Here is a 70,848-nt window from a genome sequence, read left to right as displayed (position 1 = left end):
AAGAGTGGCTTAGATGCTTCTGCTGGCTTCACACCCAGGTAGTGCTGGGAGAGAGAGGTTGTGACAAAGCATGTGGCTGCGCTACGCAGACGTCGTTCCTTTTCTCTTTTTTTAATAATTTTTTCTACTCACGGTTATTTACCTTACTTACCTTTTAAGTTTCTGGCAAAAACAGAAAAAGGATTCTGCCAGCAACAAGTATCCTTTATTAAATAAACCTGCAGAAGTAACACAAATTTGACCACCTTCTAAGTAGGTGGATGGGTAAGTTGATGATTTTTTTAAAGTGTGCTTTTAACGTATTGTGGTTTTATAGGTGATGGTTTTGAGGTGAAAAAAGCAAATGGAAAACAGAAGTCCCGTCACGTAGCGCACGCACCCATCTTGCCAAAGCATGATGCAGCATGATGACCATGCATACCCACTGCACAAAACTTTTCCCTTGAGTGAACAGACTAAGTGGCACAAATAATAGATTACAAATCTCCATGTGTCTAGCGCTTGGAAGGGCCAGGACATTTTGCCAGGGCCTTGTAGAACGATTTTTCTACGGAGGAGCAGTGAGATTCAGCAAACCAAAGTGCCATGCTAAACTACAGAGAAGCATCCAGTGACTCTCATTCCTACTTGACCCAGTTGTCCCCAGTTCGTTGCCCTCCTTGAGTGAGTTTATATAGTTCCCGCTGCCCTGGTTTCTCAGCTCACTTTCGCTGCTTGTCAAGCGTATCAGTTTTACCTCCAGCTTTTCAGTCCAGCTCGGTCTGTTTTCTCCACCCATTCTGACTCCTCATCAGATCTGCCTGTGTTTCCAAGTATCGGGATGAATGATGATGCATCATCCGCCGCGTACAGCCTGCTGTAGCCTCGGGCAGGCAGGAACCGAGGCTGCTGGAAGAGTCCTGCTGAGTTGGCAAATAGGCCCTTTGGAGGTGACGTTGTCAGGAAATCCAACTCTTCAGGTCCCTGGGGTCTGAATTAGTACAGCCTGGGGGGTTTACTAGTTTATGACTTGGTCAAGCTAGGTAAGATTTTCAAAGGAACAGCAACAAACTCGCACCTAGGACAAACTCTTCCACTCATGGGTAATTTTGTTTAAGAAAAGGTTACTAGAACTGCTTCATGCAATGAACTGTAATGCTTCAAATATATTTACTACAAGCCAGTAGTATTAAAATATGTTTGGAAGTCTCTAGGTCTGTGTATCACTGGTAAGAATATAGGTCTTCAAGGGAAAAAATCAGTCTATGAACACTTTGCACGTTTTTGTTCCTTGCACTCACGCTATCAGTGTTGTCGGAGTAATGGAAATCAAAGCTCATGGCAATGCGTGCGTCCAAGACCTGAATTTCAGTTTAAATGAACTTTTTACAGATGTTAAAAAACATCTTCTTTTTGGAGATGTTTCAAATAACGTGCAGTATAGCACCGGAATGGCGTATGCTTTGTAGGCTCTGGAGTGTGGTTCATTGCTCAGGTCACATCCATAGCATCCTCCGCACCGTTCATTTCGACAGGAGGGAGGAACTCTGTATCCCACGGGATCAGGTTATTATCTGGATGGTTTTCATATCCCTGTAATGCCTAATGCCACCTGGCAGAGATTTTTTTACTTTGATATGATAGAAAAAGCCGTTTCTGTTAACGGTCAGCTGTTGGGTGTTTTAACTCTGCTGTTCAGGAACGGTGTTTGCTCTTTACCACTCTCATCCCTTGATTCTAAGAAAAGAATTTTTTGCTTAAGCAAAACACGGCCTTTTCCTGTCAGCAGCTGGGAGAACGAGGATTAAGTTCTCTAAACAAAGCTCAGCGCCCTTGTCAGGTCTCTCTTTTCAGAAGGTCTCCAAAGCCATAATAATCAAAAGGCAGGTTTCAGGCAAAGCATTCCTTCCAAACACCTGCGTGTGCTTCCAAAAGAACAAAGCTGAACGTGGCATCCTTGCAGTGTATCGTGCTCCAGCGGTGCATCCAGGGCTGCCTCTTCGAAAAATTCCCCTGAAACTCAGTGGACGCAGACCATAAAGAAATTCAAGACATTTCTGCAATGTTGAGAGCGCTTGGTATCTGTTTCTTCAAACCCCTTGAGAAGAGCCATGAAGGAACTCTTTGAAATAGCATTTTTCATCCCTTTTTTGAAACATTATTTTGCCTGTTAGGGATCTAGGATATACATAGAGCATTATTGTTGCTAGTAAAGTAATCGTATTGCCTGGCAGCTTTAATCCAGCAGAGTTGACTGGTTTTACCACACTCTCCATGTCCTTTCTCATCCACGGCCCTTGTTGGTTTGACCATTCTTCTTTCACTCTACACTGAAAATACTGCTTTTCACCTTCCCCTATAAATTAACAATTCAGTTGCATGTGCATACATGGCAATTCTGTGCTAAATGCAAAATCCTCCAGCAGTGTGTAAAGAATGATCTTTGGAAAGCAAAATTATACTGCTCTGCCAAGCCAAATCCCAACTGGCAGAAGCTACCATTCTCAAGAGACCGCATACGATGAATGGGGGAAAACAGGGTAAATTGTAGTGTTTGTTACAACTTCAGTTTGAGTCTTTTGAAAAGTCAAGGCAATTTATAAACTAAGTAACTTTATATTTCAAAATATTGATTAGTGTTTTGGAAAAAAAAAAAAAGATTGTATGGATGAAACTGAACGTCTTCTGAGGGAAATTGCATTAAACAATTAAAGGCCTGGAGACAAATGTGATATGGATTATTTTACTTGAAAAAGATGTTTTCTTGCCTTCATTAAAAATAATCTCAGAGGAGATTGGGAAACATGGATAGAGTCACAGAGCAGTTTTAATATTGCTTTGTTCCTCTGAAATTCAGCTATCGTGACCAAAGAAACATACTGCATAGTCAGGTTCAGCGTGTAATAAAAATATGTTTTAATTAAGCCTAGGGTTTGCTGCAAATTCCCTGTCTCCAGAGTTAAGAGCGAAATACTGTAGTCTCATTATTTCCAAGGCTTCAATGTCTCTTCAAAACAATTCTCCCCTGAGTTCCTTGGCATTTCTTCAGCTGCTGCTTTCCTTTTTTTCTTCTCTCTGATGGTAACAGTCTGGATTTCAGACTGTCACCAAGACTCATACTATTACTGATCCAAACTCCATTCATATTCTGATGTGAACGCAATAATGAAAACAATATGGAACAATATGGTTGGAATCTTGGAATTCCAGTAATGGAGTTATCTTGATAAGAGCTCTGTGGAGGATGGATCTGTTGGCTTGGTGGACAACTAACGGTAATACAGAGAGTCACCATAATACATGTTTTATGAGCATTGGGTTGAAAAATTTTGGATTCAGATTATTTTCTCTTTTTGTTCATTGGGCCAAGTTAGAATTTCAATGTCACGAAATAAAAAAGTGAAAGTACATTAAAACAGTTCTGATGCTTTAAGAATTAGGAGGTTTGGAATAAATTTTTGAATTAGTCAAATTTGCATTTTGAGGTAAATTTGTAAAGAGTGACAGAAAGTAAGTCTGGAAGGAAGTTTGAGTTGTCTAGGCTGTCCGTCCCTCCACCTGAAGGCACCTATAACTGTACTTAAGCCATTTCTGACAACTATTTGTCTAATTGTTTTTAAACCTTTGGGAAGAGAGGTTTATTCTTGTACCTCTGTAGACAATCTGCTCCCATTCTCAGTCAGGCTTTCAAAGAATTTGAATGTTTTGATTGAGACTTCAGTGTTGAAAGTTCAGCCTTTTATTTCCCACCCTGTGCAAGAGCACGTACATTTCATCTCTCTTTGCACAGACCTTTTAAGTGTTTCAGAGCTGTTACCATGTGGCCCTTATCTCTAGACTAAACAAACCTGGTCGTTTTAATCTTTCCTCACAATTAATTGTTTTCAAATTTGTGAGGGTGCTGGTTGCGCCTTTCTGGGCTTTTTTTCCACAAGTTCTCCAGGAGCGATGCTGCCCAAAGCACAGCATTGCTCTTGAAGAGGCTTCTCAGCCCTGAGCCAGGAGGCTTGTTTCTCCTTTCTTACACAGAGCAGTTTGTGGATATCTCCTGGTATGGTAACTGCTTTCTCATAAGTTACTACACTGATGACTGGCATTACGTCAGTGAGCCGCTGTCTGATTCTGCGGGTTATTGACTAGCCAATTGTCCTCCGTGTTGTATTTGTGTGGCAAATTATTACTGTTCATTATTTGGACTTGTCCTTACTGAGTTTATGGTGTGTCAGAAACTTCTCATATGGATTTGTCATCAGTGCACATTGTTCCTGTTAAAAATTGTTACTGTTTTTACAGACGAAGTAGCTTGGGGTCAGGTTGAAATTACAGAAGAGAATCATTTCTGGGGCAACACTTGACATCAAACCTGTGAAAGTAAAAATTACCATTACTGACATCGCTTAGTGGTAACCAAGTGGATAGCAATAGTTGCTTTATATGTTGTATATATTTGTGTATGTATTATAAATCATGCACTCCTACAGTTTAAGAACAAGGAGCCTGGAGATACAAAAGGCTGTGGTGCCCACGCACAGCTCCTCTCAAACGCATGTGAAGGAGGATGACCAAAGCAGGCAAGAACAACATAGGCAGAAGCAACAGGCATTCAGGAAAAAAAAAATAGAAACTTTCAGGGAGAGGAGCGATTATGATTATGTTGTAGCTGAGCATCCTAAGCTATTAAAACGTTTCTGTTCGGCATGGTCCTACTCAAGGACAAAGCCATTGAAAATTACTCATATTCTTCTTATTTTCCACCCCCAAGGTGATGCAGCTCTCTGGAATTTCTCACTGAATGGAACAGCTTTTTCTGTTTTCCTTTCTTTGTTTGTTTTTGATTTTTGAAAGGGGATAAAATAATCTGCAGTTGCTTTAGCAGTCTTGTCACAGGTGATAGAGGACTGAAAACATGAGCCCTCAGTCCTGGGATGTACTACTAGGTATGGCCATTTGAGCACATCGTTGTTACGAAACAGTTATGCTGGGTGTTATATTTTGAATGGATGTATGTATACGCTCAAAGTAAAAAACCATTTGTGAAGAGGTGCAGAGCTGACCAAAGATGCTGTTAGCAATATAGGCACGATGGACTGGTGCATCCTCAGTGCTGGCAGGGGAGGGAGCTGGAGTTCGGGATGGGAGACTGGGTGGAAACCGCCCTGCTGCTTGTGCTGCCAGGGGATGGGAAGAGTTTGTACCGGGGGCTGAGACCACTGCTGCTCTCGCTCTGGTTGGGCTCTCTGCCCCCGTTACTGCGTGAGCAGCTCCAGCAAGCCTGGCTTTCTGTGGCTTGCGTGTAGGCCAGGTGGGCAACGGGGCTGATGCCACGCTTCTTCCCCCATCGACGTGCCGCGTCAGTCCCGAAGACGTTCCCTGCAGACCTTTATTGCTGAAACAGCAGTCTCCTTTGCGGGACACGTGAGTGAGTTTTTTCCAAAAGGCAGGATGTGCTCAGCTGGGAAGGGAAAAGAATTGGTTGGGAAGGAGACTTGGTGGTTCATCCAAACCTCAACTTTCATTTGAACTGTTCAAAGCGTTGAACGGGTATGAACTGCTGCAGTGATACCTCCCCGGCCTCGTGAATAGTGTGAAGTGATGCAGTATGTGCTGTCTTACTTGTAGTGAACTTTAATGCCGGCGGTGGCAGCTTGAACTGTAAAACCTGTGAAGGACGTCTATCTTTGCATGAAGACATGTCCTTCCTAAATATTTGGTAAGATTGGTTTTCATTTATCTGGAAAGTATTCAGCGCTCAGCTGTGGGGAGAGAACCCCGTATTAGCAACCGCCTCCGCAGTAGAGGAGCCCGTTCGCAGGGGCTGCCGCCGAACCCCCACGGCAAGGGTAGCTGCTCTCTGCTGTGCGTCCCTGGAGTCGGGTGCTGCTGCCATATCCCCGTTGTGCTCAGGGAGGTGCTCCCCCACCGGCGCGGAGGGAGGCTGCTATCTCACGGGACGCGGAGGGAAACCAGTGCTGTGGCTGCTTCCTGTCATCCGCAATTTCGCATGTCAGTCTTCCCGCTAACCTTTTCAAATAATACCAAGAATATGTGATTGACGTCTGAAACAACACATTTGTTCCTTGCAGCAAAGACTGGACCCAGAGTAACTTATTGTAAAGCTCTGTTTCCACCAGACAGCGATCCATATTGAGGCTTATTAAAGTCATGTGTTCAATTTTTTCATAATTGCCCCCATTCAAACCGTGGCAGGCAGCCAGTAAAGCACTAAGTGGAAGTTTCTGTCGGTCCACCTGTCTTTCTGTAGCCAACGAAGTGTGCCGTTTTTTGTCTTGTAGACGTTACACAATTCATTGTCAGAGGAACTTGTTATATATATAGACTTAAAATAAATTAGTTCAAGACAAGGCCAAAGCCATTTGACTATACTTCTTTGTATAGCAAGTCATGTATTTATTATACAGAGTGACACATTAATACTTTGTTTGGGTGGAGAGCTTATTCTTAAACAAGAACAGGCAATTCTGGTTCTCAGCCATATTCGTCTGTTAAATGTCCTAATTAAAAAGGACGGCATCCTGAGCAGCATGGGTTTCCGCAAGCGCACCCGCCAGGCGGGACTATGGGCTCTGCTACTTTGGTTCATCAATTAGTTGGAAGCTCTTCCCCTCCAAGTGTTGCTGTGTTTTCAGGCCCTTGTCCTCTGCCAAAGCCCAATTTACAGCTGAGGTTTCCTTTTGCTACGCTGCAAACCATAGGAGGACAGCAGCGACTGCCTCATGTTAGCCTACTTGGAGAAGTGGGAAGTTAATTTTAGAGACTTCTAGGAAATAAAAGGGTTTGTTAAGTTTACCACTCTTGATCTCTGTGAGCAACAGGTACGCAGCTTATCAAATCTGTAATTAATTCGCATTTGGAAGTGCCTCCAGGATCAGAAACTTGACTCCAGGAGACGCAACACTGGCAAAGCAAAGAAAATAAAAATCTCCTGCTTTCTATCAGAGCAATTCATCTTGAAAATTTTCTTTGCCTGTGAGGAGATTGGCAAAGACAGCTGTTGCTTCATCCTGGAAAATGGCCCAAAAAAGGTCTGCAAAAAAAGATCTTGCAATGATTTTATTATAAGCAGTCAGTTTAGTGGCAGTGTTCTGGATTTTCCTGCATTTCTGCTGTAGAATTCAGGTGTGCTGGGGCATATTCATAGAAGGAAGTGAGCAAAGCAGCAGCTTTGCTTGCTGGCCGTTAGCAGTGAAATGCTTCTGGATGAACTAAGATAATTCTTCAGCCGAGTGATCTCAGAGTAAGACTGGTACCTTGATTTTGGTGATACCCAAACTGTCAGCACGTGATTGCCTGGTCCAGCTGGTTTGTGAGCAGCAGAGTATCATGCCTGGTCAAGCCTGAAGGTGAATAAAACCTGGTCTCCCTTGGATCAAGTTCAGGCTTCCCTGATTGCCATTACAGAGAACCTCTCGCTTTTATAACCTGCTCTCCTGGAAGGCTTTTTCTGATTCATTTTCCCTGTTCACCTTCCACAGAAAGGCTGTTAACAGAAGCTTCTCCCTACAGAGTCTTGCCCCTTTTTTAGATCTTTGTATTAAGACTCTTCAGCAAAATCCGTTTTTTTAATAACTCAGATACACGGATGCATTTCACCTTCCTTTATGTACCAGTAGCTCTTTGTTGTCGTTGAGCGATTTAGGGAAGGGGAGGGAGGAAAGGAAAGATGTTGAAGAGGTTGCCAGTGGTTAAATTCTTGCTAAGACTGGGCATGTGGCTTGTGTCAGATGACTGGGCATATGACTTGTCCTTTGGCTAATAGGTTTTCTGGTTCTAGATGTTTTTACAGGCTGGATTAACTTCTGTGACCTCTTTTTCCAGGGTGAACATAAATGTGATTCAGATAATGTTAGACCTAATCAGGATTAGCTCCTCTGTTGATCTTGCTTGGAAGGATGACTGAGGTGCCTGTTTACCATTCAGTAGATGGGACAAAACACCGCAGGGTGAATTTACACGGAGTTCAATCTAGCCACTCTTCTGAGCAATGCAGAAACTTGTCTTTTATTCACATCTGCAGTATGCACATTCATGGAGCATACGGAAGAGAATGAGATGTAATCTCCCGTCTCTGCCCATGCAAAGACATTCATGCTACCTTGGAAGATCTGGGTCTCAATATATGCACATTAATTGCTTTGGAAAGTTGGAGAAAGCTTCCTAAAATCTTGATGATCTGTTAAATAATTTGGAGACTCTTCTAAACACTAACTAAACGCTAAGATCTCTTCAGTCTGTTCAGGAACTGGAGAATGGTGTTCTCACCAAAGCAGAGTAAAGGGGCCTTAGCAGCGTATCTAATTTTAACTGAACAAGGATTATTTGTCCAGAGTTTTTCACACAGCTGTACTATTGGGTTCTTTCACCAGAATAATGCTTGCTAAGATTGCCGTGTTGTTTTATCCCTTCTGAAGGAAATGCCAGAGCTTTGAGTTTAATTTTCAGCACCTCCCGTAATACATCTCGCTGTTTCTATACACTTAACGTGACTGTTCGCAAATGTCTCCATCAGCATCTATTCAGCGTGTGAGAACTGACGCTGGACTTTTGACTTGAAGGCTGCACTTCTGTCAGCACACAGGAGACTGAGACGAGAACTGGCGTCTCTTTTTAAAAGATATAATAGAGACATGCACAACAATTTAAAGCTCAACGGGTTAGACTCAGAAGTTTCTCACCCCAAATTATCATTTGTTTAAGCTTTTTTAAAATCATAAAATAAAAGAATGTCTTTATTGTACAAAATCCCAGTGAAGGGCAGCATTCTGTCCTCCTACACAAGTAATCCCAGGGTATTGTAAGAAACAAAAGGCAGGGGTTTGCGCGGATTTCAGCTCTCCATAGTCATCTCTTCCTTCTGTTAATGAATAAAGGTGAACTTCTGGGTGACAGAAAGGTGGTAATGGAGAAGGAATTCAAATAGCTGTTTTGCCTCTGATCTGTAGAGCGTGGAAGTAAATCCCACTGCCAAACGCTTGAAACTAACCCCCAACATAAAAAAATCTGAGCCATTCTTTTCTGCTCCTTCACTGCTGTTTTTCACGCAGTTGGCAACAAGAAGTTGAAGTACAGACAGAATTATTTTTCAAAAGCAGAAACACTTCCAGGGTGAGCAAGTTTCATTTATAATGCTATTCTAATGAGCATTATACTTAAAAGCCCCCATTTTCAGGTTATAACTTTCATTTAAAATTATATAAATGAGAGTTGATGTCCAAGCTGGTGAATGAAGAGCTGTTCTTTGTAGGTGGTTTTTGGCAACGTTTAGCTTTCGTTCTGCTAAGATTTGCTTCAGTCTTCTCATATTATTCTGTGGGGAACGGCATTCGTACAGTCTTATTCTAGCAGGACATAGTAATGCAAAGTATAGATCTCTTCAGAGAATAAAGACCCTTGCATAATTTGGTCCCATTTCAGGGGCATGTGTTTATGAAAAATAGTATATTAAACTGTGCAAAGTAAATCTATAAATTCCCTTAGGTTTCCTTGCAGCACTAGTCACTGCAATCAGTAGCAATTATTTAAGATTTGCTCCATAGACTTTACATGTACTCTACCTAAATATTTTTTCTGTATTAAAAGCAAAATATCCCATAGAAAGTAGTGCAGGACTGACATTTTGAACACACAATGTTGAAAAATAGAAACGAATGCTGGACATCTAATACATTTTAATCTTGAAAAGGTATTTAATACTCTGAAAATGTTAATGGGAAGTTTATTTTTATTGTCTTAACGACCCTGTCAGGTGGGCTGGAAGCAGAGGAGACGGAAAAGGAGTGACGAGTGGTTGTTAACAGTAGTGCGCTACGTGAAGCGTGCTGAGGTTACCCTTAAAAGTCCAATTCGGGGGCAAGGCACAGTGCCAGAACTGGAGAGCTTTTCTTTCGGCCGCCCTGTAGTCTAGTGGAGACTTCATGTATCAGGACTGCCATTTAATTAGTGCTAAATTTGTCACATATTTGAAGCTAAAGCTTGTAGTTGTTTTACTACCCCATGCAGACGTTACTAGCCTGTAGCCATGCTGCGTAGAGTGCCGCGCAGGGTTCGAAAGGCATCTTCGACCCTTCTCCTTCCGTGCTGAACTCCAGCAGCCCTGTGCTACTAGAAGTGAAGCTGCGGGGGAAACAAAAATGAGCTGCCCGAAGAAGCCCGCGTGCTGCGTGAGGTGGTGCACGCTGCAACACGTCGGTGGCGGAGGAGACGAGATCCTTCGCAAGCCTTATTTTTTCAGTCCACACAGCGTTTGATGCGAGTTATTTCTTTCTCTCCTCCTTGCTGTCTCGTAGTAAGTAAACGGAAAGAAGCAAAGTCAACCTTCACGCAGTAGGGTGTTTTGAAAAGACTTGAGTGATTGACTGTGGGGCTTGCCACCACAGGAGAAAGACACGAGAATATACTCCCTCCCTCTCAAAATGCCCTTTTTCCGTGATTCCATGGGAAATATTTGGTGTGTCCTTCGTGATGCTTTTTATCCAGCAGGACTGGCCCCAGCTGTGTCTGAAACCCTTGTTTCACCCCTGGGATTTAACCACTGATATGGAGCTGCGGCCTCCTTACATATTTAAAAAAAAAAAGTGTGTGATTTGCATTAAGCCTTATTAAACCCCAGGATTACTTCTAAATGAATCATTGGTATCTTTGTGAAACCAAACTTTTGAGGTGAATTTGTAAAATGGGGGTGTTTCCCAACTGGTATGCTGCTCACTGTGCCAGACTCTTCAATACAAGAGAGGACGGTGGAATGATGACTTGTTAATAAAGGGACCCATTACGTCCCTTTATTTTCACATCCAGATGGGGCTTTTACAGATCTTTGTCATAACTCTGTAGATATTTAAATGACTATCTTCTTATTATGGCAACAAGTGTCTACAGTGACTTCCTGTGAATTGTCTAAGTGCTCATTCCCCAGCATTTCTATTTTTTGGGGAAAAAAAAGAAGGTACTTTTATTTAGCTTTAGCTTGTATTTCCTTTCAGTCTAATATGTGACATTAATATCCTATTAATATTTATAAGTACAATAGGAAATTCCTAATTAACTTTTTCATCGGTGTCCTTAATTTGTCCCCTAGAAGATTGAAAAGTGATATGGTTGATAGAGCCGATTGAAAAAGTGAAGACAACTAAAAAGCATAAGAAAGTACAGATTGGCAGAAAATATTTCGGTTTAGGCCCAAAGTATTCACAAATTTGAGTTACACTTGACTTACAGTTTTAACTAAATAAAAGCAGGATTTTTGAAAATTAACACAACTTGTTCTCTGTAAAATGTAAATATTTGTCTTTCCAAATAACATTTCCGTGTAAACATTGACCTAGCTCTAAGCAACAAAACCAAAACTACAACAATTTCAAGAAGTAGTAAATAATCTAGAAAAGAAACTAAATCCTTTGGGCTGGCTCATGTGCATTCGAAGTGGCATTTGCAGGTTGGCTGGGACATTATTGGAGGAAGCTTCCATAGCTTATTTAAGCTTATTTCCAATTTTTATTTTTTTGTTTAGTCACCAAATTTGCAAATTCCTTATGTATTCATATTCATCTTCAAGCTTGGGCACCCCTGTTTTATTTTTTAAAAAAACAAGCAACAAACCACAAAATAAACCAATGACAGACAGAAAGACAGACCACACAGGGAGAAGTATTACAGAGGTGGGAGTAAAAGAGATAGAGAGAGAGAGATATATATTTATAAAGCACGCAGCATACATGTGAAACCAGACCACGGAAATTCTAACTGACTGCTTTTCAAGGTACCTTAATATTTCCATAAAAAGTCCTCCATTTGAGTGTCTTCTCTTACTTGTATGGCAGCATCATTGATGACACTGCGTTCTTCAGGGAACATGCACTTGCTGTGCTACTTTTCAAAGCTGTTTTCAAGTTAAATAAAGCGTCTCCCATGCCAGAAATGCAGATTGCTTCGTGTCTTTCCTCAAACAGAAACTCGCAGGCGTCTCCTTCAACGAGCACCCCGCGGGAGCGGGGAACACTCGCCTTATAAACAAACGTGGCCCAGGGAGACTGGCCTGCTGACTTGCAAAAATAACGTATGCAGAGGCAAGGTAAATAGTTTACATCTCCTTCAGCTTCTGGGTTGTGTCATGGAGCTGCTAGTTGAAACGAGTAAATCTGCTGTGGCCCGAAACATGCGCCTCTAGAACGGGAGGATGGAGAAGTTGTGCTTTAGACAGGTTTTCATGGCGAAAAAAGATTTCTATTGACATTCTGTGGACCACGGCTGGCCAAAGAGCATCACTATGTCTGGTTTTGGCAACAGGTGTCAAAACAGTACATGAGGTTTCAGCGTTTTCAGATGTTGTGTCCTATGTTTCTTTGCAAAGTGCAAGCAGGAAAGGAGTCATTTGCTTCTAATTCACATCTTCATGAACCACAAAGTGCAAGAAGTGAAGAGCGTACCCGAACCATGGGAGTACAATATGTCACCTCTCCTTTAGTGCCTGTTAGCTGTCTGCTCAATGTCCATAGAAAAAGGAAAATTAAAGATGCCTTAGAAATATTTAGATATTTTGGAAATATGGGTCCAGAAAAGGATTCTTTATATCTGAAATACGTGTCTGAGGAAATACATGGGAGGAAACGTCAGTGACTAGGTTTTGGTGGCTGAAATGAGGGGAGAGGAGACCTACCCTAAATCCACCAACCTCCAATTTTTCTGTTTACAGCTTAAATCAGATATAAATCTGATATCCAGGGATTATTTAGGTTTAGACTTCCATAATTTCTTTTTCTTTAAAAGTAATCTCTACAGTTTAGGGAAGTCCCAGCACATGTGGTTTGAGACTGGAAGATGAAGAGGTACCTCAACCAATGGCCTAGAAAATTAGGAGGGGGGAAACACCTGCACATCCCTGCTGGCCGAGGAATTTTGAAAGGGATGTTTCTTTTGGCAAGAAGAGCTCCCTAGTTGGGGTCACTGTGGAAGTGGAGTCCTTTGTCCATATCCTAATTGCTGGAGGGGGGGAGGTTTGAGAAGTTCGTAAGCAGGGCTAATTGCTCAAGCACGTTGTCCTCCATCTCTTCTCCTTGAACAAAGCCCTGGAAACATTTTATTGAGATGAAGCCAAGCGCTGGCCTCTTAAAATCTCATGGCTGGCTTTATTGAGGAAAGGTTGGCCCCCACCTGTCAGACAGCCTTGTGATATCGTTTGCTGTAGGGCATATTAAACAATGAATATAGCATCTTGACACACAGAAAAATTAGGAGGAGTGAATTCTTTGGGGGATGGAGAGACGATGTTTCTGAGGGAAATGTTCTGGTGTATCTGTTCTATAAATAATTCTCCCTAGTTCTCCTTATATCTCTAAGATGGATGACTGGTGGTTATTTTTCAGTGTGTTGCCTTTTTTTTTTCTCTTGTTTGCATATTTAGTTTGAAAGATCTCTAAAAGAAGCGTACAAAAAAGAAAGAATCTGTTTTACTGGACGTTTTTGGACTTGTGTAAGGAATACAACATACAGACAGAGTAATTCGATTATGCTGGTTTCTTGTAAGCATGTCTGAAAAGCATGGGTTTTTTTGCTTTTAATTTGGCAGTATTTTGGTTTGAGCCCTTCTAAATATAATGATCTATATAAAGTACATCTGGTCCTTGCTAGAAGTGTGCTGAGCCCCATTTTGCCACCATTGTTATGGGCAGAAACTGAATTTGCCTTTGGCAGAAACAGGAACCCCTGAGAGTGCTAAGAAGGAGCAATTTTGTGGGGAAAGGAAAAAGTGGTCTTAAAACACTTGATTAATATTATTGCTGAATCTGAAAAGATTTTATACTAGTGAAGGGAACCAGAAATACGATGCTAGAATACTGTTGTTCCTAATAATCTCTTTCTGAATGGGTGTGAGGTTTTAAAGTCAAGGGTTTTGACTTCTTCCCAGGGCTCCCTAGTATTTCATGGGCTGCAGAACAATGAATGTGAAATCCGAAAGGGACCCTGTAAATCTATTACGGTGCATGCTGGGCTTGGTTTCACCTTCATTTTTAACGTCACAACTCAGTTTATTTTCAGTGGGAACAAAGGTCTGGGAGGGAAACGGGGGAATTACTTCAGTACATAAATTTTTTAATTGACTTTCTCTAACTGACAGAGAGAAAGCAAGAGGAACTCTTACACGTATGAGATCTTGCCTTGACATCCTAAACCCATTGGAGATGATGGCAAAATTAACAACACTTGTAGTAAAGCCAGGGTTTTGTTCTCTAGCTTCAGGATTTTTAAAGAGGTAAACATTTGAGATCATGTCCTATATTAAAGATGTACGAACAGTTTGCAGAAATCACTGATTCTCTCCTGAAACATAGCCAGCTTTGGAACTGAATCCGCTCAATTTAATAACTCACGTCAACAGTACTGTTGAGGATAAAACTGAAGAAGTATGGTTGTTTTTATCCTGAGTGTATCACATCCTACTGAAACTGCAGCCGGCAGGATGTAGAATAAATTATAAAGTGCTAATTCAGTTATTTTTGTATTTAACTCTTCCTCTTTTGGATACTTTTTCATGGATATTTGATGCCCTTCTTTAAGTGTAGCTTCCCGTGTTTGTTGATTTGTGACAGTTATTTTCATATAAGAAATTCTGTTGCTGAGTAACAAAAATTACGTAGTTGATTGTACAAGAAAATATTTTTTTCTCTCGGTGTATATTGTGGACTTTTCTGAACATAAATTTATTAACCTCATTCTTTCAAGTAGTTATTAAAGGTTCGTTCTTGCTTGTTTTGAGGTTAGGTGGGTAACATGTAGTACAGAAGTAATGTGTATAGTCTACCAACACGTCCACAATCTCTAGGCTTGATGTTGAGCGTCGTCCTTTTCTCGTGTCAGAAGTCAGGGTTTTAAACTTCAGTTTTAAGCCAACTTCCATGATAAAGCTAACAGAGAGCACCCATGACGTTTCCCCCCGCAGTAATACTCCCTCTTATTTTTCTTGATACAACCCAGCAGCTGGAATACATGCCTTGCAGCTCAGCTCCTGAAGAGGATCCTACAACTGTAGCTCGCTATCAGTTTGGCAAACATTAGTCATAGTTGCAGCTGGATTTCCGATTGGCATTCCTGGGTTTGTGCCATCTGTGTTACGTGTCATTTTTGTCAGTAAACAACGTAGGCATTGCAGATATGCAGGCCTTGCAAGTGCAATATTCTAAAGGAATAATTTTTGAGTAAGATAAGTTAATTACTTATAACCTAACTGTGGTATATTTTACAGAAGAAGATTATTAAAACTGACGTGTTTTCTGATGTCACACATATTTAAGCATTAACATTGATTTTCTGCTGAATGTATTACTAAATCTTGTAGTTGCTTACCTTGGGTAGGATGGTAACTGAGGGTAAAAAATGTGAACTCTGTGTTGGGGCAAATCAACTGGCCTTTTTTGAAGGATTTTTCCATAGCCTGAGCATGGAGAACAGTCTGGTTCTTTGGCTCACAAAGGTGGTACTTCTGTCCACCACCTTCAGTCCAAGGGGAAGATACTTTGGAAAGTACTGTATATATATAAATATACATAAATACAGGATTGTGTGTGAATGTCTGTAGTTGTCACATCCATCCTTAAAAACTGTTTTTAACTTTTTGCTTCTCCCTCTGGCTGCAACTCAGTGATAGTGGTTGTTTTATCCAGTATAGTCACCACCCAGGAAACGGCTTGAGAAAATCATTCCTCTATTGCAGGATTGAGTAGGGAATTAAGTTAGCAGTGGTCCATGAAAAGAACAGCAATAAGAAGTACAAGTTGGGAGGGAGTAATTTCAGACGGCTTTGTAAGAAAATAATACTCCCTGTGCTTATTTACAGAATGTCAAATACTTTTTCTTATTCCTTTGTTAAGGTTGATCAGACCAATAGTCGGGCTGTGTAGCACAGAAACAACCTCTTATTTGTCAGAGACTTGACCACCAACACGTTCTTTAAGAATTCTGCCATTTTATAGAAGCAAGCTGACTTTCTATATTTTTTTACCCTATATTTGGCATCTATTCCTTTACATATTCTGATGGAAAATGTTGCACAATTCATGCATTTAGTTATGTTAACAGTATTTATAGTGAGTTACAGTACATTACAGTAATGAAGAAGTTTAATTTTACATCTTTACCTAGCTATAAAATAAACTATTTTATACAAATGAAAAGTTGAAAGCTTGGGAAAATATTTTTCTTTCTCTCTGAAATTACACAGCATCTCAGCTTGAAACACATATTTGCTGTAGGCCCCTTGTTCTTATGACTTGCAGTATTTTTAGAGATTTACTGGAGGTGAAAGAAATGAAACTTCAGCTGGATGACAATTTCCATCTCTTTAAAATATTTAAAAAGAAGAAAAGGGAAAGAAAAAAATCTAATTTTGATTTTTTTTTTTCTTTTTTTAAATTCATATCGGTGAGCATAGCCACTTCCTTGCAATTTCATGTAAGGTCTCTAGAAGACCACGCTATTGGATTTTGTTGGCCTTAGTTGTAACTTCTTATTGACTTTTGCTGAAGTCAACGTTTCTAGCTTGATTTTAATGGGCTAATGGAAGCTTGGTGAACTTCAAGTGGGATCTCAGTTGAAGTAAGTAGACGGCAGCCTCTGTTCTATTATTTGGGTCTTCTCTAAACAGCATATCAATGCCAGAAAAACAAACCCAAAAAACCTGATCAAGGAAGAGAAGGTAGCTTGTCACGTGAGGTAGGGACTTGGCAAGCAATGCCTCACGTCAGAGGGCTGTTGCCTGTCCCCAGTTTGTTTTTCTTTCCCCTCATGGGTAGCAGTGCTCCTCTTGCCCATGCTCCGGTCTGCAGCAGTCATCTCGGGGTGCTTCCCAGGAGGAGACTTGGGAAGGGAGAAGGGCTTCCCTTCCCGGGGGAGCATGAGGACCAGTGGGAAGGACGTGCAGAGGTTGCCCTCCTGTAGAGGAGTGAGTGTGTCGCACTGCGTGTGTGCTGAGTGTGCAGGTACATTCCAGCTGGGAGCAAGCAGTGCCTGGTTTGGGATTGGGAGTCCCTATCGCACGTGCTTTTGAAAGGATATGAAAGTGGGGCAGATGCACAAAGGCTGAGGAAGGAGTCGGGGTCAGATGCGTTTGACATAAATCATCCAGGAAGCGAGGAGAACATAAGTGAGAGAGAAAGGGGAAAAATACCAGTGAGCCTGTCAAAGCATCACTGGAAAATGGGAGGAGTGAGGGGCTGCAAGAGGGGTCGGGTTATAGAAGTGGATAGAAGAAAGGCAACCGGGGGAGGGGGGGGAGGCAGCACAGGGTAATATAAATGGGGGGAAATGAGTTTTTTGAAAGAAACTTACTTGGCTTGTTTAAAAGAAAACTCTATGAAGACAGATACAAATACTAAAAAAAAAAAAACAAAGGGACCGAGAAAAAGAAATTGAATGCTTAAAACATTACGGAGGAAAGTAGGTTGAGGGAGAATGGTAAAGAAGAGAGAGTGATTTGAAGAACAGAAAAATAAATTATGGGGAACATTGGGGGGGTTTTTTTGTTTATAAATGGTGTAAAATATGATCGTTAGATTTTTCATTTCAGCATGGTAGGGAGGGCATAAGCAGTCATTCTTGCTGTGCTTAGCACCGCGTGTTCGCCAGAGCACGTGCGCTGCGCAGTATCGCACCGTGTGTCTCGCTGCAGCGCGGTCCGTAACTGAGCTGGCCCGAGGCGGGGAGTGGCTGGTTTCTTGCGTGGGGCTATTGCTTTGGCCTGCTCATAAACAGCAATTTCCATTTAAGTCGTCTCTTATTTTATAGTTTGACGCATGTGATCAAAATGTTGTACCACAGACTTGTGTTTATTGTGCCCTTGCGAAGAGTGGCTATGAGGACCGTAGCTTTCACACCTATGTTGCTTAAGTTGACGTTATCATATTGAATAGTAGCTGTATTTTCAGTTTTCAAATAATTTCATTTTCACAGTGATTTGCTCAGTGTACCTAACTCTTTGCTCCCCTAATTTTGAGCCCTCGTGTTACCTATTTTTTTAAAAATGTATTGTTTTGATAGAATATGTAATATATAAAATAGTTACTTATTTATATTTCTTTCTTTCAAAAAAATCCCTACCAGCTGGAATTGAACTGGCCAAAGCCTGTGGATGTATGGCTTACCTTCTCCCAGTTCCTTTGTTTGCATTTCCTTTTCCCAGTGTCCTTATTCTTGGCAATCCCTTTTGCGTGCTTGTATGTTGAACAGCAGGCAAAAGACCGACTGGAAAATATAGCACTGTTTGGTCTGCTCTTTTCCTCAGAACAAGCAACTTACGGTACAACTGGTTTTATCACTTCAGGATTGTGATTAGAGTGTGTGGTTAGGATAGGCAGATATCCTCTGGTTGCCTGTCCTTTCTGTATTTTGTTATTCTCTGCTGCCTTCGGAGCTTCAGGCTGTTCAGGACAATCTGGGTGGAGCAGGGGAAGAAGGAATGCCTGCAGATAGTATTCTTGTGCTGGTCCTGTAATAGCGATTTCTATCTGCAAACCAGAAGCACTTTTAAAAGAACATCATTGTTTGCATCAGTGATTTGCGGATGGGCGAGGTACACCACGGAGCATCTGGGATAAGGTCACGTAGGTAGTCATCGCTTTGGGAAGAGGATCCCCTCTTGGTTTCTGCCTGTTACAACCTTGCTTTTATGTTACGCTGCGTTGCAGGGTGCTTGAATGCAGACTAACTCTTCTTTTTGGCTCCACGATAAAGCTAGGTGAAAGCGCATTCAACTTTCTTAACCATTTCCATTGCAACGGCTATTCGTGTTAAGAGAACAGAGTCTGTGTGATCCTCCTGAAGGCAACAGGATTTGTCCGGGGAAGGGTACAAGGCCGTTTCAGGAGCGTGAAGAATTGCAGGTCCAGGAAAACACCCCTTTAGGAATACCGTCCTGTTAATTCACTTGGGCTCACCTGCTTGCTGAGATAAGTCACCCATATAAATCTATCAAATCCTCTTTGGAGAGTGGTCTCTCTACTCCATACTTTTTTATGGGAACGGGACCTCTCTCTTTCTTATTCGCTGTGTCATAGTCCTTAAGTCATTACTACCATATGATGAAACTGAATATTTTTATTGAATCTATTGTGTAGTGCCAGTGGACCTGAATAGGAGAAATGATACTGGAGAGAACATAAAAGGAGTTTCTTTTCTTTTTAGATGGGCATAAGGGAGTTCAATATTACCAGAAAAACTGCTTTGAACAATGCTGATAAAGAAGAGGTTTAATGAGGCTGGGGCTGTTTGTGGAAAATTAGTCCGCATTAGGGTAATATTCCTTCAGGGAACGTTTATAATGCCCCCAGGAATGTGGGGGGCACGGATCGGATTCCGGCGCAAGCTTGCAAGCTTTCAGCTGCCGACGCATGGTGCACCTGCGTGTTCCCCTGTCTGACCTCAGAGCTGGCTTGAAAAGCTCTGGCATCTGGAAGTGCGAGGAAAGATCAGGGTTTTAATTTTTGTGATGAAAAAATAAAAAAATTATTCCATCTTTTTCATGATGCTTAGAATGCCTTGTATTTTACGTCTTTTCAAAGGATACTAGAAACTGTTTTGTGGGTATGCTTTTTTAGTGGTTGGGGTTTTTTTGCTTTTAGTTTTATTAAACTAGTATCTTAAAGATCTCATAGAGATATGTCCAAATAGATGAATAGTATTCAGTTAAAAAATTTGGTTAGTTGGCAAGCCCCGAGAAAATAATTTTATACTCTGTTGCTTTATCTCTGTAAGAAATGTTCTCCCTAGCAAGTGCGGATTCAGGCATGACAGCTTTGGCATTTTCCTCATTTGCAGAGGTCTGGGAGAGCATCTCATTTTCAAATTGTAGTGATGTGGAGATAAAATGTAAATACTGCTGTACAAGGGTTGCCGCTTACAACATTATACTTCATAACTCGTATCTGCGGTAGTAACTTGCACGTTGTGAGTACGTGTGATTTATATTGCTTGGAATTAGCTGTTTTGTAATTACACTTTGATTTGTATTTCTTTATCAGACATTGCAGAGCGGTTAAGCTATGCTGCTTATGGACTTCCATGTCAGTAATTTCGTGGTATAAAATTGTGCTTATTAAATGCACAGATTCTCCTTTTGGAATTTAAAAGTCGCTCGCTTTGGCATCTGTAGCTTTGCAATCTACTTAATTGAGTAGCTTCTCTGTTTATCTTAAGATGCAGATAAATGGCTTTCAGAGCAGTGTTTATAGCTTAATAGTTCCTGAAATAAGAGTCAACATTATCTCCTAGACTCTACCAGCCATAACTAATGATCCCTCTGCTTACACTGTTGAGCAAGTCCGGAGACACTGAACTCTGCAGAGAGCAAGGGCCCTGTGCGCGGGGAGGGCAGTTTGTATGGGATGGCGCCTGGCAGACAAGGCTTTCATGGCTCAGCAGTGTTAATTGGGAACCAAAATTTGTCCTTGGCCGCCTCTAACCTCCTATCACTGAGCTGTCCTTCTACGAACACGGATACAAACCCGAGAGCGAGTTGACAGCACACAGTAGCCTCGCTTCCCTCGTCATTTAAAGTAAATAACATCAGTTTACTCTTATATTTCCTTCAGTTTTGCCCATCTGGGCACATTTTGCAACACGAAGCCTCCGCAGAAATGGGGAGTATTTTTAATATTCCAAACATCACTGGCAGGCAGCCTAACGGAGGCATTATGTTGAGGGCTGAAAGAGGATGAGAAAATAATTAGGTACCAGGCAATTACTGTATTTTGTCCTAGGGCTTTTTTTTATGATATTTTAATGTATTAATGAAAGTAAGATGCCTTTTTTTATATTTTCCTGACAGGTCTTTTGGCTTGGTTCCTGAATGGAGAGTGGTAGGCTTTCCTTTGTAATAGGCTTAAGTGCATGCTTCAGGAAGAGAGAGGGGAAAGAAAGAAAAAAGGAGTAGTTTTACCACCCATGAGAAATGCTATATTATTATTACCTTGGGAACAAAAGTTGCTTGTTTGTCCATGAAATTTAAATAGCATGGAGAGCAGCAATGCCTCATGGTGTTAAGCATTAATATTCTTCTATCGGCTTGTCAATGTGATCTTTTACCTGAGATTTTTTAACTTGTGAGAAGAAGATTTATTGGAAATTGCAAATATAGGTGTTGTGAGATGGATATCGCCCTTGAAGCATTTCAGCGAGGACAACATTCTGGTTTCAAACAGGCAGTCCAGCAGCCAGCTTTTCCTGGCTTTAGGTGAATTTTAGCTAGTGATATACAAAGCAGTCTCCGTACCTAATTCCTATGTCTCCACAGCCATGTAGTCCACTGTTTTGAAAAGCTAATTAAATGTAAACATTTAGGTGGGTGACCAGTTGTAAAAGGAGCTGTGTATGAAAGCTGTTCCTACTTAAAGAAACTTATATCAGTCTTGTTTATGCTTCAGCTTCCATGTTTTTCATTGCTTTTCTGAGTTTTCACGTTATCTTAAAAGTAGGTTTTGAGCTCTGTATTGGCTGGAGAACAGCAGGCTAGTACAGAGCACAGTCTGGGTAACGCCACATACAGTGCAAAGGCCACATGATACAAAGGAAGCAAATTCAAAACCCTACTTACAGCTTGGTAGATGTTTTGGACATTCACATGAAAGGACTACAAGGGACAGAAGGTAGAATAAGCAGGATGCCCCGGGAGAGCTGGCGAGGAGGAACGTGGTGGCTGCCCGGAGCACCCCCATGCAGTTCGAGCAGTTTCTAGCCGGACCATGCTGCAATATCGCGTTGGCAGAAGATGGCACGTCGTGCGTCTTTTTCACGTGGTAGGCATGGTCTTGTCAGTGTGTACCAGTAGCTCTCCAAAGTAGGGATGCAGCAGGAACAGACCAAACAGTATGGAGGTGGAAAAACTCAACTTGTTGCCTCCGCTAGTATCGAATAGCTTTAAAAAAAGCTCGAAAAAAGGCAGTAAGTATTTGCAAAGACAAAATATGCAAATTTTTGAAACAGGAAATTGGAGGCTGCTTTTTTGTTATGTTGATGATGTATAAAGTCTTGTTTCCTACCTTTTCCTCTGTTGATCAAATGAAATATCTAGATACCTGTCTTTGGTTATTGCACTAGGAATCATCCTGGTTTCACTCAACATCCTGATGAGTCAGCTTTTCTGTATGGAATCAGTGGAAAGTTCATATAGTTGCAGATTGGTTTTTGGCATTTTCTCATAGGACTATAGCTCTTTCTTTGGAAATAAACCCAGTGGGAAACAGCAGCAGCAATAAACCTTCCGACAAGAAATGGGATACATAGTTCTGAAAGTGCAGGTATCTCTTACTTTCATTACCAGTTTCCAAATGTGGAATTAAATTCGGCAATGATGGTGCAGAAACTGAAGTATCATCTTGTAGAGAAAACCATTTAAGTACAAAACGCTGTGAGCATGTTCTGACTGATGTTTACAGCTTAATATCAGAAAGAAAAAAAGCTGATTGGTAACAGTAGCTATAGGTCATCTCTAACAGTTACATACTAGCGTGGAAATGATAGAGGTTATGTGTTACATGAAGGGGTGTGGCATATTAAATGACCCTATCATCTGGAATAAATGTCAGTTACCAGATTACTTTTCCTTGCATTAAAGTTACAAGCTAACTAAATTACTTCAAGGATGTGAAATAGTAATCTGTGGAGTTTTTTTAAAAAAAATAACGTTATTGTGTTATATATCCGTGCAGATCACAGTTACAGGGAATTTTCAGCAGTAGTTAGTCAACTTGCAAGACAAATATCAGGATAATGAATTACTCTCAACTTTTGTGTCTCTACCTTGGAGTGAAATTCTTGCTATCTTCCAATTATGGGACTAAATTTTGCTGCTCTTTGTATATAGTTTTTGTCAAGTTTCCCATCTTTTTTTGTGATGTGCTATGGTAAAAACCTATGTACCCTGGTAGCAACTTCACGACCTCTTTGGTGGCCCTTTCTCTGATAAAAAAAAAAAAAAAAATCATAAATTGCTGGTGGTATGCCGTCTCTTTTAATAGTCTGTTCTCTATCGGCATTTTTTGTTTTGCCTATAAACTAAACAAGAGGATGCCTAAAAAACATTGAAACCTCCTTGTGCTCGTTGGAAAACATGCAGTTGGATAAATGAGCCAGGCCGCTGTGGTGTATCCCGTTTTGCAGGTAGACCCACTGTAAAGGGAGGTGGGGAGCAGAAGGCTCCAGCTCCAGTGTGCATTTCACATGCTGACCTTGGAAGCCGCTGTCAACCATCTGGAAATAGTTACAAATTCTGCTCTGAATCTTTATTTTATTTGTAATTCCAGGATTTTCTTTTTTCTTCCACCTTTCTACTGTCATATCCTATGCAGCCTGAATATTGCTTTGTGCTTGGCTGAAATAATATTGTTTGCCAGCTTACAATCAAAGGGACTACAGAGAAAAACAGCTGAGCCGTATTAGTCAGAGGCAGTCTGGACTACATTTCTTTGCTGCTGGATAACACGCCACAGGTGCAGGATTAGCCCAGCGCACGGTGCTGTGTTTGCTTAGCGGAGCCCCCCGAGCCCCCCTCTGCCTCCTCACATGACTCTCATCTTCGGGGAATCTGGCAGCGAAGTAGCAAGCCTGCGGAAACCCAGTGTAAGTAGAAGGCTTAGCTTTTCAGCTCACAAAGCACTTGCCTTTCCCCCCGCCCCCTCTTTTTTCCCCTTTTTCTTCTTTTTTTTTTTTCTCTTTTCTTTTTTCTTTTTTAAAATTTTTTTTTTTTAAAGCCTGATTTGAGTAAAGAGATTTTTTGGGGGGGAAAAAAACCCCAACCAAGCAACAAACCCAAGCAAACAATGAGGTTCAGTGGATTTTGCAGAAAGGTCAAAGAGGGAAACGCGTGACTGAAAAAAAAAAAGTAGCGTCATTTGTGTGCTGGGGAGATGCGGGGCTGCCCTGCGGGGCGGCGGGCAGCCGGCTGCTCGTGCCGCCTCACCGCGTCCTCTGCGCTCTCTCCCGGAGAGAGGGACCTGGGGATGGCCGCCGCCGGTGGGTTAGGTGGCACTTTGTGTTTGAAGCTTCAATTCTGGGGGGGAACGATGTGCTAGACATTTCCTATTCATTCGCTTGGACTGTGGGTCAGAGTTGGTCGGTGTCAGGGGTCTGCTGCAAACCTTTAGGCGTGCTTTGGTTAGCATAGTTTTAAGGAGAGAGGTGGTAGATATTTATGGAGAAAATACCACAGGTAAACCAAAAGATTTCCTGTTCCCTTTTTTGGTGACGAATGAGGAAAGAAAAAAAGATTTTTAGAAGACCTGGTAACTGGTGTTCAGCCTGACAATGAATTTAAAAGGATGTTTCTCTTTTTCTCCTGAAACGTGCTTTTACATTAATCTTTGGGTTTTAAGTTAATTTAAAAGTAAATGTTTTGGCAATAATAGACCAACTTTGATGCCAGGTTTGCGTTTTGAGGATGAATTACAGAGATAAGACTGGTTTTAGCCTTACCAATAGATACCTTTCTGTCCAATTTTAAAGGTACTTTGGCAATACATAGCGCATGTGTATGTCGGTAATGCTTATTAAAATGCTGCATCGGTTCTATACATTTTTAAATGGAAAAATTGGAAAAATAGCCAGTTTTAATTTTTTTAAAATATTTTTTAATTGGTTAATTGGAAAAATAGCCAAACAATAAACCAGATGTACTTTCTCTCCTAAAACTTTTCATCATTGTTAATGTACGGCTGGGGGCTGAAAAAACCAAGAGTTTTGCATTTTACCAGAATCGTCGTTTCCTTCGTACTCCGCAGAGAAAGTCTAAGGAGAGAAGGGTGGTTTTGCAGCTCCTGACAACTTCTGGTGGAGGAGAAGGTCACGTGGGATACAAGTTTGAAGGGCATTTGCCATTCACTTTTCGTTCTTAGACTTTGAGGTGCTTCACGAAGCGCATTTATGAAGACATGGCCGTCTGACGTTGGAAAAAGGCAAGCAAGCCCCGTGGGGCTGACGGCTGGTTCCTTCTCTTCCAGAGGATGGAGAGAGTGGGTGGGCGAGTGTGGCAGCCTGCCAGCAGGGACCGGTGGATGGTTCGGCGGCAGTGTCACCGGGCGCGGGTGGCATGTGCCTCCTTCGAGCTCAGCAGATGCTCTGGAACGTCCAGATGGGGAAATGCTTTTAGGCTACTCGAACGCTTCAGGAAAACTGTAGCGCTTATGTCTGCGGTCGGAGCTAATTATTGTTGTTCCATGCGTGCAATTAATTTTGGTTTGCAGAAGAGATGCTTCCCTCCCCCTTTGAATGGATTTATTTGTTTTCTGTCAAAGAGAATAAGTCAGTGACGCTTTCTGTTGCATTTGGCCATGTTTGCAGAAGATGAGATTTGTGCCTCAGCCCTCCTTCACGAACACAAAGATTTTCTTCATCGCTTACGATTTCCACACACGCAGTTCGAATCCCTACTCAGCACGCGTGGCGAGACCAACAGTAGCAGCAGTCAGTTCAATGCCGTCCCTGCCTTGGCAGCTGAACAGGGTGGGAATTTATACTGTCACTTGTTCGGTTACTTAAAACACTGCTTGGCCTGGTGACCTGGCAGGGCGGCGTTTGCCTCCAGGAAGAATTCTTGCAAATCCTTGAGCGCTTCATTCAGCAACAGTTAGTTGCTGAATGTGTTGTAAACAAGCGGGATTTAGGGATGCTGGTGGCATCTGCCCATGAAAAATTCTCAAAATATACTAGTGATTTTTTTTTCAGACACTAAATAATGTGTCCTTCTGGGAGATAGAAAGGCACTTGAGGAAAAGGAGGGAGGGGAGTTGGTAGGAAGCATCATCATCCCCATCATTTGGGAAACGTTTGTGGTAAGCTAATCAATTAACCAAGTTTAAAGGAAGTTATTTATGTATGGCCATAAAATTTAAAAAATGCCATTAAAAATATCGCATGCTTATGCCATATAAGCTGTGTGACAGTTTTGGTTTTGTGATGTCTACACTGTTTATTTTATTCTTGTGAGAAGTGAGAGGGAACAACTCCTGTGTAGTAGGATTGAGAAAGGAGTTAGCAATTTATGAAGTAGGTTGCTCTTTAGTTGGAGCTGGGGATATGTCACATTTACTCATGAACAGACAAACCCAGGCAGTTAGAAGGGCATTGGCACCCCCGAGTAATGTTGGCACTGCCTTCTGCAGGCATGGCATGTGCACACATCCTAATTATATTTTAATATACAGGTGCAGTCTTTGATGTTGGGTTGGGAATGGCCAGCTGATATTTTTATCTTCCAGGCACTATTTTTGTCTTGACTACTGGCATGGTGCTCTTGGGTTTCTTTTCATTGGAAAAGGGAACAGGAGTGACAATGATTTATTAAACAAACCTAAGAGAGCCACAGGGTCAAAGATGTCTATTGCTGTTTCTTTTAAATGCCGTTGTCTGATTGCCTCATTCTAAATATCATTTGAAATGATAATAAGTAAAAATCTACAGCCTGCCCGCCGCAATCTTTGATGCTTTCCTAAAGATGGGATAGCAAAGCATAGCTCAGTAGTAATGATATCACGTTGCATTGCTTCCCCTCTGTGTTTCTTTTTTCCTGTTGCTATAGTCTTCAGGAGAGTTTTCAAGACTGTTTGCATCATCTCCTGACGGTGGCATTCGGAGTTTGCTGCTTGGAACTGCAAGTGTAACGTGGGGGTTTGCAGCTTAATGTCCAGCTTGCTTGTTTCACATCTTTGTACCGGAGCTTCCATTCCTTTTTGATTCCGTTTGATCAGGTGAGGCTCACAGATGGGGCTTTGCAGCTGGCGTAGTTTCATGAGTCTTAGCTAGACGTTTTCCCAAGACGCTGTTGAGGAAGGGATGAAAAAGCTCAGGTACATAAAAGTGCTGAGAGATAAAAATAACCTCTTTCAAAGAAACTGCTTCAGCAAATTCACTGAAATAGTTAATTTTGTTTTCTGTGGTAAGGAATATTGTAAGTCTGATGAAGACTTGAGGCTATCCTTTAATGTGCCTTTGTACACTGTATGTATTTGGCAGCTTATTTTCTATCTGAAGCTATCATGTAAAGTAAATGTAGGCACTCAATACGAACCAAATTGATAAACGAAGCAATGCATAAAGTAATGCCACCATGGAAAACTCAGATTTCTGCATGTTATCTCACAAAGCGAGGCTAGCATGCCTTAGAAATGAATATCCCTTTCTAATCATTTTGTAGTACCTTAAATACTAACGCTCTGGGGAGATCAGGAGAGGTCTGATCTAGCTGCACTTGCATCTCCCCTGTTTTTTTTAAAGTGATGTTCTGTTGTGACTCAAAATTCTTCTGGCAATGAAGTCAGAAAGTCACTCACTCTCAGATCAGACCTTGGATCTCACCTTAGTATTCCCGAAATATTTGCATCTCACTGTGCCAGTTTTATTACCAGTTATCCTCATACATGCCTCAAACAGTGGTGCTTTTACACAAATGTCTGAAAAATGTTTGTTCATTTTAAATTATACAAGAACACACAATTCAGAAAAGGATAGTGCGGTAGCTCCAACACATTTTATCTTTGCTCTGTAAAGCATGGCTCTTAGAAGGAGATTAGTAATAAAGAAAAGATGTTGATATCTTGATGAGAATTATGTGAAATATTTTTTTGTTAATCTTAAATATTAAAAACGTACATTTTAAAAGTTTTTCTTTGTCATGGTACATTTATAGATGGAACCAAAGTATTGTAGAAGGTAGAATTAAGTGACAGATTGGGGAGAGTCTTTATTAATGGGGAATTACAGTGGGTAGGGCTAGCCTTCACTGAGTCCAAGCTGGCAGGCTAAGACACTTTGCGTGTACGTTTTAAGTAAGTCTTTCTTTTGTGCTTTTTTTCCTGTTCTCTTGGTACGTTGTCTTATGCCATGAAAAATGTACCAAGCAATTTTCATTTTCGTCCAAATGAAAAATATGTCAAAGATTAACTGTGGATAGCAGAAATGAGAAGAAACCAGGAAAAAGTAACACTCCGTCAAACTGCGATGTAATGGTGGGCAGCAAGTTACACGTGCATTTTCCATGAGCTATGACACCAAAGCAGCCTTTGCGTTTCTAAGTTGCGAGGAGTATGGTATGAGTATTAATTTGAAGGGTCTTGTCTCAGTGGCTTTGTCACATTTCATGCTGAACTTAACTAATTTAGCTAATAATGTCATGTGTGATTAAGATGGTTTAAGCAGGCTGTTTGGAGAAGGGTGCTTATCCTTTTCAAACCAAACACACAAGGAATTTCTGAAAAATAAATACAGTCTTTAAAGTATTGCCGGATACATGTAGCTATATTGGCACTCAGTGGCAATTCTTTGAGTATGGACAGAAACAGTTTTTAAGAAAACTACCTTGACAGATTGTTTAAAATCACATCAGCTTGTAAACCTTATTTATTTGTGTCATGAATAGAAGCAAAACCACCCCAAATTTTTAAATATACAGACGAGAAGGAGTAATGTGTATAGGAAATCCAGCATAGATGGGAAATTAAACCCAACAATGCCACGTTTTTTTTAGTATGGCAATTTATTACAGTGGATGTGTATCAGGGGACAGCTATTCTCAAACACCGTTCGATAATGACCTCAGCTTAGGCTCACTGGTGCAATACAGTCGCATATGGAACAGCAAAGCACGTTGTTTTCATTTTTCTGGTGTTTTTATGCCAGATTTTGTTTACTGTGGTTTTGGATCAAAAATACGCAGGTTTTGGTATCTGACCTTTCTTTGAGTTTTATGGTAGCCTTGAATACCCAGCAAAGGGAAACTGTCATGATCTGTTTTTCCTTCTCTGTTATATGATTGTCACCAATAAAGTGTTTTACTATTACCTCTTGACTATTTTACACAGTAGGTCAGGCTGAGTTAAGAGGTGTAATTTATTTCAACTTCTCTAACTGTGTTGTGTGTTCATTGCTGACTATTTGGCAGAAAATATCCCATGGAAATCCTTTTATCTGTTGACTGTAAAGTACAGTGAGTTAGCAGTCAGTTATTTCCCTTTCTCTTAAAACAATCATGTCAGTGGTATAACCCTGGCCTGGTGGGAAGTCATCAGGCTGTAGTTTATGATATAGCATGGGAAACTCTAGCAGGGTGTTGCATGAGGTTTTCGTATTTTAATAAAAGTATGATTTGAGGAAAAGCGCACTAGTTGTATAGGCTAGTGCAGGGGGTATAGGTGAAGTAACCCTGTGGTTTAAAACTTCCATCCAGCAGTTTTATCAAGTCAACTGATTTTCTTTTGAGGTTTGGGTGGGTTTGTTTTTAATTACTGCTCAGACACTTCTGTATAAGTGCATTTAATTTCGAGTCCAAAGCAGCAGCTGACACATCCATTCCATGATGTGCAAAGCTTCCTAGGTGTAAGTAGCGCCTAAGCAGTAAGCATCGCTCCCCGTCCGTGGGTGCTGGCAAAACTTTTGCTAGCAAAACTTGTTGTTATTGGCCAGGGAAAATGTGAATGGATGGTACTGCATTAATCTGAGGCTTCAAATACCCTGTGTAGAAAGAGGAGTCAGCACAGCACTCTGGTAATTTTTTTTTTTTTTTTTTTTTCCTCTCTGAACAGGCTTGTTTGTGGCCCTTAGCATCTGTTTCAGGAAGGAGCAAGCCTGACTTACTCCTGACAAACCCATGCAAGGTCATGGAAGATCTGCTTTTTCACTGCATAGACAGCACATAAATCACACAGCTGTGGAACAGAAATCAATCTCCTAAGATAACTATTGCTAATTATTCATCCTCTGGGAACAGGATGGCTTAAGATTTGGACTACAGAATACAGAGTAACAGAATACAGAGCTTTTCACCTCCTACATTACCAGACTTGTTGAATCAGAGCAGTGCCCAAAAGTCATTACCATCTCATGGCTGGGGGCCAGTGTGAAATGAGTTATTGGGCCTTATCCAGATTCTAGTGGAGAGATTTCTGTCCAAATCGCATAACTATGGCTACAGTTGGCAGGGGCTGGAGTACTTACTGGCAGCCACAGCAGAGAGCTTGAGGACTGAATGTACGCTAAGAGATGGGCGCTCTGGGTTGATTTTTTTTTTTTTTTTTGCACCTACAAGTCAATGCAAAGCTTAAATAGGCAATTTTCCTTCTGTGTGTGAGGTACCACTGTCTACAGCCCTGTCAAACCAACGTTAAACAGCATTATTTAAAACCAAGATACAGTTCATCCTGATGGTTACTTCCCTGTGATTGTAGAGTGGGGATCTGTGATCACTTCTCTGTCATTTAAAAAAATGAAAGCAAAACAAACTTAAAAACCATGAGAGTTTGGTTTTGCACATGAGAAAGTTGATGTGAAGGCTTAGTGCTCATAGATTACCATGAAGTCTAAGAGCGATGGGAAGTAAAATGAAAGAATATGTCGAAGAAGGATTATTTGTTGGCATGGAGGTTAGTAGGGCTTTAGACTAGACGTTAGTCATTCTCGTGGTCATCCAGGGTAATGCTTTCATTTTACAGCACTTTAGTTTCCTCATTTTCCCTCTCCTAGCTTCAGGATCTTTGTAGGTGTCTCTTTCTGTAAAGGAGTTCGGGTGAAGCAAAGTGGGGAAAGAGAGAGAGGCACTAACACATTTGGGGAAAACACAGTAGCATGCTACTTCTGAGCACAGAGTCCCCATTGTCAGGTAGAGATTCCTAACAGAGGCCACCACAGCCAACCATTTTGAGTGGTCCCAGTCCTATAGAGGAAAATATTTCTCAGGAGCAGTACTCCAAAGAGACATAAAAGCCCTGGTGGCCACCTGCTTGCCTTTGTGGTGGAAGTTGCTTTGTACATACTGGTGAATTCTAGTGGAAAAAGGGATAAGCTGAGAAAATAAACTCAGTTTGATGAAGGTCTTCAGCCTCTCAACTCTTGATTTGATTCCTTGACAGAGTCAGTAAGTTTCTCAGCAGACTACAATAACCTTATGTCTGATAGCACTATTTTTCTGCACTTGCCCCAAGCTATGCTCAGTTCATCAGGCATGGGAAGCTGGCCATAAGCAGGCTGCAACAGAATAGGCTACAGCAGAGAAGCTGCCAAATTTAAATAGCCTGAAATCCCTTGCTTTCAGGGCATTTGGACATAGCTCCTTAGGAGAGCTTTCAAAACCCAAAGGGCTTCTCATGCCTAGATGGAACCAGGGCTGCATGACCAACATGTGCTTGTTACAGCACAGCAGCAAATGCAAGAGGAATAGGCTGTTCCCCATCCCAAACTGTGCATTTCACACCTGAAATCAGGAGGAACTTGTTGCCAAACTGGAAAGATCTCGTGGGTGTCTTCCTACATGTTACGTTTTGGGGAAGGGACTGCTGAAAGTCTTTCTGCTGTGAAGTCAAGCAGACGCAGAAGTCTAAAGACCTTGTTGAAACACAGCTGAGTGGGAGAAGAGGAGGTCTGACATGTTCCACGGTCACCTACGCAGAGAAATTTGAATTTCAGAGGCAAAAATCTACCCATCTTTTTAGCTATCAGCCAGGAATTTAAGGCATGAAAGGAACAAGAGAATGGAGTGAGAAGAGGGTTTTTTTTTCTTAGAAGATAGGAAAGGGCCTGATTGAAAGTATCTTGTTCCTGTCCCTTTTAATTTCATTCAATTTAATGTATTCAACACTAAACCACAGTGATTTTACAGTAGTTTTGACCCTGGGCGTTAACTGAAAGCAAAATCCTAGGCTACAACCCTAACTTCCACACTCATGGAAAGAGTAAATTTGAATGCCAGCCTATTTGTCCTAAGTTTTCTAAAAACCAAACTACATCCCTTAGTAGCTACCTGTGATGCTTTGATGGTACTTCAGAGTTCTGATTCTAAGTCAGCAGCTCCCATCTATTTAACTAAGACTACAACTAGATCTGGGGATGTAAGCTGTTATTGTTTGTGGCAAGCTCTGCAGAAGCTGGTCACGGTCTCATCCCTGATGAGTGACGGGCACAGATTGCATTAGCGTATTTGTGCCTTATACATTTGTTGAAGAAAGGAATGACCTACAGTTGTATGTATTATATGGTAGATATTTAGTTGTCTAAATTTAACATCTTCAGGCACTTTTAAATGTGTAATTAAACCTTTCCTTTTTTCCTGAGGTGTAAAATGCTTTTTGTTTTTGCGATCCCTGCTGAAACTGTAGCTAGCTTGTAGAGCGAGCCGTGGAACTATTTCACTCTGTTGCCTCATGAGCTTGAAGTCTGAAAATCTTTGACAGGAATATTAATAATTGAATATTCCCCATTTAATTGTGACAGTAATACAGACAAAAAATGCTGATGGAAAGAGAATTTACTTGATCTCTAATCCTGTGACCCAGCGAGCAAACATCTGTTGATACTAATTTGCTGTACACAGACTGCATTTTAAAGTATCATAATTATATTAGGAGAAACAAACAGTGCATTTTTTTTTAATTTAAGCACCTACAGCATCTTAAGGTACAACTATGAATACACAGATACACAATGCATTTGAGTGAACTAATCCACTTAGTGCAAATTTTGCCAAGTGTTAGTAAAAACAATATGGGACTTTGACATCCAGTTGTGTCATGAATCCAATTAAATCTCGATGTTGGGTGCAAGGGTAACAAGCCCATAGTTCGTATAGAATTTGTAACTAGTTTTCTGGTTTGACTCTAAGAAGAGGTAAGCTAGTAAAAAATCCAGTCGGTTTCAGTGGAATAATACATTGGTACTGAGCAAAGATCAAGCCATAGGAGTTTTGTACTTCATAGGTGTCAGTCTGATATGGTGAATGATTGTCTTTCATGCGTATCACCTTAATATTATTAATATACCTCTTATGCAGGGAGTGGAAGGGCTGTAACATTCAAAAAGCTAACACTTCTCTAAATGAGCTGTTCTTATGTGCAAAGCCCCACTTTTCCCAGAGCTAAGAAGTTTCAGCTTTTTCATAGTTTGCTGGGGACGAGCTTACATGCCTCTTGTTACACTGAAGAAAACTGAAGCCTGCCTGCCAGTTGTTGCCAGTGCGTGTCCATTTGCAGGGCTTTCCCCCAAGAGCTGGTCACACCAGAGCTGGCAGCGGAGAGGAGGGGTCTGTGGCTGGGAGGCACGATGTGCGCGCCTGTGCTCAGGGCACCGGCCGGTCCCGTGCACCCAGGAGCACAGAGTGGGCTTTGTGAGTCCTCCTAGGGGCATGGGCTGTTTGAACAGCCCTGCTCTTCCTCTAGCCTTTCACTGCTCCGGGACCTTTCAGCCTCTTCTTGCTTCGGTGGTTGCTTGCCATCCAAGCCCTGAAGTGTAGCTACTTGTTCCCATCACCTCTGCCTCTTTGCCTGCTCCATCTCGCTGTAGGCAGCTGAAAAGGGTACGGTTTTCTGTCAGCTCCACAATATATCAGTCCTGATGATGGAGGGTTGGGCAAGATTTTGATTAGACTCAAAGCAGCAGTTCAGAAGCCAATCAAAATTAATAATAATAATAATAATGATGCTAATTGTTTCTAAAAACTTAACAGTAAATCAAGAATTTCAAGCCTGCTCTTCAACTACTCTGTTGGAGACAGCTGTTTGTAAATGACCCTGTAGTAAGATTTCTTATAGGGAAGCAAAGGAAAGCGAGAAACTGCCAGTTGAAGCTTTTCATGCTGATCTCATTTTTGTCTTTGAGGTTTAAAATATTCACAAGCACTGAAAGCTGATATTTATGAGTAAAGCTGGGGGCAGGGGTGTCGCTTAAAGTTCCTAGCCCATCACCAACATCTCTAGCTGTACTCCACCAGCCCCATGGAGATTCAGTACTCTGGTATTTTTAGAAGTAATCATCTCCATATTATTTCAGCATTGTTCATTCTAAAACACATTCTTGCCTTTTACTTTGCTTATAGATTTTTTTTTTAATAGAAATGAACTACTTTTCCTTGTTTTCCAAGTAGCACTTACACAATTCAGTGACAGGAAGTGCTGTTGAACTTGAAAGAGCATCACTTTCTTTTAAATATTGGTTAAATTGTATGCCCATGTTCTGCTCTGTCTGGAGTACCATAGATCCTGCTCATTTTTATGGGGTTCAGTGGGTGTAGATATGTGCCAAGTATAGAGACAAAGAAAGCACAAAGGTGAAACCAAGCATTTGACCTACGTAATGCAATAGGAAAAAAGCTGTACTCTGCAATCTGAAAAGCACAACATCTCTTTGGCAGCAGCGGAACTTGAACGTCAGCACCTTTGATCTAATGCCACAGAGGCCCAATAAGCCTCAAACATGGTGACCATTTCAGAGGCTTCTACAGAAAACTGCTCAGTAGCAAACACCCAGCTCAAGTAACTTTCTCAATTTTTGATGAGTAGAAATACTTTAAGGCCTTTGTTCCAAGTCTTGCAATCCAGCCTAGAACTGGTTTTGTGTTTTTTTTTTTTTCCCCCTCTATATATATAGCAAATTTTCTAGACAACATGCCCTTGCGAAGTTCTGGCAAGTTGAGCATGGAGACCAGAAAAGAAGATGGTGAGAGCACAGCACCTGCCCCTCCGCAGAAGAAGCTGTCCTGTCAGTGCCACCACCACTGTCCTGAGGACTCAGTCAACAGCACCTGCAGGTTTGTGGGATATGTATTTCATGGTAAAACATGGGAAAACCTATTTGTGGTAGCTCAGCAGCTCCAATTTGAGTGTTTCAGGTTTTGTTGAAGCAGTAATATGCAAATTAGTTGTTTATACATTGTGGCTAAAAAACAGAGGTAATTTCTACCTAGATGTCAGCAACATATTTGTATTTTTATGTTAGGGTGTTTACATCTTTACCATTTTAGATAATACTTGTATTAATTCATTGCAGGGGAAATATTCTGAAGGTAGGAGTTTGTTTTTAAGGGTGCATGCAGTTAATAAGAGAGTTAATGGAGCTATATCAAAACATCAGTAAATGCTTATATGATGTTTATGATCACTCTGTGGGACACCATTTATAAGAACCCTGCTCTTGGTGTGTCTTTGCAATAGCTGAGCTATCTTTTGTAGGTCTCAAAGTTTTGGGTTTGTTTTCTTGCTTCCATGCTAAAAGGAAAGTGATCTTTTTCTTGAGGTCAAATGCTGAGTATTTTCTTATACTAGCTAGAGTCTTCTGTTTGGTTTTGTGTTTACAGTACTACAGCCTTTTCATTTGGGTTGGAATATGCTTCTTCAGATCCCTCTGCCTCCCTGGCGGAGAGGCACATCTAGCTGTGCACAGTAGCCGTGAAGGCTCAGCCTTGGTCAGTGTTGCACTGATACTGCCTGAAGCATCAGAGGTGACTGGGGGTACCTGTGGTGGGACCAAGCTGCTGTTTCCCCACCCAAAAGAAGCTCTGGGTGGATACATACTGTTTCTCTCACATGAGGGTAGTGGTCAAACACTTCTGTCTTGGCTTGAGGTACACACACAGTTTGCTTTAGCTGCAGCAAAGTACGGCTGAGCTCTCCAGAGGAGGAATTTAAACTTTTCTGCTTATTTAGAGCAGGTAGGACACTGGAGATATTCACTATCAGCTATAGCCTAATGAAATTGCGGGAATGTGAGAAGCATCAAAGCAGGGCACAAATGTGAGCCCAGCGGGACATACCAGTTGGGTATGCACTGCTGTTTGAGGTGAGACAGTCCAACATTGTGTCAGCTCTTCAAGGCAGCACGTGGTAAAGATAGATGGGGAAAGCCTAAGGTTGCTGAAGATATTGATTGCTTTGTTGGATTTCTGAGTGTTGTTTTGTAGCCTGACTCAATTCTGCCCAGCCTGCAGTTTTACACTGAAGTCTATCAAAGTTTTGATGACAGCTGTAAATACCATTTCCCCTTTCTATCATCTTCCTTCAAACCCAAGCTCTAGCCAGGAGTTAGGTCTAACTGCTCTCACAAGGCAGGCAGTTTAAAAAGCTGTAAAACCCCACTCTGATATCAATTTGCAGATCCCCTGCAGTGTGAATCAGCTGTTTCCTGCTCCTGCCCAGCAAGAGCTGCTGCTTTCACACATGCAGTCACACACACAGTAACAGGGAAGTTACAGATGACTTAAATACATGAATTAGGAAGCACAAAGGGATCCATGTTAAGGAACCCATTGAACAAGCTTTATACCCCTGGGTCAGCCTGCTGTTGCACATTGCTTCATAGGCATCACTGACATTAAGTATTTGTCATGTTACTGTGAGGAAATGTCCTATTAAAATGGATTTGTGCATTGTTCCCTCCAGTGTCAAATACCAAACTCATTTTTAGGTGTTAATGCCCAAGGATAGGCGGTTAGGTGGTAATAAAACACAAAATTATAACCCCTTTTGTCTTCATAATCTTTGCACATTTCAGTCTTCAATGGTCTATTGAGTGAAAAAATTTTTTCCAATTTAAACATCAAAATAATTGAAACTGGAATTTACCTATCAAATATTAATCACTGTTCTGTCCAGGAAAATGGAAGCAGTCAAAAGACTTGCATTAGAGCTACTCCTCTTTCCTATCATGTGCCATCACCTGAGCAGTATCTACCTTGCCACTCACCCAGTGAGCAACAGCATAAGTGAAAAATTGCTAGAGAGTTTGGAGTAATAAAACAAAAAAATTACATTAACTTCAATACCCTGCCTTCATGGCTTGTCAGCAATAATCCTTTTTGGGATGGTGATCATTGCTGTGGGTCCTCCTGCCTTGGTGTGAGAACTGCAGTGAGGTACAAAGGACACAACACCCCCCGTGTTCCCTACAGCTGCTTAACTGTTACTCTAATCACTGGCTTCTTAAATTCTCTACTACATAGCTGGATGAAAGAGTAGTTATTAGGTCTCCAGTTACCTGGGTGGGTTAGGACCAGGTTTAAAAAGATTTGACCAAGACCAACCACTTTAGCAGGGATTATTTGTTTCCTCTGTGTTTTGGGAGGATTCTACTAGTCAGGCAGTAACTTTCATATTTCATCCTAGCCCAAACAAGTGTTGGCACAGTTTTAAAGCGCTCAGGAATTCTCATTGAGCCTCACTGTAAAGAAGTTTCCCCCATATTGAAGTTCAAGCTATATTGATTGCACTGTGTTTGTCTGAAGAATAAATGAACTGCTCCAGATTAAATGTTACTGCGTTAATTATCTGCTTTCCTCAGATGTAGCCATTAAAACCCTTTTATATTTAAAAAAAAAAAAATCAAACCTCTCATCAGCTGTATCAGTCTGTTAAGCTTTGGGCTGTGCTTGGACCTGCAGAGCTTGGATCTGCCAGCCCCACAGGGATGAGCCAGCACATGCTGGGGCACCCAAGGGCCTGGCAAAGCCCTGACACCCGGGAAATTCACTGAGAACATCCATAGCCAGGGCTTGGGCTCTGGAGAGCATCAGGCACTGTCCCTACCAGGGCTTTCACCAAAACAGCCAAGCCTTTTGTGTGCCCAGGAGCCAGGGGGGCTCTGAAAGTTCAAAGGGAAGGCGTTTCCAGCTGTGTTTAAATTTAAACTCTCAGAATAAAATAGCTAGTCCTATTGCAATCACCATTAAAAATGTCTCATAAAAACTAGTCTGCCATCGCACCTGAAGATTTTGGTCTGCTACCATAGGTATTTATCTATTACAGTGTAGACCCTGCCTGTAGTACCAGTAGTCTGAACGTTTATATAAAAATGACGACATCTGGCGGCCATTTGAAATCTTTTCCATAATTGTATTTTTAGACATTTAAAAGTCAATATTCTTTAACCACATCTGTATCAAATCCTCTAACAGCCTGCTGTGTTCCAATACAGAATTTCCTTTCCTTTACACTTCCGCAGCTTCAGTCCAGTAAGACTTCAGGGAGCTAAGGGTAACACTGCAGCTTAAAATGCAGATTGCTTAAAAGCAGTAACTGTACTTAGAGTGTGCTTGAAAAAATTGGGCAATCCATGAGCACGACAATTTTGGAAGACCTATTACAGGGTATCTCATGGAGAGGGGGTTAGTGTCAGGGAGCAGTGGGAGGGGGACAAGCCCGGAGCGGAGAGTGATGCTGGGGCTGGCTGTATCCTCACCCACCAGGGCCCCGTTGCCCTCACGGGCACCTGAGCACAACGGACAGAGATGGCTCCCTTGATGGCCCTTCACACGGCTAGTAGTGGTCTGGATCCAGGCAGGAGACAGGGCTAGAGACATGTGTCACTTGGAGAAGGATTTGATGCTCGGACCTGAGCTTAAATAGAGCCCCTGGGCAGGGGAGGTGTGTGTGAGGGGGGTGTCCCAGGTGGGACCACTCCGGGCAAGTGAAGCTCATTAGTGTGCTCAGGGCCCTGGCAATTAAGATCTTTGCAGAAGGTTTGTGAGCCGCTGCTTGTAAAGGGTGTGTTAACCTGCCGCGTGTTGAAACTTTATTCTTACTCAGCCTCCGTGCGATTCACTAAAGGCTTTCAGTAAAGAAGCTCAAAGCTGCTTTGAACACAACCAGGGCCTTATTTTACTGTTCCATTTCAAGTTTTGTGTGTACAAAGTGAATGTACGGGCAGTTGTGTCTAATCATAATTAATTGCATATTTTAAAAAGTAGTGTTAGATTTAATTGGTTTTGACTGTAATGGGATTGCAGTAAAGGCAGAGGCTGATTAGGTGCCTTGTTGTACTCTATTTTCCATTCACAAATAAATGCTGACAGTTTTAAACTCTATCGGGCTGATAGAGTTTAATTTCTTATGTGTTGCCTACTGGTCATTGTGTTTCTGCCCAACTGTGTCTTGAGGTAGCTTTGGTTATCTAAAGCACTAAAATAATTAAGCTGTTTTTTCAGGATTGCCAGAGGTGATAATTCATTTGAGTGATGTTTTTTTCATTCCCCAGATGACAGGATTGAATTTTCCTTGTGATTTGGTATGTGGAAGAAGATTTCTAACAGTGGGCCAAAGCACTGAGTTCAGGCAACTTTTCTTTTAAGGAACTTTAATTTTTAGGGTAAAGTTGAACATTTTCTGATAAAGGAACTATAGTGAGATCTTACAAGTTAGCCTTTCTGTTTCTTTTATGTTTATTTTTACTTTTTAATGTAATCCTTCATACAGGACTGAACGGGAGGCAGTTAAGCCCCCTTTGATGATTGTAACAAAAAACCCAAAGGTCAACAGAGACAAATTTTTGCAAGCTCCAGTCTTTCCTTGCCCCCACGTATGTCTCATACGTGGCTCAGCAGGTGACTTTGTCCCAAGTGTTTAAACTGAAATGCAAAGTCCTCCTCCGATGCTTTTCAGCTGTGCCTGAGAAATTCCTTGTTCTTAGTTTTGTTCAGGGCCTGCCCATTAGGTAATTAATATAAACCTTAATCTAAATAGTAATGCAAGTCCAGTCTCCCTGCATTGACACCTGTTGCATTACTCTTAGAGAGTTTTTTAGTGTGTGGGAGTACTTTAGTGTTATTTTGCAGAAAGTGCTGGAATACCTAAGACTTCCCTTGTGTATTGAATTGATACCAAAAAAAATTCCAAGCCAGCAAATACCCGTGTTAAGTCTGTCCTAACATTAAAGAAGAAGCTACATCATACAAATTCAACTGCAGTGTAAACTTAAGGTCAAATAAAAGAAAACATTTGGTCTGTGTTTAAATTTTGGAGACAAACAAAAGAATAAAAGAAAAAGGGAAAAGGAAAAGAGGAAGATGAGTACCTTTATTTTTACTATTTGCTTCTTGATAGTTTTCACATCTACTGAGGCGGACTTTGCGCATAAGTGAAAGGTGCTAGAGAGCCCCGGTGAAAACGCAGAGGTGCCCATGCTTGATGCTGTTGCCATACCCCAAGTTGTGCTATCAATCAGATCCGCAGACCTGTCAAATCTCATATACTCAGCATGAAACCTGGACAGTTTCTAGGGCTCTCCCTCACAAATTGGCATAATGGCTTGTTTTCTGCATTGTGACCCCAAGTGTCAGGGAGAACAGTTTGATCTGATTTGTGGTTTAGTGGAATAATGCAAGACATGTTTGGTGGGCAAGGTCATGTCTCAGTCCTGGGAGAATAGTATGGGCAGGTAGCATAGAGAAAATACTGACTGGTAGACCTATATATGATATATGAAAAGATGGTCTGCTAGGTTGCGTTGGGTACCTTCCTTTCTCTCTTGTGTAGGGTCATCGCTAAGCACCCAGAGAGCCAAAAGGTACCGTACACGGCAGAGTATGCATGGTAGGACTAACATCACTATCTCGGAGAGTAGTGTGGCCAAAAACTGTGGCCCGCTGTGAGCCAGCTTCTTTGCTTAGTTACATCTGTATGTCTCTCCTTGCCTTCAGAGAAGCTGTGCAAACATCTGAAGGTGCATCTGGCTCAACAACTGTGTAATGCTCTTCTCACTTGGTTTCATGTTACTTCCCTGATGCACGGCCACTAACTATATTATTTTTTCAGAAAAATTAGCCTGTGTTGAACACATTTACAGGCTCTTTGTTTTATGGATGGCTTCCAAAGACAGTGTTTTGCTAAATTTGGCCTTCATCATCTTCGTTATGTGAAGGATGTGACAAAATACGTGAATTAGATGCAAATTGGGAGTCAGCCAATTTTCGAATTAGAGTATTTTAGCCAGTCTTTACAGAAGAATATGGACTTGCCAGTTTCTGTACGTAACACAGTCTAACATTTTTTTGATAATTTTTAAAAAACAGTGCAGAAACTTGTCATGTTGATTAGGATGGAAATGAAAAAGATGCTGTAGCTCTTTCTGATATCAAAACCCAGAACATAAAGAGGAGGAGCGGACAAAAATAATAATACTCATATGGACTCAGTTGCAAATAAAATTAATGATGAGGAATCTTTTCATCAAGTTATTTAATCCATCTGTTTGTGATAGGCACTGAACGAGGGAAAGACATTGCTTTTCCAAGTTACACATTGCCATCCCTGGCTGCGTCACACACACGCAGAGCGGGACAGGAAATCTTGAGCAGTCGAGTTTTGGTAGCTGAGGTATCGCATCTTCTGTGAGAAATGGCTGTTGGCCAGTTGAGGACATCTGTGTGAGCAGCTGCAAAGCTCTTGGCCTCTCTTCCTCTCTTCTGACATTTAGTAAAGGTCTCAGTTAAGATCACCTCTTTCTTTCTGGTAATCTGTAATTGTAGCAGCACCTTCTACATCAGTGTCTGTCAGTGTTTCCGCTGTTAACTCCCTCTCTTTTCCTGGCATTTGACTTGGCTGTAAAAATTCACTCTTGGCAAATATGTGACATACCAAATCTGTATTTATTAGGGATCACATCCAAAATACGTTTAATTGTTCTCCTGCACCATACTCTAATAAGATGATGCTTTAGTGGAGGAGGTTAGTGAACGTGTACCCAGATGTATTCAGTAACATCAGGTTGAGTTCCTTCTTTACACACCATTCACAGAATCAAATTACGCAGAATTCAGATTAGAGTATAAGAAAATAATAATTCTATATTAAAAATCTTTCCTAGAAAGTGAAGAATAGGTTTGTCGTATTGCTTTGCATGTGTCAGCGATGTACATGAAACAAACATATAATTGGAGATGATGCAGGCTTATCTGACTTGTTTCTGACTTGTTATAATAGTAAGAACAGTTTAATTTCTACCATAGGCAGGGTAATCAATAAAACAGCAGGCGTATGCCCTGCCCTTTACTTGCAGTATGTGGTCCATCTGACATCCTGTGAACCAGAAGAGGTTGGGGGTGGGAGGGGGGAAGCAGGTAAGAGATAGTTCTTTCTGTTCAGAAGAGTCCTTCTACCTCTCACCCAAACACCTGAGAAATTTTCAATCTGATAATGAATTTTTACACTGCATGAAAACTTTTTATTTTTTTCTTAGCGCTAGAAACAAGAGGTCCCAACGTTTATGCTGCTCAGCATTGCTATTTTTAATTGTGTTGCACTTTTCCTTCATTACTCTATGTTGTCTGTAAAGAACATGATGTATCCTTATTGTTGGAGCGTTATAACTTTTCCGTTTTGCTCTATCCCATTCTAGTTTTGTTTGTCTCTAAATTTCGAGTAAAATTTTCAGAGGGACTAAAGTGCTTGAGGAGCCTGAATTTAATTTTCAGAAATAAGCTAAGAATCAGGGTCCCATGGCAAGTCAGAAAAAAAAAAAAAAAAAGAAATGAAACCGATCACTTTCCTGATTCTTTTTTTCCTTTTGCAAATAATTTGACTTTTCCTTCACCCGCTTTCCTTGGTGAACTGAGCCTTTTGTTTTTTTGCTGGGGACTGTTAGCTGTGGAGTTCATTTTTGTGTTTCGCTTGATTGCGATTTATTGTTTCGTTGCTCTGTCCCCTGGGTTAAACTTACTCATTACTTTGAATAAAAGGCACCATGCAAACAAATAAAATCTAATCTAATATTCTACTCTAATGGATTCCTTACAGTCTCACTTCTTGGCAATCCTATTGTCCCTATCTTTTAAGCTTAAGCAATGAAATCAAGGTGGTTGCTGCCCAGAAGGGTTACTGTCTCCTTTGCCTTCTTACTCGTATGCACAATGTCAAAAAGGGGTAGAAGTCATCGCTCGCTTCCCCGAGAAAGTCATTTGTAATGTGCAACTGGTTACTTTTCGAATCCAGAAGTCAATAACCTGTGATAGATTATTATTTGAAGTAATAAGCTTACTGTAGCTAGACCCTGCACCACTAATATAAAAATACGCCACAGCAAATGTTTGACATGATCCTATCCAGCATCTCTCTCTCCTGTAGCTAATACTTACAAATTGTGTTTATCTCTTACATGTGTAACTGTGCCTCTCGTTTCCTACATCTTCATTGCCTTTGCTGTTGTTGCTCTGTTAGACTCTCCTTTCATTCAAGTAAGGAGCAAATCATCTGAAATTTTGCAGCTTTAAAATTTTTTAATCCTTTTTTCTTTTTTATTTCCTTGTTTTAACTGAGTTTGTTTCTTCTCTTCTGAAAAATACTCATTGCACGTAATAACCAATGCTATTTTCCTGGGGAAATAACAGAATATTTTATTTTTATGTGACTTAAATGTCTTATATTTAAGAGGTTTTTCTTTATTTTTGGACCTTCTTCCTGCAAATCAGTTTGAGTTTCTTACACACATTATATATCTCCCTCAGAGTGCTGAGAAGTTAATGTACAGCCGTCTGAGTAAAATGCAGGCACCCTTTTCGTGCCCTCTTCCCCCTCTTTCCATAGCATTCAGGCATTTGACCTTCATTGAGGAAGAACATTTATCACCAGCACCATCTAGCTATCTGTTAGTATACTTGTCCTCCCTGGTGCACATTCTTGTAAACGGAAGCATTATGGGTCACTTTAGGCTTATAACCCAAGTAAACAGTTATGAAGAGTGTTGATGATAACTCAAGGACTCATACACAAGAACGTTGCCGTTTGTAATATGGTTAAAACAGGAATCACAAATCACTCTTAATAACATTTTTCATTTAGTATCTCAAAAAGATTTCTTTCTTCAGGTCTCCACCATGGTGCGAATATCCATGCCTTGATCTCATGCACAAGGCAGACCTGCTGTAGCGTTGATGCTTGCATTTATATAGCTCTCCAAAGTCTTAATACACTAATGACCATAGGCAGGGAATTGAGATGTCTGTTAGTGGGGTTTACAGTTGTGAAATGTTGGAAAGGTAAGCACGTCATCTCCCAGGCAGAGCCTCCTTTGTGTCTGCGAGAGCTGGTGTGCAGCGCTGTTGGGCTGCATTGTGAGCGGTTGCCTGAGCCTTCTAGCCTGGCCTTAGCACATCGATTCGTTAATGGCAGATTTGCCTTGCAATGAGCAATATTTAAGAGGACTGTATTCAGCAGCACTTTTTTCACTTCAGAGCCTTCTCCTGATTCATTCTTTCCAATTCTCAGTACTGATGGCTACTGCTTCACCATAATAGAAGAAGATGAGTCCGGTGGACATTTAGTCACCAAGGGATGTCTTGGATTAGAGGGCTCGGACTTCCAGTGTCGGGTAAGAAAGCATTTGCTGCCAGAGCATCGCTTGGCTTTTTGATGGCTTTCAACTGAAGTGCAGTCAACAGACATGACTATGTCCATGTTTTTCACTTCTGTTCATTTGGCAGGTAGTTGCTCCGCATTGATTGCTGAGGGAAGTGTGTTTATATCCCCGAATGGTGATATTATAGCTGCTCCTAATAATAACTTAAGTTTTTGGGTTTGGCACTGCTGTTAGTAGTAACGCTTCCGCTCAGAGGAGGTTTGAATTTCGAGAAATGCAGTCCAATTCCTGAAGTCTCCATAGTAGCTAAAGTTAGTTAGGATGTTATTTGATGGATTGCAGCAAGCTTTATGTCTTACCTGCAGTTGCACTTCGGTTTTGGATTTCTGGTGCCAGAAATTCCTTCAAGTACAGTGATCACCTGATGGAGAGCAAATCTCACTGCAGGAATGGAAGGGGTATGGGCAATGAAGTAAGGTGGCTCTAAAGTGTTTGCCTTTCCTAATGGTAAACTTAAATGATTTTACATGAGTACAGACACAGTCTAACCATCAAGGTCCGTGGAAGGTATTTTACCCAGCTTCCCATGAGAGCAGAAGCAGCAGCTAAATTAGTCCACACAACAATTCCTGTATTATTCTGACTAAACTGTTTTGAATACCCACATTAACTTATTTTTGTAACGTAAGCTAACTGATGGACATATGTGACTTTCACAGTTCTGTCTTGCACGATTAGAGTCAATCAGTCCCCTCTGCAGCACTAGGGCACCAATAGAAATGCACTAGGGGGTGAATTAATCTCCTAATTATCTAGATGAAGTATTGCGGGATACTCTTGGTGGCAGAAGTCCTTACTCCACACATCCTAGGAATCTGTAACAGACTGCAGTCCAGCTAACAAGCACATCTTTCCCTCGAGTGCCAGAATGACGGTGTATATTTACAACACAGATAATTACTTTGCTTTCTACCAAATTGTTTGTTGCAGGACACTCCTATTCCACACCAAAGAAGATCTATTGAATGTTGCACAGGCCAAGATTACTGTAACAAACACCTTCACCCTACGCTGCCGCCACTGAAAAATCGAGGTAAGGGAAAGTAAATCCAGTCCCAAACTGATCTTTTCCTGCTGTTGCTCTTTGTACCTTAGGAAGAAACAAAGCCAAAACTAAAGCACCCCCCTCCAACTGCATGTGATTAGAGAGATAAACTGCATTAAACAGTATCACTGAATTCCTACAGGTCGTGTGGGGAGCGGTGCCCTGACCCGCGGTGGCCGATACTTGCCCTTAGTCCTGTTGCATATATGCAGTGAGCACCAGATGCGTGAGAGTCACACGGTATTGTCCTAGCGCAGACCTGCTGGCTACCGGTGGTCATCCCACAGACTTGGGTTAGTCGTGGCAGAGGATGCCTCTTGCTGTGTATGTTTTTAGCCTGATAATAAAATTGAATCCTCATTCTAGTCCCTGCGACGTGCTGTTCGTAACTCCATACGCATCTGAGACCAGGTCACCAGTGGTTAATCTGTCAGTTCGAGCTGACTGTAGTCCATTAAGCTTTTCTTATTTAAAAGACCTGATAATCCAGCACTAGGACAGTCGCTAAAGCAGATTTTCTGCTTGAAAAATGTAGCTGAAAATAGAACATAGAGTAAGAACTCCTGCACTGATTTATTTTTTTTTTATTTGTTATTTGAGAACGAATGGACATATATTAACTTAGTAGGTTCTGAGGCAAGGTTTTAGCTTTTTTATTTGTTTCTTTAAACATCACTTTCTGAAAGTTGGTAGAACTATTTTGGCTGGATGTTGCAGAATACATGTTCCTAAGTGTAAATTCATCCATGATATAAACTCTTAGCATCGGCAGCAATGGCCAAGATTTGTGGTGGTGAGCATGGGGTTTAGTCAGTGAGAGTCAGTTCAAGGTTGCAAGATAATTTGTAATTGTGGTGTTCTGAATTGAAAATCCAGATCAATGTGCAGAGGCACTCTTAATTATGCAAACAGCAGATACTTACACGAATGCATGCTCAGAAAAAGCCTTCACTCATGTAAGCTGTTCCCTTCATGCCTATGAAATCCTGCACAGATGGGCTGCAGAATCGGGCCTATGGAGAGTAGTCTGTAAATATTTCACTGTTTACTAGCAAGCCATTAAGTCAGTGAAACCTCATAAAATTCTGACTTCCAACATACTCTGTTGGTTTTTTCATTTTAAAAAGTTTTTTGGACTGAGAGAGAAGCTCCAAAAGGAAGTCAATATTTGTTCACACTTACTTAGTATATCAATAAATATAATTTCAGTTTGGAAAACGCTGCCATGATTTCTACTTGCTGCTGACTGAGTTTATTCTACATTAAAACTACTTAAAAATATTGAACCAATGCCTAACACTAGACATCTGCCTTATTAAGATTTTAGTTATTTGGAAATACTATCTGCTGCTTATACAGAAAGCAATACAACAAGCTTTTGGTAGTGGCAGAAGTCGTTTGGATCAATGTTGGTTTTGCTTTGTGTGTATATGGGGTAAATAAAGCATCACTTGGACACCATGGTGGCAGACCCATTAAATAGCAGAGAGAATATTTGTTGAAAGAAAAATTTCATAGAGTTGGAACAGGATTCGAACTGCTCTTGTGTTGCAAAGTTGTCTACTTTAGCATGACAAACAAAAGGCAACGTATTCACTCAACATATTCTGAAGTGTTTTGTTTGAAATAAACTCTCGCACTACCAGTATCCTGATAGCATATTGTGGAAAGACATTTCAGGACCTGCTTCATTAAATGTGGCTGGCCAGGGCTGAAGTCAGCACCTTTATTAAAGCCTTAAGTAAATATGTCATTGTTGGTGCCAGGCCCGTTTTAATTTGTTGTTGCTGGATCCTAGTATGAAAGCTCAGAGAAAAGCCGTAGTTTGAACTGTAGATGGTCACTGCAACCAGGTGCAAATACACAGGCTACTGCCAGTGCCCAGCACTATGGCTGTGATCATTCTTTCTACTGGACACAGATTGGGCTGTGATTGACTGAGTACTGTCAGAATTGTATATCAAATTTAACATAAACTGTAAGTACAAAGAAAGAGAAAATGAACTTAAAACCAAACTTCTAGGAACAACCTTCTGACCTCCAGGATTCCATGAAAAATATGTATGTTCCTCAGCATTTAAAGAACAAACAGAAATTTGGCTTCTGATGAACTTGCGTCCAAGATCATATCTCATGGGAAACAGAGTATAGGGAGAGCATCCAGCTGCAGGTCAGAGGTTGTCGAACTACAAATTAACCTATGCACCAAGGTAACATCTACAAAGGCAAGCGATTTGTGTTCTCAAAGTGCTTCTCCAGACCTGGCATGTGCTGGAAAGTGCCTGCCATGAAAAGAAAGGAGGACCACATACATGAAAGCGGGAGCTAGAAGAATTAACACTGGCCAAAGCAAGGCTTGTGAAGCAAGGTGGAAGAAACAACAGCTAAGCCTAAGTTTTGAGCTCGTCTCAGTATGAGAACTAGCAGGATAAAATACCCCAGAGAAACCGTGAAGTCCTCGTCCCAGCTGTACATGTGTCTTACTAAGGAAATGAGAGTCATAACTGGGTCTGATACGACACCTCTGCTTTAAACAATAAAAGATATTCCTGGAAATCCTGGCGAAAGTGCAGGCTGAGACCAGTCGAAAGGAGAAATATATCTTTACTGATTTAGAGCCTATATAAGCAGAAGTGGTGGTGCCACCGTGTCTGGCTCCCTGCCTGTAGAGCTAGTGATGAATGGGCAAGGGAACGATTGGAGGAACGATGGGGTTTGATGTGTGCACACAGTCTCCACGCCTCAGATTTCACTGCAGTTTTTACTTGGATAACCGTAACACTGTGAACTGGAGGGACCTGGGGAGGGAGGAGGACCTCCTCTCCCTTTGATATGCTGACTTCTCCCTTAAACCTGCTGGGTGGCATTTTCAATGCGCTCCTCAGCACAGTCCCGCAGATGGCAGAGTGAGGGGAACGAGTGCTGGAGGAGGGGGAAATCACGGGAAAAAACTGAGGCAGCTTGGTATCACCAAAGACCATCCTTTTGTTGCCATCTCTCCCTTTCTGTGCTGCTCGCCACCAACGCCAGCACGCACTACTGTTTTCATACGATGTAAAGCTGTTAACGTGCCGTTTGCGGGGCTTCGCTATTATCAGCCGGCCAAGGTACGTGAAGAAGCTTCCCAAACCTACCGTGTGTTTGTTTGGCGCTCCCCGCACCACGCTCCTGGTCGTCGCTCACGGCTGCCTCCGTGGAAGCTACTGCTTATTCTCCTAGCCCCGCTGCTTGGCATGTTGCAGTTGCCAAGTAACAGAACAGGAAAAAGCGCAGCGCTGGACTTCTACAGGACAGAGTATCTCCATCATGCAAACGGGCACCGAGCGGTGCCCACTGTGGTCTCTGCCATGAAGCCCACGAGCCAGTGATTAAGAGGACTGACAGCTGAGCTGCCCCATCCCTCCACCTGGCCAAGGAGGTGCCGAAAATGGTGCAGGGAAAGGGAGGTTTGTCCTGCTCTTCTGTGGGGAACAGCACAGGCTGTGGGAGGAGAGAAGAGGTGGTCTCCAGCAGCACCATCCTGGCTCGGTTCAGCAGAACAAACAGGCGTTGCTGGTATAAGAACAGGGGCGTACTTTTAATCTTGTGTTGTCCGTGCACCAGCAGGTTTATGAAGTCCTCAAGTGAGCAAGCAAATGAAATTCTGCCAAAATGCTTTGAAAATGCAGGAAGTATTTGAAAGGTGAGACAATAGCTCACTTACCGTCCATATTGCCTCTCATCATTCGTAGCCAAGTAAACATAAGACATGTGGAAGTTATTCTCCTTTCCTGTGAGAGCCAGTCGCATGTCCATGCTGTGAGTAGAGAGCTACTGCTAACGCTACGTTAGCTGACTTCATCAGCATGGGGGACATCACCTACTGCAGGGGTGTAAGCATCGCTGCTGCTGCAGTCTGCATCGGCCGCTCCCAGCACGGAGATCGAGACACGTTCCTTCATGTCTTGCATGCTTTCCTTGCATTTGCTTCACATAACTGCATTCGGGTACCAAAAATTTTTGCCTGAAGTTTGTTTAAGAGCTACACGGCACTTCCAAAATGCCTTCTGGCCTCTGGGAAAATCAAACCGCGTATATTTACTTTTCCAAATGGGAGAAGCCCGTTAGAAACATGGAGCACAGGGTTTGGATCATTTAAACCGTAAAAATGATGGGAGTTTGATTCAGGATTTCTCTTGAAAAGAGCATCTTCCTTGACGCTTGAAAAGCATCTTTATCATCCCTCTCCCAAACATATATACTTGGACGCACACAGGCAGCATGGGTGCGTTGCAAGTTCTGGTAGTGCAACTCTTCCTGTCTGCGTAAACGCACGGACTTCCACGGCTTTAAAGTCTAGCGTACGCAAGTATGAGCGAGATCTGAATTGCTCCCTCTGTGCCTGACATCAGCCTTCACCACCGCTAAGCACAAAAGCCCAACTGCCATCATGGCGTGTTCTCTGAGGCGGGAAAACCCTTTCTGCGGGCAGATACCCAGGTTTCTCCCAAGCGTAGGAATCCCACCGCCCGGCCTGCGTGCGCTGTGTATCCTCCCCTCGGCCGACGGGCTGCGACTTCTTAAGCTGTTACGAACCGTGCGTTTTGGAGGGAGGCGGCTGGCCGACACAGGCCGCTCGCGAAGCGTGAGCGAGAGCCCTTTGCCCTGCCGAGCAGCCACCGCCTTTGCGAGGGAGGTCTGGCTTCCCCAGCGGGCGCTCGGTTTCGGCTCGCGGCCAAGGTAGAAACCTGCTGCGGCCGGGAGGATGGTGGGCTCCGGTGTTTTCCTGATAGACGTCGTGTCAGTGTCCCCTTTCAAAGGCATCCGCTGTGTCTCGAATGTTTACGTTGTTAATGCTCCCGGAGCAGTAATGGCAGGCTAAAACATGACCAGTGTGATCAAAAGGTGTGTTAGTAGGTAATCTCTGTCTGTAGTGGAAAGGGGAAGGAAAGAAATAGTTTGGGGGCAAAAACAGAAGGAGAAACTAGACCTTTGAAATAAAAGAGCCTCACAGTAAACCTAGAGTCCCTTAGGAACCTCCTTGTCTCGTTACCCTTGTAAATCTGAAACGTAATAGTGCCCTTGCGGCCTGAGTCGGTAAGGATGGATTCCCTGGATTTTACGACCTGTTCGGCATTAGCGTCGAAGATGCAAGACAGCGAGGCTGGGAGAGCTTCAGAAGCATAGTCCTCGTTTGCGTTATACCAGACAGCAAGTTTTGGGAGGGCGGTGTGCGTGTCTGCATGCTGAAATACCCAAATGTTGAGACTTCGGGGGAGGTGGGAGAGGTTAAAGAAGAGTAGGCCTTGGTTCCTTTGTTCTTCAGCAGGCGAGCGTGCGTGAAGGCCAGACTCGCTTGCATGAGTTGAGAATGCAAATTTGGAGATGAATGGTATGCTTTAAAGGAGAATATGAGTCTCCCCTGTAAAGACTAACGGAAACGTTTTAATAGTTTTTACATAATGGCATTTTATTATTTGGCACACTTCATTTTCAAAGTGTTTTGCAGAATAGCTGCTGGAAGGATGGTTTTGCCCACCAGCATAGGAAGGACTTGCTGGCACAAAGGGACGCGAATGGAGGAGAAAACTGCTCAGGTGTTTAAAACAGGCTCAAAGAGATGGATTATTCTGCAGTGATGGAAATACACTTTCAAGGGCTCTGGTGGCCTGCCTTCTTGGAGGTTGGATGGTCTGCTGTGTCTTCCCTCCTAGGATAAATGCAATTATTAATTTTTTTTTATATTAACTGCCCGATAGGATGCTACTTAATAAGAGTGATTTAAGATAGAGGCAGTAATTTTTGTTCATCCTGGCTGATCACTTAGGTTAAGACACAGAGCTACGGGTCTTAATTGATTTTGCATTCAGATCCATACAGGGAATTGCAAATCAAGACAATATTTTGCCTGAGTGAGGGCTGAAAAAGCAAACAGGCTTTTGGAGGTGCCGGTTCTGCCCTGGTCAGTGAGAGTCAAAGAGGAAGCGCACAAAATGCCTGTGCGATCCTGGAGTATCTTTCAGTCGAAAAGAAAGGAAACGAACTTGTGCTCACTGCACCTTTTAAGGTGTCTGTGTGTCTGTTGGTGCTGACTTTGCACCATCTCCCTTTCCAAATTTTCCACCTTCCTTTTTTTTAACCCCAGACTTTGCTGAAGGAAACATTCACCATAAGGCCCTGCTGATCTCAGTGACTGTTTGCAGTATACTCCTGGTGCTTATCATCATATTCTGCTACTTCAGGTAAGTAAGGAGTGCTTTACCAGCTTGTTAATGTTCCTCCCAACATTCATCTTCTTATAGACTTTGGAATTTGAGAAAATTGAAGGAAAAGCAATGAGAAACTGTAATTGTATGATGAGGAAAAATGTGTATTTTATTCAGGTATACCTCTGTCATGTATTTCATGTAGCATTTTTTGCCCAACACCCTAAAACATTCTGGTAGAAACACAGATTATTGTTTACTGAGTCTAAGAAAGCCACAGGACAAATTTTATATAGGGTAAATGAACCGAAGGCGTCTGAATGTGTTTATGTGGTGAAGAACTGATCATAAAAAAGAGAGGGATACAGGAATGCAAGTAAATATGTCTAGAATGTTATCGTAATCAACATACATTACGTTTAAAAAATTTGTCATGTTTTTTAAATAGTCCCAGATCTCATGACCTTACCTCCTCTGTCTCCTAAAAGACCCTCTTCAGTCAGTGAAATAAGACTGGGTATTTACTTGGTTAGTGTTTTAAACATACTTAAGTTTCTGAAAGAAAAGCATTTGCTTGCTTTGCAAACTCACACCCAATTGCACAGTCTTTGAGTTTTATACTTAGAGTTTTGATGCTGGAAACAGTTGCCAAAAATAAAATAGAAAACGTTGGGCAGTGAGTCCAGCACGTTCCTCGGGGAAGCAGAGGAGGCTGTGAGTCTATGAAGGAAGCAAACGTGAAGGACGATGTGCATTATTCATTGCACATGTGTTCATTGTCTTCAAAGCTAATTTCACTTTCATGTAAAACGGCCAGATACAAACGCCAAGAGACGAGGCCCCGCTACAGCATCGGGCTGGAGCAGGATGAGACCTACATCCCCCCTGGAGAGTCCCTGAAGGATTTGATCGAGCAGTCCCAGAGCTCAGGGAGCGGCTCCGGGCTCCCTCTCCTGGTAAGGAAGCAATATTATTTTAATGCAAGTTGAAAAGGCAAAAATGAGTAGAGGGAGAAGACAAAATGAGGCACAATACATTATATTTATGTGTCCTCAGTTGTTGTTTTAGGTTGTTCTTTTTTTTTCTCCCAGAAGTGACAAGGATTTCATCTGGAGAACAGCTGCTTTAGAAGCAGGAGACTTTTTTTCATGTAGACTAAGCCAAAAAAAGCTTAGTTTTTGTTGTTTTTTTTTTTACCTCAACTCATTTCTTATTTTACATACCATAGGGTACATACAGGCTAATAGAGCTCAGAGAAATTCATCAGGGTTTACCCCAGTGTACAGGACAGCGTTTGCTCTTTATTTTCTTGTCTTTTGTGTGCAACACACAATAGCATTTCAAACACTGACACGTCGTCTTTATGTAAAGGGAACTGTAATTCATCAAACCTGGAACCTTTGTATGTGTAGATCTTTGCATTCAGAAGTCAAGAGTGAGTTTTTTTTCCTTGTAGCGTGGCAATCTCAAAGGTGAAAGGCATACAGGGATGGCGTTTGTGATTATTTCTGAACTGACTCCAGGATGACTGAGCCCCGTGAGCTCACCTGCTGAAAAGGCAGAAGTTTTAGCTTCTGTGGCAAAACAGTTCTGTTCACTAGGGGAATTTGTTTCTGGGGGTCATTGTTGCTTTTTAGTACTGAAGCAAAGTCAGGTTGCTTATTTAAAATACCGCCTCTGGGAAAATGGATTAGATTTATTTTTCTTTTTTCAGAGATGATATGTCCCTTCTGTCTCCCAAACCTATTAGTTTGTAATGATCCTATTACTGTAATGTTGTCCAGTTTCCAAATACTGCAGACTATCTATCTGTTTTTTGCCAACACATCTTTTTTCTACACCCTAAAGAAGAAATAAAATGGGAAGTTTTATAATTCCTTAAAATGAAGCAACATGCTGAGTGGTAGGCGAAAATCTGACTAAACTCCTTTTGTTCTGGCAGGAGCAAGTGCTTAGCATCCCATTTAAATAAAGTGCTGATTTTTTTAAAAATCCAATTCTCTGGCAATTAACATAGCTACTGAGGAAAAAAATCCAAGCTGCTAAGCAGGTGCTGTGACTGGTGCTGAGCATGGAAAGCACGCAGTCATTTTTCTCTGTTGAGAGAAACTCCATCATTTATGTCTAGGATTTAAGAAAGCTCTGTCATATCCCATACCAGTGTCCCTCTAGCAGCCATGGAGAGGGAAGGATCATGCTTAGGACTGTTCCTAATGAGTACTTCCAACTGATTTAATTGTGAGGGGTTCTTGCTTTTTTGCTTTGTTTTTTTGTATGATACCTGCCACATCAAGGTCTTGGTCTGCGCTTGGTGCTCCTACCTGTTACAGTGACAGAAATAATACAATAATTTAGAGGAAACACAAGGAACATGGTGGTTCTTTTCTGAGAGGATGTGTTTCCAGCAGCCCACGTGGGTAGCAGGTGCCCTGGGGCATCTCATAACAGCGCGTGGTTCAATACTTCATCCCAGGATGCCCTTGAGACAAAAAAGCTGGAGCAACACTGGTTGTGACCGCTTGTGCTTTATGCCTTCCTCTGTCCCAGTGAGCTGGTTGAAGGTGGGATCTACAGTCTTACTGATGTCCCCAGGTCTGCTCTTGCAGTGGAGGGACAAACTAACTTCCACTAATTAACTGCTGTAATGGCCGAGGTGGCATCCCAACTGGGTCGTTGCTCAGTAGCTCTCAGAGCTGTGCTGGTGCTCGGTGAAGCAGAAACCATCCTGTCTTCTGCTAGTCCTCCTCTCTCTCAAGCCTGGAGACTTTGCAGCCACTGGACCAAGAGTTCTTCCTGAAGGCACTCTTCCCCCCCTGTCTTTGCCTGTGAAAGCACATGCATTTTTTTCCCCAGACTTTCCCTTTAAGTAGTGATTTTCTGTGGAAGAGAAGAAAACGAGAGCTATAATGAATCTTGCACTTGGTAATAGATGTTTGCTGCATTTCCCAGACAGCTACAACCGCTACAGGCTCACTAGAAGTGCACAAATTAATACCTCTGGTCCCATGCCTGAAACAAGTATACAGAAAGTGCCTGGCAATAATGCTCTAGACTTTAGTGTGGAAGTTTTTAACTGTATTATTTCTTGTTCAAAGACCGAAACATCCAAAGTTATTATTTCAGGAAAGTAAGCTGCAAATTTATTACAAAATGTCACTTTATGCTAAACAGTAATATTTTCCTTCTGTGCAGAACATTTCTTCCCATGGGTACAAATGTTATACCAAAAACAAGCATTAACTAAGATTTTATTAATACTTTGGCATTGAGCAAGCCTTTTCTCCTGAGCTGTTCGTAACTCTGACAGAAAAGTTTGCCGCAGGTTGAATGCTGCCAATCAGATTTTAAACCAAGAAAAAAAATGCAGTAAGTTCTAAGTAAAGTCTTTGAGCCAACAAACTGGGGTGCACAATCAAGTCTGTCCAAGCAAGGTGAAGTCCATTGGCCTGGACAGAGCAAGAAGTGTAGGTGAAGCTGTTGCCCCCGTGAATCCACGTGCAAAACCAGGGAAGGAGATTAGAGGCTGGGGACTTCTCTTTCAGCGGTCTGTATGAAGAGTTTGCTGAATTACAGTTTGGTCTCTACCTTTTCACGTGTTTTTTTCTTAATTTCTCTTCCAATGGATTTCACTTTTCAAGGAACTGCATCCCAGCCATAGGTGTGAAGTTCTCGGTTCAAAATATTGAAGTTGCAAAAGGTTGGTTTGTCTGAATTTTCATCTGTAGTAGCTGAACACATTTAGCTGAACATCAGAAAAATAGGATGCAGAAAGTAAAGTAGTTGGTAATTGGATTGATTCCAGTCAGGGAGAGGAAACAAAGGGCCATGTAACCTTACCTGGCTGCTCGCAGAGCTCAAGCAGCAAAATACACAGATTTGAAAAGAAATAAAAAAACCCCAACCCCAGTCAGTGTAAATAATTCACATGAACACATCATTCAGCATGCTTATTAGCTCAGCTCATCCAACAATTTTGATTAACCAATTTGTTTTAGACATCATAATCAGTTTATGATTCAAGAAAGGGCTAAATTCCTTAAAATAAATTGTTCATAGGAAATCGTTTGACCAGTTCTAGCAAGAGGAAACCAGGTTAAGGCCCTTCACATAGTATTCTGCCGCCTGAAAACCCATAACAGAAATGTGTTTTTCATTTTCTTAATGTAATTTAATAAGGAACTTTTCATCATTAACTATTGTAATTCCATGTACTTTATGATGCCATTACATATATTTACACAAATTAAGTTATTTGATATAACTGCATTATTGTCCAGGATGCATTTTTAAAATGGGCAAAATAGAAAGCAATGATGCTAAAATGACATTACAAAATATTACGGCAAAATTCCAATGTAATGTAACTATTGTTCAATCGCTATATGAGAGTATAAAAGAGAATAAATCAATTCTAAAAATGAAGGCTAATCTCTGCTCTTGGTTTTCACTGATAATGGCACTGAAGCCACCATCTTGGAAGTCTAATAATACATTGCAGGGCTGAAAAGGTGGATTTCTGTTTAGATGACAGAAGAAGAAAGCTGGGACTTTTGAAATAGCTTTGCATAAATGCCACTGTATGTTTTTCTTCTTCAAATAGTCTAATATGAAAACAAGTAATTTATTTACAAAAACATTATAACAGACCTTACCTAATTTTTGGTTTTGAGTTCCTCTTTGGACATACTTTCATGCTTCAGTGGGGTTGTGGCAGTCCTGCTCTGCATTACCATGGTAGTTTCTGCTGGACCTCCAAGGGGTAACAAAGGAAGCAAATTATTTTAAAATCAAGTTTTGATCATTTCTGTCAGCCAAGATTGCAAAAATATTTGGGGTTACATGAAATGCATATGATTTCATAGGGATTCAGACAGTGCACACTTGCTGCAATAAGCTGCTCGGAATTTGTATATGGATGGTGGCAAAACCGAGAGACCTTGACTTTGCACTTGTCCAGATTGTGCCAATTGCTTGGGCCAGATGAAAATCTCTTTGCGTTGGAGGCTATAAAGTTGTTTTCTTTCAAAATCTCGTAAAGTCCTACCAAAAGAAAAATCATTAGCTGTGGATTGAACTGGCTATAGTGAAGCACAAGAGGGTGACATTTTAATCTCCTGTTACACTAGGGTGAGGCTGAGTCAACCGTGAACACCAGTGGGTTGTGTTACAGCATCTACTTGAGTTTTTGGTTGTGAACTTTTAGAAATATGTGATCCGCAGACATGCTCCAGTCCTGTGAAAATGTATTAGTCTCCGTTTGTCTAAGATCTTTTGTAGTCATAAAATCTTGTTAAATGTAGAATCGGCCCATCTGCTACGTGGGGTCTGCCATCCTTATGAAGGGTATCTCTGCAATGCTGCTGAATACATTGATCTTGTGCTACAGCTCAGCTGCACAAATGGTTTGACTTTAGCATCAGTTCACAGTACGGCCACGGACAAAGTAGGTGTGGACGCTAGAAAGGGCAGATTTAAAGCTGTGCTTCCATATCTTTGGGCGGGGGGAGGGGGGGAATCTTACTTTTTATTCCTATGTAATGATTCTTAAAATTAATGTAATCATGTGGATTGCAACTGTGCAAGTAGTGGTTGAAGTTCCTAACACCAGCTTTTAATTTGAAATTATTAGGCATGGGACTTTCAAGGAAGCTGATAAGAAGCTGCTCTCAGTAATTTTGCTAGTTTTGGAGCGCTGGTATGCTTTTGGCTCCTGTGAGCCCTAGTTTTGAGTGTCAACGGTGTTGAGTATGTAACAAACATCCCTGTTTTAATTAAAAATGTGTTACCTACCCCTTTGGAATCTGGTGTGGGGTGGCCAGGAGTGTGTTCTGCCAAAGCTTTTCCAAAAATAACAAAAAAAAAAGTTTCACAAAGTGGCAGGAAGATAAAAATGTCAAGGTTAGTAGTCAAGTGTTTCCTTCACACAGACGAGTTTGCTTTCCTGAGAGGCCACGGTGCAGCTGGGGAAGGTGTGGAAAGGCTTCTCCATGGTGGCAGGAATGGCCTCACCAGCACTGCGTCCTGGGGGAAACGGGGAGCATCCACGTCGCGGTGGCTGCATATTCCCCTTTCCGCCAGGGGAAGGAGACACAAGGAGGAGGGAGGTGAGTGCAGAAGGTTTCTGGGGAGCGAGTTGTAACCGCCCATCTCGGCATTTCACAGGTTCAGAGGACCATCGCGAAACAGATTCAGATGGTAAAGCAGATTGGGAAAGGTCGCTATGGCGAAGTCTGGATGGGAAAGTGGCGTGGGGAAAAGGTAGCTGTGAAAGTGTTTTTTACCACGGAGGAGGCCAGCTGGTTCAGAGAGACGGAAATCTACCAGACTGTCCTGATGAGGCATGAAAATATTCTCGGTGAGTGACATTAAAGAGAATTATTTGATAGCATACAGGTTTCTTAAGCGTAATAATTCTGTATTTGCTGTTGGCTGATGCCCTTTCCTATGTGCTTTGTTACCTGCTGTGCCCTGCATTTAGCCACCCAGCACTTTTCAAAAGAAAGATGTTTCAAGGATTAGTGAAACATAAATAAAAGTTAAAAAATAATAGGGCTTGGGGGCTGTTACTCCAGACACCACACATCTGTTTCTGCCACCTCTATTTCCATACCTGAGCTTTCTGAAAAGATGTTAAAGGGCTAGAGGTGAGGCATAGTTGCATGGAAGTAAGATGAAAGAAATTAATAAAACTATTGAAGTAGCTGACAGTCCAGAGTTCTGAGCAAAGAAAGCCCTGAGAAGTATTAATTTGAAAATCTTTTTTTTGCAGGATTCATTGCTGCAGACATTAAAGGTACAGGATCTTGGACCCAGCTGTATCTCATCACCGACTACCATGAGAATGGTTCACTTTATGATTATCTAAAATCTACTACCCTGGACACAAAAGCCATGCTAAAACTGGCTTACTCCTCCGTTAGTGGCTTGTGCCACCTGCACACTGAGATCTTCAGTACTCAGGGCAAACCTGCTATTGCCCACCGTGACCTAAAAAGTAAGAATATCCTGGTAAAAAAGAACGGCACCTGCTGTATAGCAGATTTGGGCTTGGCTGTTAAATTTATCAGGTGAGTAGAATTGAGGAGCACGAGGGGAAGTTGGTAAATGAGGTGCAAACACTGGTTTAGCTGTTGGCCGAGCAAGGTGTAAGCACCCACAGTGTACGTGCGTACCTTTCATGCTATGCTCATCTGTATGTGAGGTGGGGCTACCTGTCTAGGTGAGGATGTCGCATAAACACATAATGCAGGTGTAGAAATAGTCACTTTTTAATTATTGAGCACATTAGTTTCATTTGCATAGAGGTTCAGTTTTCATCACTTTGCCCTCAACAGCGACCGGAGTATTGCTACGGACAGGTTGAACTCATGTACATAAACTTGTCACTGAAGCTTTCAGCTTGTCTGATCCCAAGATAATTCACTCACAACTTATATAGAATGATACTAATCATTTGCACAAGTTACTAAGTGGGATTTATTGAAAAGCACCGCATTTGGGCTGCCTTTTGTTTCATTTCCTACAAATCAAATTGCCGAAGTACAGATTTGATTTTTGAAATGGCTTTTAAATTTGATTTTAAAAAAAATGGTTGTGTGTTTAAACAACTTAGAGCAGACAAGTAGGACTTATGCACTCCTGGGATCTTTAAAGGAGTCATCGCTGTCTGACAGCTCTGTTCAAAAGGAGCTTGAGCTCTCAGCACTGATCCTGGTGGTGGAGACGTGGGTTATGAAGCCTCTGATATTTCTGTGCACAGAAATGTGGCCGTAGACCGAAGGTTTCAGTTTCAGAAGTCAGCTTTGAAACCATGGGAAACCTCAAGTATCAAAAAACGTTTTAAGAATTCTGTACAAATCTTGAACTGAAATTATTCAGAGTGTAACGAAAGGCAGTTTTTATGTCCTCTTCTCCCCATTCACTTATATACCGGGTTTCTCAGTGAGACTTTTCCTTTATGAACCTGACCTTCCTTTAGGACATGAGAAAGGAGTTCTTTTACTTTGAGGAACAGGGGCCCAGAAAACAACAACTTGGAAATACACTGTCTGCTGTAAAAGTTTCAGGGAAGAAATTCACCCTTTGCGGGTATGCCTTGCCCGACAAGTACAGAGCAGCACACTGCTTAGGTATGAACCTAGGAACCTCCCACGTGTTGCTATAAAAGAAGGTGACATACATATTTGTCACAGTCCAAATGGAATTTACATTACATACTCGGCTTGTTTTCATACTGAATCCTTGCCTTAGACAATCCTTGCCTCCTTGCCTTACACAGCACTTCTCAGGCAATGACCAGGAACAGAAAAAAGTAAGTTGAAAGGGGCGTGCTCTGCTGAAGCTAATGAGTTTAGTAGAGTTCTTTGCATTTTTCCTTTATTTCGAAATACTGCAAGGTGGTGCAGGTCACTAGATTTATGTTACATTCTTGGAGGTATACTGAAATGCCATCAGCATATGTATGCTTTAATGACTGTGTAGGTGACTGGTTGTACCTCAGGCTCGGCGGCTTTTTTTTTTTTGTCATTTTCATAACTGTAGGTGAAAAAAATTACAGAAGAAGTTGTATAATTATTCTGTGATATTTTGTTGTATCCATCACATTTAAAACGTTTATGTTTTGAAGGTGGGGAAAGGCAAACAGACCTTTTTAAGAAAACCACAATAGATGCCATATATTGAAAACTGATAGACCTGAATCTGAGTTAATAAGGGAAAAAAAAAAAAATCCAGTCACATAATTAATGGGAATTTGCTTCCCGTTAGATACACGTCGTCTCTTCTGGTCAATGTGTGAGGAATGACACATTTGATTACACTTTTTTACACATGCACATCTGTGTGTTTGTTTACACATCTTGATACGTAAAGGTTGGGAGAGATCCAACATAATGTATGCACAAAAAATAGTTAGACTTGCCTTCCTTGCAGATCTGATTTGCTACAGCCAAGTCATACTGCCCCAGCCATTTAGTGTCCTCCATTAATTGCTAAGACTAAAGCATTAGGTGGTGGAGTGTGTTAAGAAAATAGCATTTAATGAAGATTTGATTGTTATCACCAGCGTTAGAGCTCAGGCTAATGCTAATGAAATCTCACAAATGTTGCAGCATCCCTGTTGAGCCTTATCTCCATTGTGGTTCTGCGTTTGAATGCTTAACATAGCCTCAGGCGGGTCAGCCTTTTAAGAAGGGTTGCCTTCACACTAAGAGGCTTTGCTTGTAAGAATTGTTCCATTAAGATTATGCATTACTTTTGACCTTGTTTGAGAGTGGATGTGGTGTGAATTTACTACTTTTCCCATCTAAGTTGCTTGCTTTTCAAGCCACTTTATTGCATGTTTGATGCCCTTCTTTCCCCCCTTCTTTTTCTTTTAGTGATACAAATGAGGTAGACATACCTCCAAACACCCGTGTTGGGACAAAACGCTATATGCCTCCTGAGGTGCTGGATGAAAGCTTGAATAGAAATCACTTCCAGTCGTACATCATGGCTGACATGTACAGTTTTGGGCTCATCCTTTGGGAGATAGCAAGGAGATGTGTTTCAGGAGGTAAAGACCTGGGAGATCGCTTTTAATTGTGTCAGTGAACCCCATTCGTAACTCGAAGCTTCCATTACATCCTTTTCCCTGGATAATTGTTTTTACCGTAATAATCAAATGTGGCTAAACCGTACAGGTAACTCTCTTCACAGCTGTTTTCTTGTTGAAACTTATTTTAAAGCATCACTCTGTGCTATTTCAACAGCAAAGATTTAGACTGTATTTTAATGGCTTGTTTGAAGGTAGCGGATGCCTGCACTGAAGAAGGGATATGAAACTAATTCGGGAGCCTTTTCCAATGGCAACACTTTTTTGCTGGACCCGGGGATATTTAGTCATTTTATCAGAAAGAAAATAGCGATTTCTTTGTTTTGTTAGAGTTAAATAGAAGGAGGAGGACAAACAGTTTGGGGGTATGCTGTACCACTATTTAAAATAAATAATCTATTTACAAGACAAGTAGAAAAAAAACAGAGGGAAGTGGCACTTGCTACATTGTTGTCATACCAGTGATGTGCCTCATTTCCTTCTAGTATCAGGCCTTCAGGCGTGAGGAGAGCAAAGACAAAGCCATGTAGCCAGCTGCAGATTTGGAGTGTAGATCCATTTTTGTATGTGTAGGCTGTGTGTGCTTTCGGCACGTAGAGCTCAGCGTAGTACAAAAATGATTGGTATTATTACTTCTATTTTGCCGCTGAGGAAAGTGAAATGTCAGAGAAACGACTTGGCAGGGGTTATGTGCCAGATTGGTGGCTACTAAGAGCAGAGAATGTCTCTCTCGGGTCTGCGCTTCCTTCACCAGACTTTATTGGTCTTTAAAGCCTGCAGTATCGTGCTGAATGCTTGCTCCATGCTTACCCTAGAGGAGCTGAATTTCAGTGATGAGCAATGTGATTTCTGTGTTTACAAACTAGTGAAGTGCATGTATTGCAATGATGCAATGTAAAATCTGTAATACTGTCCTCATCATTGCTGTGCACAAAGGATGGTACCTTGCCATGTTCTGAAAAGGCACAGAAATGCCCTTTAATTTATACCAGGTCCACTGATAAGGAGGAGACGTAATTGGAGGTTAATCGTCTGCCTAATTACTCTGATATGGGCCCTATGCTACTAGTTCTTTCTGTGATAACTTACTAGAGATCGCTGGACTGGACAGCAGTGGTAGAAACTGTCTCACCTGGCAAGTAACTGTGCTCTCGGATTAAGATACCTGGTCAGTCTTTACAGAGCAATTGAGTCATTGTTGGAGCTTGACTGTGGAATACACTTCAGGGCGGTGAGGTGCTTTTAAGGAGAAGTGGGTCAAATTGTTAATATGGTCTATCTGTTATCAAATGAAAGGAGAAGAGGGTAGTGGAAGGTGTCTTCTGCAGGTGACAGCCAACTAATTGCTTCTTTCAGGAATAGTTGAGGAGTATCAGCTTCCGTACCATGACCTTGTGCCCAGCGACCCCTCGTATGAGGACATGCGGGAGATCGTGTGCATCAAGAGATTACGTCCTTCGTTTCCCAACAGATGGAGCAGTGATGAGGTATTGTCCCTCTTAACATGCAGCCTGTCTTTTTAGCCAGAGCGAGTGGGTGAGATTGACCCAATTCTGCATCATTTTGAGTGAAGAGGAGCTTTGGCACCAGTCATGGTGTAACAGGGCTTGGGAAGAACCTTCTCAGATATCTCCACTGAAGGTGTTCAGAGCCCTAGGGGCTGTAGCTTACAATATTTGCAAGCAGGTTCCTCGTGTGCTGTCTGCCAGATCCCACAGCGATAGCAGGCTGTGCTCAGACCTTCTTAGTCTCCCTGTTTTCCCCTTGCATTCATTTTGCTTTCTGCTCCCAGCATTAATATCATTAAATCAGTGGCTAGCCAAAAATTTTGAAAGAGAAATGATTTTGTAGCGTATAGTGCAGTGGCGGTGTACTTGGTGTACTGGCAGATACTTCAGCATAACTGATGTGTGGGCTGTAACTCCAACATTTTTCCTTTTTTTTTTTTTTTTTTTTTTTTTTAAAAAGAAGGAAATATCTCTCGTCGCTTTGAAATGAAATTAACATACAGCTTTTCTGTGATCATAGGTGTACAGGCTTGGAAACATGATTTTACCATGATTTTACGCTAACATTAGCACAAAATATTAAGTTTCACTGTTACGGTATCGAGGTGCAATAGTACAGGCCATTGTAGCCAGGTCACTGAGATCACTCACTGCATCTTTGCATTTTAGCAAAGCGGGTTACAGGTGTGGCCTTTCAGAAGAGATGTAGGATCTAGAAAATGTTTTCCAAAATAAACAAGGAGGTGAGAGGGCTGGGGGAGAATCTGAACTCTCCCTGCTCAGCATCTGTGACAAAGCAAAGTTGTGCTCGTGGGATCGGAGACAGACAGTTGAGGTTCTGCAGGCAAACCTGCCGACCGTTCTCAAGTTGCAAAGGAGGAGGGACCATTAATCACGTTAATTATAGAATCATAGAATAGTTCGGGTTGGAAGGGACCTTTCAAGGTCATCTAGTCCAACCCCCATGCAGTGAGCAGGGACCTCTTCAACTAGATCAGGTTGCTCAGAGCCCTGTCCAGTGGTACAGTTTAATGCTGTAAATTCTACAGTCACAGAAGACAGCTGCCATTTGGGAATAGCAGTGTGTAGATGAATATTCTACAGATAGGTGAAAGATTCAGGTGGCATGAGATGTAGGCAGGCAATTTGGGAAAGCGAGGGAAAAATAAACCCTGGGAGGCTCAAGGACTTGTGTAACAGCCGGTGTGGGAGGATCTAACCAAGAATCATGTGCCTCATCCTCTCCCTAGCCAAATCCTTCTGAGCCTTCAGAAGCGGGAGTGGACACCCTGGAGGAAGCACTGTTAGAACTGATCCCGGGAAGGGCTTTTGCGTGTTTGGTCTGCCGCTACACGTATCAAGGATTGGGGAGGCTCCTTGAAATAACTGTTCTTGCTTAATTGGTTAGCATCGTCAGTAATCCCTGTTCAGGAGTGGCAGCGATGAGAGGCAAACTTGTGTATCATCAAAACGTATTTATAAAAATCCACATTAATCTGAAATGTATTAGGCTGGTTGGGGCGCTGCTGGTAGGGTTTAGGTTTATGCTTAATCCCTTTCAGGGTCTGCACTGCTGCTGGGGCCAGGAGCCTCATGAAAATGAAGAACAAGCTGGACAGGATGGAAAACTTCTCCTACTGTAGCAGGCAGTGTAAATCCGTAGGCTGACGGGGTGATCGCCCGGCTGCGGTGGCTTGTGGGGTGCTTTATGTTTGAAAGAAGGCGGTAGACGCAGAGCCAGGGATGTACGCTCCTTCTCCAGGATGGCAAAGGCAACGCTGAGATCCTGTCAGCAACAGAGCCGGGAGCCGGGAGGGTCTGGCTACGTTTCGGAAGCGAGCAGGGGATGGAGCGGGACGAGGCAGAGCCGAGCCAGGCGCTCGCAGATGGTTTTCCTGCAGGCTCATGCTGGGCTGTAGCCTGGGGGCCGGTCGCTGGCTGAGGAAAATGAATTCCACTGAATTTGTACAGCAAAGGGCTCGCTGTACAAAGCCACGCTTGTGCGTGTCAGGCTGAGGGAGCTTTTCTGTGTGGATTTGGGGAAGGGGAGGTCAGAAAAGTGCTTTTGTGGAGCGTACAGCCATGTCTCGACTACAACTTGTCGTAAAGTATGAGAGTAATTGCCATGTTTTGAGAACCCTCCTTAATATACAGAAAAATAGTAGCTGTTGAAAAGCAATACCAGCCAGCATGTTGTCTTTTGTTTGGCTACCCTTTAGAAAAAGACCTTTTCCCTTCAGTTTTTTGGCATTGCCATCCACTGACCCAGATGGGACTCTCCCGTTTCTCTCCGCAGTGCCTACGGCAGATGGGGAAGCTCATGATGGAGTGCTGGGCTCACAACCCCGCCTCCCGGCTGACAGCCCTGCGGGTCAAGAAAACACTTGCCAAAATGTCAGAGTCGCAGGACATTAAACTCTGACTCGGCCAGAGGCGGTTCTTGTGAAGGCCCATGGAAACGGACTGTCTCGTACAGGCAGAAGTCCTGAAGAGGTATTGAAAGTCTTCGCTAATAAGTACCTTGAATGCAGTCACGCTTAAGAGCAGCTGTAAGTTTGTTTGCCAGCTTTTGAGGAGATAATCCTTTGCAAAATCAGCTGAATTTTGACATACGAGATTGGAAGAGGCTTGTCAGCCCTTGTTTACATGGGGAAATACAGTTTTAGTAACTGGTTTAAGATGATGCATGTTGCTTTCTGTGAAAGCCACTTATTATTTTATTATTGTTATTATTATTATTTTGATTGTTTAAAAAGATACTGCTCTAAATTTTATGAAAATAAAACTTTTGGTTAGAAGTAAAAAAGATGTATATTGTTACATTAAAATAGCAAATTGGAAGAAACTGTGCTGAAAATGAAAGCGAAGCGACTTTTTCATTTATAAAAAGACTATTGCACTCCAGCGTTTAATACAAAAAGAGAGTGGGTCTGTGCAGCTCAGAGGAGCTGTACTGGAAACCACCTTAAAAGCTGCCTACCTGCAGAGACAACTTTCCGTAGCCCTGCACATGCGAGCGGTTCTCGCAGAATAGAGATGGAGCCCAATTACGCCCCTGCCATTGTTAGCAGGGGCGGACAGGGTCCTGTGGGTGGCCTGTCCCAGGGGTAGGTCGTGTTTCATTTAAGATCATTGGGAGCCGTATGAGTATGGTTTGGGGTGACTTGTTCAAAGAAGCTCTTCATGTTTGCATCTGCTGGCTACGGTACCGGGACGATAAACAAGTGCCCCTTTTCTCGGCTTTCTTTTTTCTTTCTTTCCCCTCACTGCAAAATAAAGTATTTTGTGTGTGAGTGGAAATGAAGTACACACTTGGATCCGCTGGTGAATTTGAAACTGCTGTGACCTATGTGCACGACCACTGGGTAAGAGGAAGTTCCTTGTGAGAAAAAATTACTAACTTGCTCTCTCATCTGTGTAAAAGTGAGGGTATCCGTCTACAACCACAGTTGGAAAAAAACACCACAGATTGTGTTCCCTTTTTTTTCCCCCCTTTTTATTTTCCTCTTTTAAAGGAAAGTGAAAAACCTCCAAAAATCCCATTTTTGGGGTGGCAGTCATTTTTTTTTTAAGCGTAAGGAGACCTGGTGCCTCCCTGGCCACGGTGGGAAGGCGCCAGGGAAGGAGCCGGGGGCGTGGGTGGATGGAGAGCGCCAGGCACCGCAGCCGGCAGGTGCCCCCGGCGCTTCTCCCGCTGTGGTGGGAGAGGCACCACAAACCGAACAGTTTGGGGCTCCAGCTTCTTCTGCCTTACTATTTTGGGTGGCCGTCCAGCAGCCTCCATGCCTCTGGGAGCCGCTGCGCGGCAGTGACAGGCTCTGCCGCCCAGCGGGGGCTGCGCAGCGTCCTGCTTCCCAGCAAGAGGAGCTTTTGGGGGAGAAGAGCAAGGGGAAATGTATTTACCGTCTTTCCCCGTTCCTCCTTCCTGGGGCTGCAGCAGTTGCTGCGATGCTGGTACTGCAGAAGGGGAAATGAGAGGTGAGATGTTCCCCATGAGATATTGTCTTTGGAAAGGTCTCTGTTCTTCATCAGATTATCAAAGCTGAGCTGTGTGGCAGTCAGCGGTTTACTCTTCTTTACCCTTCTCTTATTTTTTTTTTTAATTTTTTTGAGTGCCTATGTCCTGTTTCACTAGATGGTGTGCAGTTTAATTTTGAAATAAGTCCTTGCAAATGCTGCTTTCATTATGTTAAGCCTATTTCAGGACTGAAATAATTGCTATGCTGGATTTAGCCTCAGCATTTCTGTAATGCTTCTTTTTTCCCTTTTCGGACAAAACTGATTGATTTGTGGTAGGTAGGTGTATATAATTGGGGTTTAGCTTCATGGCTCCCTGAAGGTATTTGTAGTTGGAAAAATTACCATTTTATACTTTCAAGCTAACAGAGAAAAATGCGCAGGTGCAAGAGAACCAGCAAGACCTCCATGATTATAGGTGTTAAAAAGTTTAACGTGAGGATTTTTGTTAATTGGAGTGCTTTTTCCACAGTGCAGTTTCCCTGCCTGTACTCAAAAATAGCGAGCAATACAGAAAGAAAATCTCTGAGAGTTAATAGGACACCGGACCCTGGCCCCAAGAGGAGCAATGCCGGTTCTCCCGTCCTTAACGCAGAGCGCGCTTGCGTAGCCGAGAGCGGCGTTTGCTCCTCTCTTGGCTACTTTGGCTTGAAGATTTGTGGCCCAAAATGAGGAGGACAGGCCAGCCTCGCTTCACCTTTTTGTCTTAGTGAATGGAGCCACAAAGTTTCTGCTCTCACTCCTTTTGCCTTCATGCCCTTTCATAAAAACCAGCGCAGCCCCGGGGAACTGGGGTTTCTCGGCTTCGACGAAGTGGATGGGACCGCTGACTTTGGCAGCAGTCAGGGGCAGGCTCGGTCAAATCCCACCTCCGAGACTGGTCTCTGTGGGTCCTGGACAAGCAGCCACACAGCAGGATGCCTCTTCCTGGCCATGTTTAGGTGTGTTTCACCTAAACGGATTTTTTTTTTTTTTTTTTTAATTATCATGGCACTCCCCCGAAATGCTTCGGAATGCGCTTTGCCGGCTGGCGGATGTGGGGTACGTGAAGCCCCTGGCACCTGCTATCAATGTGTTGTGAGACAAAGGGCCAGTCACCGGTTTTCTGAACAAGTCTTACTTTTTTTGGTCCAAAAAAAAAAAAAAAGGGATCCAAGGTACTCGTTGATAGGTTACATAAAGTGTGTATGTTAAATGTTCAAGTTTATGTGGGTTATATATATATAGATAGATAGATATATTCAGTTGGGAGTCTGGAATAACTCCAGTATGTGGATTGAGAGTAAACTATTATGGATGATAAAGCACTAAATAAAACATAGTATTTATTTATGAAAATCCATAATTGACAAATCACTGCAACGGTGCTATATAGGAAAATAAATATATATATATACAAGGAGACACACCTCTTGAGAAAGCAAAGCGGCTGCAATTGTGTAACTAGTGCCTGCCCATTTTCTTCCAAGACTCGAAAGGCCAGATTTTGCCCTCAAATCTCTTGCCCACTGTAATCGATGATACTGTAAAGGGATATTCCTAAGGCCAGAGGCAAGTTGTTTGTTCTAGCACAGTGACATTTGAGGTACCTGCATGGTTGACTTTCTGCAAGACTCAAAGTGTAATATGGTTTCAGCATGTACAGTGACCACAGGTTAGTACATTTATTTTGCCAGGTGTGGTCTTTTAATGTGACTTCCAGATTTTGGTATTTTCACAGTGCGTTGTCAATGAGGGCTTGGAAGTCAGTGGCAGAGGTAATCATGGCTTCAGTGCCTGCAGGGCTGGAAATGCAGTTTTCAAATGTAAATCACTGAAGGAAGTTTAGTTTAGTTATGACTTATTGGCATAGGTGCGATGGTATAGGTAAGTGGGAGGAGAAGGAAAAATAAAAAACCCAAAGGGAAGAGAGATGCCATCTAGCAACTGCTGTCCTTTCTCTAGCACAAAGTTATTTCTATTACAGAAAAGGTTGACAATGTAAAGACTAAGAAACTAATTTGTGTTCTTTTTTGAGAACCAGTGCCTTATTAAAATTGTAAATACTGTAATTAGAAAACCTGGGGAACAAACTGTTACATTGTATTTGTTTGAATTGTAGATGGTTGTTTTAACATTCCCCCAAATAAAATTGGTTCCATCTCTCTGTGAAAGAGGTTGCTTTTACTTCTGTTTACTTTTCATGTGCTTGAAAAGCACTGACTTTGGGTTTCATTTCCCTAGCTAGATTATTTTGACTGTGCCTCATTTTATTTATTTATTTTAATAAGATTTTTCCTCTGAGCAAATAAGTAAAGAGTAAGATATTGCATATGCTTCCATTGGCATAAAAAAAGCAGCACCCCTTTCACAACTCAGTGAAGAGAGAAATAGTAATTAAAATAGTGTTATCACTAATAGAGCAGTCACCCTCATTTTGTGGCTGATTATGTAAATCTATAGAAACTTGGCATTTGCATAATAATATTTTTGTGAGCCCCCGCCTTCCCTTCTTTCCCCCACATATTTATGAATTATGACTATTTTTAATAGCACAGGAGGTAATCTGTGCACAGGCTGAAGCTAGATTTTCCAGCCCCATGCTTCAGGAGAAAAAAAGTTGCAACCCTACATGCGTAGAGATATTTGTATGTATTTGTATTTGTGGTCTGAGCTCTCTTCTTCTTCTGCAGTGCTGTGTTTCAGCATGCAGCAGTCAGCGTGGCATTTCCTAACGTGTGACTACCTTGCCGCTTATTTTCAGAGAAGGATGTAAACAGCATTTTTCCCTTGAGCTGCATCTTGCCGGTGACTAACACAGACCCTGCAGCCCTCCTGCTTTGCCCTGGGCTTTCTGCGATTGGTGGCGGAGCATTCCGGTTATTCTCCAGCAGCATTCTCACAGTCCCTTGGCCAGGCCACGTCTAGGTGGGAAAGCCCCGTGCTTGCTGCAGGTTGTCCCTGGCATGCCGCCGTATGCCACAGTTTTGGGGCTGTTGCTGCTCCCCTTGGCTGCGCAGTGCTGGAGGTGATCTGGTGCTGGAGGTGATCTGGTGCTCCCGCACAGCCCGTCTGGGCTGCACCTTCTCCAGCACATCGCTGAGGCAGGCGAGGTCGGTGTTTGTGCAGCCGCCTTCTGCTCCTTTCCCCTAACTTTCTCGGTATGGCTTTTTGGGCCAGTCCTAAGGCTCTGTTCTCATTTTACATCCTCTACGCGTTGCTAGGCTTAGCTACCCGTGTCTTCTGCAGCTGCAGGCGATGCTGGGACAGTTTCGCTTCCGTTTAAGGTTGGCAGAGTCAGGCTACTGTCCCCTGCCGAAACCAGAGCTCTGCTTCCTTGTGACATGCACCGAACCGTGCCTTTCACTGCCTGGGAAGGAGAGTTGCAGTCCCACCTTCACATGCAGAAACACCGGAGCAGACACTTCCAGGAGCCTCGGGGAGAATGTCTAGAGGTGAGGTACCTGAAGAAAACGTCCCTGAAAATAAGAAGGGAGCTGCTTGGCCAGTGCAAAGACTGTAGCAGACCCAACCCACGGGGGTGTCACAAACTGAAGGAAACTCGAGCCCAGCAATACACATAGACAGGGTGGGAATAGGGGGATGGACAGAAAAGAGCTTGTCCACTGTGAAAGCTGTATATGGAAAGACAAAACCGGAAGAGATGGCAGAGAGACACCAGAAAATGTAAAAGCAGCGACTGTGGCCGAAGTGGGCATGTTCGTTTTAGAGAAACCAGCCCTGTATGCAGCTCTGCTCTCTTTAGCTGCGGGACCACATGGTGTCCAAAGTTACCATCGAAGAAGTTATGCCTTGTGTCCCTTGGGATTATCCATTCACGTCATAGCTCCAAGTCCTCTTCATACATAATCTTCCTCTTCCAATTACAGAGAAGGTAATCGTAAAAGAAAAAAAATGAACAGTTCCCCTCCAGGTTGCCACAGGTCCAGCAGCTTTTGGATGGAGTAAACCTGTTACTGGCACTTGGCCGCAACTCTGTGCCATGCTCGATGTGCTCAGTATTTTGTCCAGACTCGGGGTGGCAGGTCTTGGCTCAGTAACCTGCCAGTCCTGCCAGTCCCCAGCTCCGTCCCCAGTCGCCGCAAGGGACCTCTGCACGAGCTGGTACTGCGGGGCTGCCCGTGCCTGGCCTCCTGTGAAGAATTACCGCCCCTTAACTGCAAATAAACTACAGGAGCCAACGGGCAGAGATTGCCCACATCCCGTTTTGAGCAGAGCGGCCAGGGAAAGGCAGGAGCCTTGTGTCAGCAACGCCCTTCGATGCAGAACGATGAAGCCGGCGGTGTCCCGTGCTCAGGGAGAACAGCCTGAGCCATTGTCTGCCGCCGGCCACGTAGCTCGTGTTAAGACTTGCAACGGGAGGAAAAGAAAATAAAGTTACCTTGCGCCTTGGGAAAAGCTTGCTGTAATCCAAGCATACCTGGGATGAGTTTTTAAAGGCCTGCCCTTTTCCAGCCGGACCGCAGGGTCTCGCAAACCTGGCAAATGCACTTGTTGCCACGTTCTCAGCTTTTGGGCTGTCCGCTGTGTTTGGCTTCGCATGCTGTTGGAGTGCTTCTGCTTTGGCTTAACCTTGACTTGCCTCTCGCGGGGAGA

The 70,848-nt window shown here is 42.3% G+C and overlaps 1 protein-coding gene across 1 annotated transcript; it reads left to right on the top strand.

Annotated features, from left to right (window-relative positions):
• Window positions 1-34,382: 34,382 nt before the first annotated feature.
• On the top strand, window positions 34,383-65,057 carry BMPR1B (bone morphogenetic protein receptor, type IB). The gene is made up of 10 exons (XM_010286736.1): window positions 34,383-34,534; window positions 43,755-43,857; window positions 44,836-44,938; window positions 51,075-51,171; window positions 51,953-52,091; window positions 57,298-57,490; window positions 57,905-58,202; window positions 60,513-60,688; window positions 62,084-62,214; window positions 64,532-65,057. Exons 1-10 carry the CDS (start codon window positions 34,392-34,394, stop codon window positions 64,655-64,657), a joined length of 1,509 nt encoding a protein of 502 aa, XP_010285038.1. The 5' UTR covers window positions 34,383-34,391; the 3' UTR covers window positions 64,658-65,057.
• The last annotated feature ends 5,791 nt before the right edge of the window (window positions 65,058-70,848 follow it).

This window comes from Phaethon lepturus, unplaced genomic scaffold (genome assembly GCF_000687285.1).
Source record: "Phaethon lepturus isolate BGI_N335 unplaced genomic scaffold, ASM68728v1 scaffold7085, whole genome shotgun sequence".
Lineage (NCBI taxonomy): Eukaryota > Metazoa > Chordata > Aves > Phaethontiformes > Phaethontidae > Phaethon > Phaethon lepturus.
Note: the sequence above shows the minus strand (reverse complement) of the source record. Positions and strands in the feature narration are given on the sequence as shown.

Excerpts from the sequence above, each read along its gene's own strand:
- BMPR1B (XM_010286736.1), top strand. The coding sequence starts at position 34,392 with ATGCCCTTGCGAAGTTCTGGCAAGTTGAGCATGGAGACCAGAAAAGAA. Across the intron at positions 34,535-43,754 it reads TCAGTCAACAGCACCTGCAG|TACTGATGGCTACTGCTTCA; the intron begins GTTTGTGGGATA and ends TCCAATTCTCAG. Across the intron at positions 60,689-62,083 it reads AAGGAGATGTGTTTCAGGAG|GAATAGTTGAGGAGTATCAG; the intron begins GTAAAGACCTGG and ends TGCTTCTTTCAG.